The sequence below is a fragment of the Spinacia oleracea genome, chromosome 6 (assembly GCF_020520425.1).
Source record: "Spinacia oleracea cultivar Varoflay chromosome 6, BTI_SOV_V1, whole genome shotgun sequence".
In the NCBI taxonomy this organism is placed as follows: Eukaryota; Viridiplantae; Streptophyta; class Magnoliopsida; order Caryophyllales; family Amaranthaceae; genus Spinacia; species Spinacia oleracea.
Genome location: NC_079492.1, coordinates 129,215,388 through 129,287,443, shown reverse-complemented (window position 1 = coordinate 129,287,443; position 72,056 = coordinate 129,215,388). Strand labels below are relative to the sequence as shown.

The window sequence follows — 72,056 nt, the reverse complement described above, 5'->3', positions numbered from 1 at the left end:
TCCCATTAGTGTGGTGTGCGAACTAAATTAATCTCACCGTTTTACACTCGTGATCGAGGAACTTTTTTTCTAACTGGTGAGAGTGCTCTAAGGTGATCCTTCTATTGAGAACCACCTTAGTAATTGAATCTTGCCCTTTATTTTATTTTCTTCTCCTTTTTCTTTTTGTCTTAAATGTCTTTTCTTTACTTTTGTCCTTTTTATTTATTTACTTAAAATCAATTCCATTATTTCATAAACTTATTAAAAAAAATTTACCAAATATAAAAATCAGATTTTTTTTCTTCTCAATGGTTAATTCTTTAACTTTTTCGCTCGAAAAAGTAAATTAATTAAATTCTGAAAAAATAAAATAGGACTTTTATCAAATTAAATTTGCAAAATTGTGAAACATCAAAAAATTTGTTAAATTAAATCTGGAAATTCGGAAAATTATCATCGCGAGTGATGGTGGTGTTGGGCCGCGTCGAGGGGTTGCACAGCGAGGAGAGAGTTTGTGATTGGGACGGAGGTTGGATGGTAGGTTGGGCGCAAATCGCGAAGGCTGAGACGGAGGTTGGATCGCAGTCTGGGCGGGGGGGATGCGCAGCCAGGAGATGCGAAATTGAAGAGGTAGAGAGGAGGGCGAAGGGGCGTATTTATGGGTGTTAGATGGTTTCGCGGGGAAAGAGGAGAGAGGAGGGCGATGTTTTTGAGTTTCTTGTGTGGGTGTGAGTTAGTTTTCGAGGGTGGAAGGCTATGGTGGTGGAGGTTGTTGTGGTGGTGGACGGTTATGGCAATATTTGTGATTCGAAAAAAAAATACAGTTTGCATCTCGCCAACTGCGTCTTTGGTCATTACCTAACAATTATTGATTTCCTCCACCACCATAGTCTTCCAGTACCGGCAATAAAAGGCACCTCCACACAAGAAACTCACAAACGTCGCCCTCCTCTCTCCTCTTTCCCCACGAAACCATCGAACACCCACAAATGCGCCCCTCCGCCCTCCTTTATTCCTCTGTGATTTCGGATCTCCTCGATGCGCTTTTGATCAAGGGGAAAACTAGGTCGTTACTAGTCTCTCCTAATCAAACAAATTACCTAAACTAACCACTAAACACAAGTAAAGAGGTAAGCAAGGGTCGGAATCCACAAGGACTAAGGTGCGCTAATTTATGCTAATCGAACAACAAGCTAGGTCGAAACGGGGTTTTGGAAAATCACTAATCGAATAAAACTAATTAAATTAAACTAAGAAATCAAAAGTAAACGAGATTAGGGAATGGGTCAAACAACAACAAATCATGGAATGGACATAAAAGAATTGAAAACGAGAAAGATTCACAAGCACTACATGAATACGCGTTGAATTCACAAATAGCTCCAACTATCTCCCGACATGCGAGAAATTTCCCTAAGCATCAAGGATGAACTCCCGTTCTACCCTATCGTACCCCGGGGTAAATTAAAATTCCAATTCAACCACATAATCAAGTTTAGGTCTTTAATCCCTTTCCAACCCAACTAGACTACTCCAAGAAATCATGGAACACTTAATTGATCAAGTTAAATGCAACATGTATTGGAAATGCCTAATCATGCAATAATTTAATCATGAAAATTCCTAATTTCCAATCACAAACACCCAAACCAATCAATGTTGAGTTTTCACCAAACCCTAACCAATAAACTACTCCATAATCATAAAAACACAAAATTTATAGAAATTAACAACTAAAAACATGATTCTAAACAATAATAACAACTAATCTAAACATGAATCATTAAACTAAGCAAAAATAATTAAAATAATTAAAACAATAAATAAAATAAGCAAAAATGAAGAAATAAATGAAGAGAGAGAGATAGAAATGCTCATTGATTGATGGTGGAAGTCTCCAATACAAATTTCCATACTTGATGTTTAACCAAAATCCTCCATTTTCATTCATAATTTCTCACTTTTATCTCTCTCCTAAAACTAACCTTAAACCCTAAACCCTAAGAGAAAGAAGAACTAAGACTAATTATTTACATGGTAATGAAGTTCATGACCCAAAATGAGTATTTATACTCAAGGCCTAGAATCAAAATAAAAGAGGAAAAAATGAAATAAAAATGAAAAACAAAATAAGAAAAACAAAATCTAAAAAAAGAAAGAAAAAGGAAGAAGTAAGTAGTAAGAGAATTAAAAGAAGAAAAAGAAAAGAAAAAGGAAAAAGAAAAAGAAAAAAAAGAAAAAGAAAAAGGAGGAAACCCCCACCAAAACAATCAGACTATCCCTCCATCCCCCTTCCTTTTCGATCCAAACATCAGACCCCCCTTTTCAAATCCAAAAACACGCAGCTTGCCCAAAAGAAATTGGGGCTCCGCTTCCCTACTTCGCAGCTTCACCATCAATCCTCACCGTCCAACCGTCTTCCTCCACCATCGATCATCATTAATCATCCATCACCGCCGTCAATCATCAAGGTTCATCCTCCACCATCAATCCATCCTCACCTTCGAATTCAATCGTCCATCATCAACCAATTCAATCACACGGTTCAAAAATGTTGTTTGGGCTCCCAATTGAATATCAATTGGGCCACTAAGTCCAAAGCCCAATGGCTCAAGTCAACAACATCAAACCTGCCACAACCAAAAAGGCTATTCAGCCATCAACCAAGGCCCAAGGCCCAATAGCATAAATGACCTATGGGCATTTATTATGCAAACACTATAAATAGGCCGCCAAGGCTCACACCTCAAGGTACGTCCAATTTATTTCCTTAAGACTACTCTCTAGAGAACTTCTCTCTCTAGAATCCGAGCATTGTTCTTACTTAGGCATCGGAGGAGCTTTCCTCGGAAACACCCCCGAGGCTAGTGACATTGTTTCGTGCAGGTGAATTCGGACAAATACTTATTCAAGCTAGCAAGATCTTCAACACACTCGAAAGGGCCTTCATTCGAAGCCCATTCTTCTATCCACTTCAACACCGGGACAATTTGGCGCCGTCTGTGGGGAAGAACACTTTAAAGATTTGAAAAACACCCCATATTTCACTTAAAAAATGGAAATTCCCAACAATGACAACCAGGACGATGTCCTTGTCCAAACGGATTCAGGATCCGATGAGGGGGAACAACTGCATTCAGTGGCGAGATCACAGCCGACAAGGGCTACCGCCGCAACAGCTAGCAGACCCCCACTCCCTTCTCGAGAAGAGCTCGCCGCAACCATGACCATCATGCAGAATTTCCTCTTCAATGAGAAAGAACAGGCACAGGCAGCGGATCGCCGAGAAGCGAGGAGAATCAGGCGACAACTTCTGCTGAACAAGCCACCGCCTAACGAAGATACTGCGGGACCCGAACGCACTCTCCCTACAATGTCGGGAACACACTTAACGACAAGATGGAGAGAGAGTACGTGGGATACGCAACAAAGGGTAGAAAAACAACCAGAATGGTTTGAAACACCATCTCCAACACCGCAAGCTCTCCAAAGCGGGGCAAGTGACCGCACTCGGATCCGAAGCTCGGTACATAGTAGGTTGCGCCCTTCGATCCATGATAGGCTAGGCAGCCCTAGTAGATCCAGTAGGAAAACCGAAGCCAGTGGCCAGTCAAGAAGGAGGAGGAGGAGTGATCGAACTCCTAGCCCCCTACACGCCCCCGAACAATCCCACAGAGCAAACTCGAGGAGCGAAGGTATCAAGGCGAGGCTAGGAAAGAGGATCATGACTCCGGCATCTTCCCCGTTCTCAAATGATATTGTTATGGAGGCGATTCACAAAGTGAGGCTACCGGCACACTTAACATTCAGCGGGATTACGGATCCGAGGGATCACGTCATCTCCTACGAGCAGCAAATGTTCTTGAGCCCCTACTCCGAGGCTTGTTGGTGCAAATACTTCCCAACCACGCTGACAGGAGTTGCAGGGGAATGTTCAGGTCGCTGCCGAAGGGATCGATCAAAAGCTGGAAGAAGCTGAAGAAGAGGTTCTGCGTACAATTTGTGAGCAATAATCGCCCCGAACGAACTACCGCAGAACTGACCTCCATACAACAGGAATGAGATGAAAGCCTTCGGGACTTCATGGTCAGGTTCATGAAAGAATAAACTAACATCCCCAATCTGCAGCCAGATGTAGCAATCTTCGCCTTGAAGCACGCACTTCGGGAGGGGAAATTCCTGGATAAACTATCAATGAAAAACCCCTCCAAGATAGCTGACGTACTTCAAATGGCGGATGCGTTCATCAGAATGGAAGAGTTCAACAAGGCAGCAGCAAGGCTGAGGTATCCCTCGGATACGAGGTATACCAAGATGAATCAGAGTAAGCCCGAGGGAAACTCAAGGAAGGGGAAAGAGAAGGTGGTGCAAGAGAAGCGAGCCCAAAGAAAGATGGGAAGAAGGGTGAATTTCAACCCAAATACACCAACTACACTCCACTCACCATACCCCGAAGAGAAATCTTCAGCCTCCACAAAGATGATGAAAAGTGGAAGATACCAGACAAGCTCAGATCAAACCCCCTCCGTAGAAACAAGAACAAGTGGTGTGAGTTCCACGATGACTTCGGCCATACCACCGAGGAATGCAACTCGCTGAAGGACAATATCGAGGACCTCATCCGCCGAGGCTATTTCAAGCAATACTTGCTCGACCGAAGAACGGAGAGGGAAGAAAAAGAAAAAGCAACGTCTGGAAAACTACAAGAGCAAGCCCAGAGAAGAGTCCATGAGACCGAAGGGCAAAAGAAAAAACCAATTCTCGTGGTGTTCGGAGGACAAAGATCCGGCCACGCCAGCAAGCAACACTTGAGGGCTCTCTCCCACCGAGTCAACTTCAGCACTGTAGGGGAGAACCAGCCTACACCCCCGAACATGACTTTTACTGCTGATGATTACCTCGTTACCATTGGCCAAGGCCTAGCGGCGAGAAACGTCCGAGAGGAGTTCTTAGTGATGGATTGCGATTCGGTGTATAATGTCATCATGGGACGAACCATGATTCACAAGATACAAGCAGTCCCATCCATGTACCACCAGATGATGATGTACGTCTCGGACGCAGGTTTCGCCGAACGGATAAAAGGTGACCAGGAGGTGGCAAGGTCAACATGTCACACTGCCATCCGAAAGCCGAAGCTAGGAGACAGTCCCAAAGACAAGGATGAGAAAAGTAGCCCCCCGAAAGAGGAAAACGATGCAAAGAGGAGAAAGGCGGGGCCGAGCAGTCTAGTAAAACCCGCAGAGGTTGATGCTCGACCAGAAACCCTCTCTCCCGAACCAGATCAGGAAAAGGAGGACATTCCCCTGGAAGATGATTCAGATAGAAGTGTCCGAATAGTCAGAGGCCTAAGCTCGGGACTCCGAATCGATCTGATCCAGTTGCTGAGGGATCACAAAGACATTTTTGCATGGTCGGCAGCCGATATGCCAGGGATAGATCCGGAGATGATCTGTCACAAGCTGGATGTCAATGCCGAGGTCCGACCAATCAAACAGAAAAAAAGAAATTACTCCTCGGAGAAAAACAAAGCTATCGCCGAAGAGGTGAAAAAACTGCAAGAAGCAGGCTTCATTGAGCCGTGCATGTACCCCAAGTGGCTGGCCAACGTGGTCATGGTCAAAAAAGCAAATGGCTCGTGGCGCATGTGCGTCGACTTCACGGACCTGAATCGAGCCTGCCCGAAAGACTACTATCCCCTCCCGAGGATAGATCAACTAGTAGACTCCACCAGTGGCCATGCATTTCTTAGCTTCATGGACGCCTTTTCAGGGTACCATCAAGTATTCATGCACCCCAACGATAGAGCAAAAACCGCCTTCATCACAAGCGCGGGAGTGTTCAACTATAGAATGATGCCCTTCGGATTGAAAAATGTCGGGGCCACCTACCAAAGGTTAGTTGATCACGTCTTCGCCGATCAAAAAGGAAGGAACGTCGAAGTCTATGTGGACGATTCCATAGTGAAAAGTGTGAAGGAGGAGGATCACATCAAAGATTTGGCCGAACCTTCGCCAACCTGAGGAAGTACAAAATGAAGCTGAACCCGAAGAAGTGTGTCTTCGGGGTTAAAGCAGGAAAGTTCCTCGGATTCATGGTGAGCTAAAGGGGAATTTATGCAAATCCGGACAAGGTCCAGGCCGCATTAGACCTACCCGAGCCAAAGACAAAGAGAGACGTGCAAAGGCTAACAGGCAGGTTAGCCGCACTTTCGAGATTCATATCGAAAGTTTTGGACAAGGGGGCACCCTTCTTCAAAGCTCTCAAACCAAAAACCCTCCCAGGAGGAGAAGCAAAGCCTGCCAAAAAGAAAGGCGTCCCGAGGAAAGTGGACCCCGAGCTAACATGGGAACAAGAGCAGAAGGATGCATTCCAACAGCTCAGGGCTCACCTGGCCCAACTGCCGACACTAGCCAGGCCGAAAGAGGGGGAAACCCTATACTTATACGTCGCAGTTAGCCCCGGGACAGTAAGTGCGGTACTCCTGCGGGAAGAAGAGAAAAAGCAACAGCCAATCTACTTCACCAGCCGAACCCTAACAGATGCCGAGACTCGGTACCCACTCATTGAAAAAGTAGCATACGAAGTGGTGGTGGCAGCCCGAAAGCTTAGACCCTACTTCGATTCTCATCAAGTAGTGGTGCTAACTGGCCAACCACTGGAAAAAGTGCTAGACAAGATAGAGAGGTCGGGAAGATTGGCTGCATGGGCTTTCGAGCTATCTGAGTTCGGCATCAAGTATCAGCCGAGGACCGCCATCAAGGCACAAGCGCTCGCTGACTTCTTGGCCGAATGCTCATATCAGGAAATGTTGGATGACACCAAAAGAACATGGGAAGTATACACTGACGGATCTTCCACAGTGAACGGCTCGGGAGCCGGAGTAGTGCTGATACCTCCAGTAGGAAAAAGCATCGAATATGCCCTGAAGTTCGGTTTCAAAGCAACCAACAATGAGGCCGAATATGAGGCCGCGATCGCAGGGATAGAGCTATGCTTATCTCTGGAGGCCAAACATGTTTGCCTCAAAACTGATTCTCAGCTCGTAGCCAACCAAATCCGAGGGGAGTATGAGGCCAAATGGCCAAGTATGACAGCCTACCTAGTAAAAATTAAATCCTTAACGTCAAAGTTAAGATCCTTCGAAGTCATCCTCATTCCCCGTGGTCAAAACACACAAGCGGATGCACTGTCCAAACTTGCAAGCCCAAAGCTCATCGACCTAAACAGTTCGGTCCATGTGGAAGTACACCAAAAAAGAAGCATTGACATGCCACCCCCCACAGTCTGCAATCTACGTCCTGAACCAAGCTGGATGGACGCAGTCATTGCATACAAGGAGATGGGAGAACTTCTCGAATACAAGCTGCATGCAAGAAAGTTGAAGAGATTCAACCAAAGGTTCGTCATTGACGCCAACGGAGAACTCATGAGAAGGTCATTCTCAGCCCCGGCCCACTGCTGAAATGTGTCGGCCCAACTGACGCCGATTACATCCTAAGGGAAATCCACCTCGACATATGTGGAAATCACATCGGAGGCAGGGCATTGGCACACAAGGAACTAAGGGTCGGGTTCTGGTGGCCCACCATGGTTTTCGAGGCAAAAACGCTGACAAGAAAGTGCGAGAAATGCCAGAAGTTCGCACCAGCAATCCATCAGCCAGCTCAGACCTTACAATCAACACTCTACCCCTTGCCATTTGCACATTGGGGCTTGGACATCATCGGTCCATTCCCCTCGGCTGTGAACCAGAAGAAATGGTTGATTGTAGGAGTCGATTACTTCAGCAAGTGGATTGAAGCCGAAGCAGTTTCGTCCATCACTGAGCCACAAGTCCGCAAATTCATCTGGCAAAACATCATCACAAGGTTCGGTATACCGAGGCTAATGGTCTTCGACCATGGAAAGCAATTTGACAACACACCACTGCAGACCTGGTGCAAACAGTTCGGTATCCACCTCGCCTACTCGGCGGTATGCCATCCTCAGAGCAACGGCCAAGCCGAAGCCGCGAACAAACTCATACTCAACGCACTCAAGAAAAGAGTCGAGGAAGAAAAGAGTAAGTGGCTAGAAGAGCTCCCTGGAACACTCTGGTCCCTTCGGACCAACGAGAAAGAAGCCACGGGACAAACGCCCTTCCACTTGGTATACGGTTCCGAAGCTGTCATCCCTGTAGAGATCGGAACAGAAAGCTTGAGGGTCCAAGCATACAACAAGTATGATGGAACCCACGGACAAAGCAATGATCAACTTCTGACTGAAGCCCTAGATCTACTAGATGAAGCTCGGGACGAAGCTAGAACTCTCAACGCAGCTTACCACCAGAGGGTTAGCAAGCACTACAACCGAAGAGTCAATGCCAGACCCCTGAAGGTCGGCGACCTAGTGCTTAGGAATGCTGCTGCAGTTCGAAAGGGAAGGATCCATGGGAAACTCTCGGCAACATGGGAGGGGCCATACATCATCCACTCCGAAAAGAGGACTGACACCTTTATGCTTAAACAGTTAGACGGAACAATCTTGAAGAACCATTGGAATGCCGATGTTCTCAAGAAATATTTTGTATGACCTTACCCCCTTTGTAATCCAAGTAAGTTTAACGAGTAAGTTTAATGAGAAGAGCAAAGCCACTGGCACCATGTGTTTCATTAAACATATCTCTAATGTCTTTTGTTCTATTACCATTTTTTTTATATATATATATATATACTTGCATGCAACTTCGGATCTGATCAATCCGAAGCTAAAAATAATCCGAGGTAGCCACTCCTTGGAAACTAAACCCAAGGAGTAGCTGACTCAATCCAACCCGCAAGGTACCGTCCAGAATCCCCGGATTCGCGATACCCAGGGAAATTCCGTTCGCAACAGGGTCTCTCGAATAGTTATAAAGAGTTCGGCTCAGATCCAAGGATCCCCGAAGCTCATAACTAAGAGTCAGATTTGCGACTTCTTGCCCAGGTTTCTGAACCACAAGAAGTCGGAAGAACGGAAGCAGACGTTAAAGAGCTCAAAAGTAGACTCTTAACAGATCCACGGATCTGAAGAGCTCAGAAGCAGACTCTAAACACGTCTACAAGCGTTAAAGAGCTCAAAAGTAGACTCAGATCCACGGATCTGAGGAGCTCAGAAGCAGACTCTAAACACGTTTACAGGCGTTAAAAAGCTCAAAGTAGCCTCTTAACAGATCCTCGGATCTGAAGAGCTCAAAAGCGAAACTCCTGATAAAAGAAAACCAGCGTTTCCAAAAAAATCAAAGATTAAAGTCCAAGGCTACCAAGTCCATCAGCAGAGCCTAAGCAAAGCTCAAAACTCAAAACGAGTCTCCTAGAAAATCTACGGATTTGGAGAACTCGCAAACGAGGAAGCAACTTAGCAAAACGGCGGATTCAAAAGCAAAAATAGATACTTCGGAAACACAGAAAATTAAAACGAAACAACAAAGTCATTTTTCATTCAATATTTGGGGGAACAAATACAATCATACCAACTAAAGCTCGGAACAACCCGAGGAATCCTCAAAAATTGAAAGCAAAATGACCTAAAAAAGCTAAATCGGCAGCCATCAACAGATAAAATATCGGCCTACCGAAGTACTAAGAAAGCAAAAAGAAGTTATTAAAGTACAACGCAGCGCCGAGGCGAAATGGGAGAGAGTCAAGCGCAAGTTCAGAGGTCCTCAACTGGAACCGACCGACTCTGAAGAAGACGACTGCCCGAGTCCCTAAGGGACATCACCAACATGTCCCTGAGGAGCAGATCGCGAAGAAGTGCCAGCGGTGGTATCACCTTCCGAGGCGACCTTCCGAGCTTGCTGCTCCTTGGCAGCTTCTTCACGCTCCTTGGCAGCATCGTCCCTATCAGCCTGACATTCCACCAAGTTATCCTCGGCCTCGAGCCACTGAGGCACATGCTCGGCCCACTTGAAGTCAGGCATATGCTTGGCGAACATCCGACGAGCACCGAGGATCCCCTCCCAATACTGGTCTCGACACTGCTCGGCAGTATACAGCGAGGCCTTCTCCTCTTCGAGCTGGCGAACCTTAGCCTTAAGCTCAGCAGCTTCATGCTCAAGCACGGGAATCCGCTCAAGGGCAGCTGTGAACTTCTGGGCACTCTCACGAAGGTTCAGGATGACGACATCCTTACTCTTCAGCGCAGCCTCAAAGCTAACCTTCTCCTCGGCCTTCTCCTTCTTAAGAGCCTCGTGCTCCCGAGCATCAGCCTCCATCTTCGACCTCGATCAGGTCGGTAATCCCCTTGCCAAGCAGCTCAAGTGTGGCCGTCTGCTCCCGAGTAAACTCGGCAACCAAGCCTTTTGCCTCTTCGAGCTCGGCAAGGAGAGTGTTCGCCTTCTCATCCAGAAGAGGGACATCATGGTCGTAGCGCTCTTCGAACCTGGCCAGCTTCACCTCATCGAAGTATTGGCACTCAGCAGAAAATGAGGACCAGAAGTGCGCCTGCGAGGATGAAAAGAAAAATAAATACCAAGAGAAGGATGAAGGCAAAATTCATAAAGGAAGCGATGTTTACTTTACCTCATTCAAATGAAACTGAGCCATTTGAGTAGGGTGGTTCGCCTCCTGCCCAGGAACACGCCAATCAGGAATGCCCCGAAGCATGTTCACCCTAGCAGCACTGGGACCAATAATCATAGACTCGGGATGAGCCTCAGGATCTTCCCCCAGAACAGAGGCCCGAGCAAACCGAGCCATGGTTTCCATAACCTTCCGAGGCACCCTCGTGATCGGAACGTCAAAGGACGGGTAAGCCAAACGCTCCAGCACCGAGGTAGATGTGGAGCCCAAAGTCTCACGGAACTTCCTCTTCGTTCTGTGCTGCTGAGCAGACTCACCACCCTCGGGAACCGCAAACTCAGCGTCCTTGCTAGCCGAAGGGCCACCCTCCGCGTTCCCCGAAGAAGTAAGATCTACTACCATCTTCGGGGGAGTTTGTATATCACCTCCCTGTCCGGCCGCAGCAGCATCTTCGGAACCAGGAGCCTCGGTGGAGCCAAGAGGGGGGTCAACTACGAATTTCTCCACCATGGGAGTAATATCAGCAACGGTCCCCCCACTGGAGTCAGGGGCTTCAGAGGCGAAGGTATAGCAACCTCTTTGGCCATAGGCTGATTCACAGGCTCGTCCTGCACAAGAACCGCCACACTCTTCAGCTTCTGGCCTGGAAGCGAAAGCTTACTGCGAAGGCTCTTAGGAGGATCCATTTCTCCCTTCTGCCGAGCAAGATAGCGCTCACCTGCCTCGGCAAGACTAGGATCTTCGGCAACAACCTGCCGAATTCTTTCCTCAGTCAGATAAGGACGACGGCTCAAAAACTCGAGGACCTCAGGACTAGGAGTTACCTTCGACGAAGAAGTAACTTTCTTCTTCAACTTCGAAGGGGATCTCTCTCTCTTCTGCCTCTTGGGAGAAGTCTCTGTTCCCGAAGTCTTCCTCTTCTTCAACTTCTTCGACTCCTACAAAAGAAAGAGCACATGAGAGGCGATCAAAACACAAGAAAGCAAAAAAAGAGCACGGATGTAAGATCGCTTACTTCGGGAGCAGCAAAAGAAGGAGGAGACGAAGAGGAAATAACAGGCGCAGCAGCTGTTACCTCCGGTCCTTAAAAGACAAACACAGAAGACGAGGTCAAGACCGAAACCACAAGAGTTCACAGAACCAAAGTCTAAACAAAACGAACAAACTAATCAGCATTACCGGATCAGAGGTAGTTACCAATTCAGGAAGCACTGTCCGCCTCGGAATGGCCTCTCTAGGATTCTGAGAGTCCCAAGGGTCAGCTCAAACGTCTCCTAAGTGTGCGAGAGCGTGATCCGAGAACTCGTGATCCTCGAGCTTCGGCTGCCGAGGATTCTGCTTCTTGAAGTCGTACGGCGGGCAATGAGTGAGAACCCCGTCACCGTTGAGCTGGTAACCAAGCACCTCGGGAACGATAGCTTTCTCACCTTGATCTGCACAAAGAGGATAAAGAGGATGAGATTCAAACAAATAAAAAGGGAGGTTAACACCTCAACTGAAGCATGATCTCAGCATAGAAAACCTCACCCCTGTCGTAGATCCTACTGAGACCGGCAGCAGCGAGGATGACCTCCCGAGTAATGTAATGCAAGTTCGGAAGCCAATGCAACGGCTCCCGAGCAGACTTGGCTTTGAACCACTCCAGCTGCATGGCGTGGTCAGAATATTCTCTGTCAACGGAGCCAACCCGCGATATCGAAGGATCCGGCTTCACGAACCACTTCGGAGGCGAAAAATAGTGAGGTTGCTTCGGATCCACAGGAACACGGACTAGCAACCATTGATCCTTCCACCCATGGATCGAAGAGACGTACGGAAAGGCAGTCATATAAAGGTCCTCGCCTTTCCGCTTGTTTTTATTATTGATGGCCCACCAGCCAGCCTCAGCGTTCGCATTCCTAACAAGCTCGTGCATCTCTTTGAAAACCTCGATCGACAGCTCATAGCCGAGGTAGTCACACATCCAGCGATACCCCACAATATGGCGCATAGACTTCGGCGTCAGCTGGCCCAAAGAGACGTTGTATTCCTCCAGCACACGAGCGATAAACGGATCCAAAGGGAACCGAAGCCCGTAGTCGAAATGATGGAGGTACACAACAATGTACTCCGGAGGAGTACGAGTCACCCTCGCATTCTTCTGCGTCGGAAGCTCGTACCAGTAGCCCAAGGCGTGCTGAATGCCATACAAATCTTCGGCAAGCCGATGATACCTCCCCTGCTTGGCTTTCACCAACCACTTCCCATCAACAGCCACACCATCCGGACCAGCTATCTCGGTTTTATCCTCAAAAAGGCTAGCAAGCCTCCCCAAGGGGTCAGCCTCCTCCCACCGCCTCGGAAAGAATGGGCGAATGGGAAAGCGGCCCGTCACACCAACCCCTTGGCTCGACTCAGCACGAGTTTCATTTCCCGAACCCCCTTCAGCATTAACCTCGGGAGACGTTGACCTAGGCCCTTCGGAAGCAACCTTATTCTCCTCCTCACCACTAGAGGAGGACACCACACCGGATTTCTTCTTCCATCTTCCCCCAGCCATGGCAAGTTAGGAAACGCCGAAGATACACAGAAAAGAGTAGAGGTAAAAGGAAGAAAAACGAAAAGCAAATTACCTCTCCGGAAGCGGAAAATGCCGATGAAACAAATGAAGTCAGGTCTCGAAGCAGATTCACAACGAATTTGCAAAGATATGAAGAAAACACCAAGAGAAATCGCCATAATTCTTAAGAAGTATGGAGAACGTTTGAGCGAATAAAGTTCAAAATGAGGAAAGAAGTGCGGTATTTATAGGCCACGTTCTGAAAACCGCCCAACTTCCGCCCCTCAACACTTGTCAGCCATTCGCAAATTCAAACCACTCTCTTTTCGAAAAAAGAGAGGGAACCTTTGGACTTCTCACAGCTGGAAACCCACCCATTTAATTCTAAATGGACCGGGTCTGGGGGGCATGTTGTTTGGGCTCCCAATTGAATATCAATTGGGCCACTAAGTCCAAAGCCCAATGGCTCAAGTCAACAACATCAAACCTGCCACAACCAAAAAGGCTATTCAGCCATCAACCAAGGCCCAAGGCCCAATAGCAATAAATGACCTATGGGCATTTATTATGCAAACACTATAAATAGGCCGCCAAGGCTCACACCTCAAGGCACGTCCAATTTATTGCCTTAAGACTACTCTCTAGAGAACTTCTCTCTCTAGAATCCGAGCATTGTTCTTACTTAGGCATCTGAGGGGCTTTCCTCGGAAACACCCCCGAGGCTAGTGACATCGTCTTCGTGCAGGTGAATTCGAACAAATACTTATTCAAGCTAGCAAGATCTTCAACACACTCGAAAGGGCCTTCATTCGAAGCCCATTGTTCTATCCACTTCAACACCGGAACAAATGTTGCTCAACATCATCAATCAATCGCAGCCTTCAATCTCGAATAGAATCGTGGCCATCAAATTTCATTAATTCCGTACCCAAATTCGCGTTCAAAAGTTCGGTCGGACGTTAATGGAGGTTCGGGCGAACCCGTTTCTAGTTTGGGCGAACTCAGGGAATGTTCGGTCGGACCTGGCCTTGTCAGGAACTCAAAAATTTGGGTTCATCCGAACCAATATACGGTTCGACCAAACTTAATTACTCTGTTTTTGCTCTGCTTTTTGGTATGTTTCTTGCTGCTGTTTTAGGCGATTTTGGGCTGAATTGTTGTATTTAATGTTGTTGTTGGTGATTGTGGGGCGAATTGGTCGTTGTGGCGCTGATGGTGTTGGTGGTGCAGCGTTGGTTGCCGGTTGCGGCTGTAGCGTGGATGCGTTCTTGTCTTTGACAGTATAAAGCCACACAATGACAGTATTTGCTCGTGCAACGACAATATGTCGAATAGCAATGACGAGAGTATATGTTGTTTGAGCTCAATGTTGCTTGTTCTTGTGCAGTTGGTCAGAGAAGATGGAGTGGTGTAGGATAGACTGTAGGAGTGGTGTAGGATAAGGGTTGGCCTTGTTATACTATTAATTCGGCCCTTGAAGTTCCTATTCCGAAACCTACACACGTGCACCTACACAAAATAAATAAAGACAAGGGGAGAATCGGAATATATATATATATATATATATATATATATATATATATATATATATATATATATATATATATATATAAAAACAAAGATAAATAATAAAATCTAATAATAATAATAATAATAATAGAAAGAATAAAATAGAAATAGAAAATAACGAAAAACTAAAATAACTAAACTATATAAAATTATCGAAACAAAGAAAAATAAATAAATTAAGAAAATAAGACCTAAAACCTAATAAAAATTGCTAATTAAACTAAACTAAGTTATACATACTTAAAAAAGAAATTAAGGAAAATAAAGACTAAAAATGCTAAAAATAGAATAAAACCGACTCAAATAATTTCCTAATCACTACCCTATGAGCGACATAAATGTCACTCATCAAATGCCCCCAAACTTGAGATTTTGCTCGTCCACGAGCAAAACAATGAAAAACAAAGGGAAATAGGATAGAAAATTTGAGAAAAACGAGTTATTAAGAAGCTAATCAACCTAGAAAATAGAAATTGAGAAAGAATATACACTAACTCACTGTCGTAGGAATCACGATTGCATTTAAGCACATGCAATAAGCTCTTTAAACCCCTAAATCGCTCTAGAGGGCGAGTGAGATCTCGCAAGGGTTTCCAACAAGATTAACCCATAACTCTTATTAAGCACAATTAATACAATCCGCCCAAAGTCATCTCATCAAGCACGGTTCACCAAACACGGTCGATTCAAACAAGCTTTCAAAGCATAACCATCATCAAGATGCATCCACAAGTTAGGAATATAGGGGATAGACTAATATAAGGTGCAAGAGAATCACAATCAAAGCATTGAATCATCAATTAGGTTCACTAAGGCATCGAAAAGTCAAAAATTATTCTCAAATGGATTAATATGATCACTACCACCTAAAATGCACATTGACTCCCCCAAACTTGACTTTTGCTAAGAGAATCTTGGATTGTAAGATTAAGGAACTTGAGTAATGGGTCTAGAGTCTCGATTCTTGAGCCGCAATGACATTCATCATCACTAGGGAAAACATTACTTAATAAATCTTCAAGCTCCCACTCAATCACCTAAACTAACCCACTTTCTCAAGGACTTGTGGTATTTACCACTTATTGACTTTTTTATTTCTTTTTGTAAACTTTAGTAGGCTTATTATGCCTTGCGGGCTCATTGGCACCACTTATTGACTCGAACTTGACTCTTAGGCTTTCGCCTTGTGGGCTCAATTGCACCACTTATTGGACTCGAAACATTAATCACAATATTTTTGTTCTACAATCCAATTAACTATTAGCATGGCTTATTCGAGGGAATGAAGTGCATCAAAGGGAATTAAGGTAGCAAAGAACATCCAAAAGAGAACAAAACAAACTCTTTTCAAACCAAAGCTCACCATATAGAATTATCGAAAACTTTTTTCAAGTTGAGACTCAAGCAACAAAGATTAAGCTATCCCTAATCGCCCTAACTCACACATGCAAATATCCAACGAAAATGCATCTACTCAATTATCTAAATGACAAGCAAGGGATCCACATTAAAAATCATCGAGATTCTTTCTTTGGACAAGCAAATCATTTTTAGTGCTTTTATTCAATAACTTGAGACTTTTTTTTAGATTTTCTAAACTTTTTTCGATTTTTTTGATTTTTTTTTCAAAAGTTTGAAAGAAAAGATAAATAAAAAGAAATAAATAAAGAAAATATTTTTGGATTTTGAATTTTATTAAAGAAAAGTAAATAAAGAAACGAAAACAATGAAGCCTCCCCCAAGCTAGCGAAAAGCTATCCCCCCAAGCTAGAATTAAGCATTGTCCTCAATGCTTGAAACAAAGACTAGAGGGAAGGGAGGGGGGGGGGGGCAAAGAAAACACGCATTCAAACAATATACATAGTTCCGCAAATCACAACACATTAGAGAAAGAGAAATGGAGGCAACCGAATCAACATTTTCAACCATCCAACCTCATACCTCATCAATTCATATGCCCAATCAATCCATGGAGTAATAAAAAGAGGGAGAGGAAGGACACTACCGGATAGTAGGTGGGTGTAAATACCCGCAAATGATCCAATTTCTCCATTTGTAGTCAACTTTCTCCAAAATCGTGTTTTGCTTTCCATATGCTATCGAGAATGAACGTTTGTTCCACTTAGGTACCTAAAACAAAAATTGAAAAGAAGCATAAGTAAGAACAAAAATAAAGAAAATGAAAGCAATAAATCACGGGTTACTTCCCGAGAAAGGCTTGTTTAAGGTCTTAAGCATGACCTTTCTAGTAAATACCAAGTCAATGATCTCAAGAGTTTATCATATGCACTAGCACACATTTCATTAGATAGATCATACGCAATGACAAGACGCAATTCATGCATAGAGTATGCTAGAACTCGATGCCAATAAGGAGAGGGATGCCTAAAAGAGGAAGGATCGAAAGAAAAAACAAGAAAATAAGAAAACGAAGAATCAAAATAAGGAAATGAAAAAGGAATAGGCAAACTCTCCTCAAGAAAATATTTTTGGCTGGAAAATTTACTCTCACCCTCAATTAGAATCGATTTGAGCACTTGGAAACAAAATGGAGCAAAAAGCTCTTCCTCACCATCATCAAGGCACTCACTCAAAGAGGAATGAGTAGGAATATAATCCCCAATACTCAATTCCTCTTTGTCATGCGTCATAGGTGGCAAATTAGTCTCAAAATCATCTCTTTTACATGAAGCATCACGAATGGATTCATTTAGAAGGCTAGAGACTTCACTCATTCCTTTTACAAAAGCTTGAGATGCAACCTCAAAGTCCTTAATAGAAGAATCCATTTTAAGATTTTCTTGAAAATCCAAATGAGTTATGAAAAGACGAAACTCGGACAATGAAATGACCGACTCGAATTGCAAAGCATTTAGGAACTCATTATGGAGAAGCTCATGGTGGAGAGACGTGAAATCACCAAGTGTACTCGATTCATCATTTTGAGGGATAGGGATAGTTGCCATGTTTTAATGGAATTTTCAAAAGAAAAATGAACAAAACAAATAACTATACACAAAGACCTAGACTCATCTAACTAACACAAACAAATGCAAACCGAAGTCCCCGGCAACGACGCCATTTTGATCAAGGGGAAAACCAGGTCGTTACTAGTCTCTCCTAATCAAACAAATTACCTAAACTAACCACTAAACACAAGTAAAGCGGTAAGCAAGGGTCGGAATCCACAAGGACTAAGGTGCGCTAATTTATGCTAATCGAACAACAAGCTAGGTCGAAACGGGATTTTGGAAAATCACTAATCGAATAAAACTAATTAAATTAAACTAATAAATCAAAAGTAAGCGAGATTAGGGAATGGGTCAAACAACAACAAATCATGGAATGGACATAAAAGAATTGAAAACGAGAAAGATTCACAAGCACTACATGAATACGCGTTGAATTCACAAATAGCTCCAACTATCTCCCGACATGCGAGCAATTTCCCTAAGCATCAAGGATGAACTCCCGTTGTACCCTATCATACCTCGGGGTAAATTAAAATTCCAATTCAACCACATAATCAAGTTTAGGTCTTTAATCCCTTTCCAACCCAACTAGACTACTCCAGGAAATCATGGAACACTTAATTGATCAAGTTAAATGCAACATGTATTGGAAATGCCTAATCATGCAATAATTTAATCATGAAAATTCCTAATTTCCAATCACAAACACCCAAACCAATCAATGTTGAGTTTTCACCAAACCCTAACCAATAAACTACTCCATAATCATAAAAACACAAATTTATAGAAATTAACAACTAAAAACATGATTCTAAACAATAATAACAACTAATCTAAACATGAATCATTAAACTAAGCAAAAATAATTAAACTAATTAAAACAATAAATAAAGTAAGCAAAAATGAAGAAATAAATGAAGAGAGATAGATAGAAATGCTCATTGATTGATGGTGGAAGTCTCCAATACAAATTGCCATACTTGATGTTTAACCAAAATCCTCCATTTTCATTCATAATTTCTCACTTTTATCTCTCTCCTAAAACTAACCTTAAACCCTAAACCCTAAGAGAAAGAAGAACTAATACTAATTATTTACATGGTAATGAAGTTCATGACCCAAAATGAGTATTTATACTCAAGGCCTAAAATCAAAATAAAAGAGGAAAAAAATGAAATAAAAATGAAAAACAAAATAAGAAAAAGAAAATCTAAAAAGAAAAAGAAAAAGGAAGAAGTAAGTAGTAAGAGAACACAAATTCTTATTTACAATGGGTGTACAATAAATATTGTACACCGAAGTAAAAGTTAACTCAAAATGCTTTAAAGTTAAGCTTTTATATGTAAAAGTTGTCTATTTTTTAGTGATATATTTTTTCATTTTAGTAAAACTTATTTCTTCAAAATCACTAATAATGTATAAAATTAATAATTTAACCCTTTAAAATGTTTATCTATAAACTTTTTTTACTAATATTAAAGTTAATCAAAACTAGGTTAAAGTTACTTATAAATGGGTAAAAGTTATCTTGGTGTACGATAAATTTATTGTACACCTTGTGCACGCAAGACCTTTTGGTAAGAGAATTAAAAGAAGAAAAAGGAAATAAAAAGGAAAAAGAAAAAAAAGAAAAAGGAGGAAACCCCCAAATAATAAAATCTAATAATAATAATAATAATAATAATAATAATAATAGAAAGAATAAAATAGAAATAGAAAATTAATAACGGAAAACTAAAATAACTAAACTATATAAAATTATCGAAACAAAGAAAAATAAATAAATTAAGAAAATAAGACCTAAAACCTAATAAAAATTGCTAATTAAACTAAACTAAGTTATACATACTGAAAAAATAAATTAAGGAAAATAAAGACTAAAAATGCTAAAAATAGAATAAAACCGACTCAAATAATTGCCTAATCACTACCCTATGAGCGACATAAATGTCACTCATCAGCTTTCCCCCGCCGCCCATCCTCCGATCCAACCTCTAACCTCGGTCCAACCTCCGTCCACTACCACTATTACTAAGAGTTGGGTGAATAAAGGTTGATATGTTAGGAAATTAAATTATAGAATGAGGTTATTTTAGGGAAAAAAGTTTGGCAAAAAAGAAAAAGATTCACAATGGGAAGAATAAAAAGAAACACCAGTTCGGAAAACGGGGAAGAATTTCCAGGAATTGAGGGAGTATTTGTTATTTATTACTCCGTATTTATTATTTATTTAGTTCCATTAAGTTCAATATCATTCAGTTCAGTTAAGCTCAACTCAATTTAATTCAGTTCAGTTCAGTTCAATTCAGTTCAATTTAGCTCAACCAAAAAACCTCGGGAAAACACGTGTTAGAATACAATCTTCCTTTACTTGTATTTCTCTTTTCTATTGCTTTCTAGGATCTTTCTAATAGTTTTCTAGGCTTTAGAGAGAATCATTATGTTACTTTAATTCCATTGTTCACTGGCAGATTTTAGCTAATCCAAAATAAACCTCTATGAGGGGTATGGACCAATGCCTCTCATCAGAAGTTGCCTTTTCTTAATCACTTGCGCTGTTGCTAGCCTTTATAGATATTATGTTGTCGCATGTTTCTAAGCTTTTCCAAGACTCAACAAGGTCTCCCTCAAAACAGATACATTCTCGTCGTCGGTCCCGCATGTGCCTGCTATATGCACACAAGCGCCCCGATCGACCCTCGACCCTTGCTCTTGTCTCCAATAGGCAAGAGCGCCCATTCTAAAGCAAGCCCCCGCTTGTTCCCCGAGCCTTGAGATTCACTTTCCGCACAAGGCTTGCGCCCTTGCTGCCCCATAGGCAAGAGTGCGCCGCATGATCCGGTGTCAAAACACTCAGACCGTGACAACAAGGGCGTAAGTGTTGGAAGATCATAGTGCGGGTGAGACTTCTCTAACACGTCGTTGGAGGTCATTTTTCGGCTAACTGTTATGTAATACTCCGTAGCAATTACTCCATATGTCCCTAAATGTTTAACCTGTTTCCTTTTAAGGTGTCCCAAAATGATCTTCCCATTTCTTTTCTTTCCTTTTTAATCTCCTCTTTTTAATTTTAACCCTTGTGATCTCATTGATTGATATAAGTTTGGATGAATTAGTGAGTTGACATTTTTATTCTTTAAATTCTATTGGCTCAAATTCTTACAATTATTTTGTTTTCTTGTGAAAATGGAATAAAAAAGCAACAATTTTCTTGTAATATTCTCTTTTCCTTAATAACCACGTAAATGGCAAACGGGAAAAATATCTAGGGACGGATGGATAACATAACACCAACAGAAAGATAAAATAGAAAATAAGATAATAGGAAAATGACAACAAGAATAAAAGAAAGAGAGAAAAAAGACAATCATAACAAAAAAAGAAGAGAGATAAGGAGAAAAAAGAAGAGAGAGAATGAGAAAAAAGTAGAAGAGAAAGTGACAAAGTAGAGAGAGAGAGAGAGAGAAAATACCATTATTTTTTTTATATAAAATTCCATTTCTTTTAAAAAGATGCCATTTTTATTTTAAAAATACCATTGTTTCAATTTTTTGTACCATTATTTCATTTTTTCGTATCCATAATCAGTCTAAAAAAATAATCTTAAAAATATTATTTTTTAAAAAAGTTGAACATAATTTTTTTTCTTTTTCTATTTTGTCTTTTTGCTGGTGTCATGTACTACCTTTTATAAAGATCTTTACAGTTACTATTTGCACAAATATTAAGACAAAAGTAAAAAAGTTGGTTGAATATAATAAAATATTGATAAAGTAAGAGAAATGTGGAAAAATGTGGGTGGCCGGTTGTAAGAAAAAAAATGAATAAAGTAATAAAAAGTGAGTGGGAAATCGTAAATATTATGGGGTAAGAAGGATAAGGTAGTAAATTTTCATGTCCCAAAATGGAATAAAGCAGAGTGTAAAGAACATTATGAAACGGACTAAAACGGAAAGTGTAAAGATCATTTTGAAACGGAGGTAGTAACAATTATTACATAATTGTTATCCGAAAATACTTCCTCCAAGTCGCTTTGTCCTTAACATAAGAGCAGCAATACTTCCCTTAAAAAAATACGAAGTAAAAAAATCCGTTTTTTCATGAAATGTGCAGAAGGTTTAAAGAAATGCACGAAATACCCCTAACTTTTATCCTTAATAACCATTTTCCATCAATTCTTTTAACTTTTCCGTTAACATTGAGTTTAATTTTTTTTTTTCATTTTCTTTTCTCTTTCCCTTTTATTTCTTTTTTGTTATTCTTTTCTTCTATCTCTAGCTTCCTCCTTCCCATGACAATGTCCCATCGTCTTCACCATTACCATGATCACATCACAATTTAAATCCCAATACCATCGCAACCACCATCCTACTGCCACCACCACCACCACCAACTCCCTAATTCCGAAAACCATTTGTGAAAATTAAATTAAAAAAATAAAATTTAAACGAAATCCTAAATAACCCCATTGACAAGTGAGAAAAAACAAGGGAGAGTCATTCCCAGGTGGCAATAACTTCTCTTTGTTGGATTGAATTTAATTAAGTGCATGAAGAAATTGGGCGTGCCAGTGATTTTGAAGATGGGAGTTGGGGTGATTTGGGCTGCACAAAGCGTCACAAAACTCACAACCATTCGCCTACTCCTTTCTCTCTCCCGTTCCTTCATCCAAATGTACGACCTCCATCGTCGTTGTAATACCTCGTAGTTTTAAGTAATTATAAATATATTTTATTATATTTATAAAGAAATTTTTATTATTTTGTGTTTAAATCGCATTTAAATAGTTATTTAAATTTATTTTATTAATTAAGAATATTTATTATATTAACTAATTACGAAACGATTTAAATTTCAAGTTGAGAATTTATTTGGGTTTTGAAAGTAAAACGTTTGAATTATTCTAAATCATGATCCAATTTCTATAAGGAGCCCAAGTGAATAATTCAATAACCTTATTCAATTCTAGCCCAAACAAACTATAGCAAGGCCGATCTTGATTTAATGAAGCCCGGAAGGAGTCTTCTAAGACCTAGCCCAACAAAGGATACGAAACCTATCAATACCCCTTGATACCTCAAATCCCCACTTGATTATTTTACAAACCCTCACAATCTCTCTCCTCTCTTTTCTTCCTCTCCACGGCACACCCCCTTCCCTCTTCTCTCATCTCTTCGTGCGCCAGCCCGAGTAAGCATCGCCCAGCGCCCCGCTGCGTGTTGCTCCCTCGTCGCCCACACACTCACGCGAGCCAGCGCCCATCGCTCGCTGCTCCTCTCCTCCTCCTGTCGTGCGCGCCCCTGCTCGCGCCCCTACCGCACCACACACAACAACAACAACATCAACATTGTTGTGCTTTACCGTGCCGCACCAACTCCATCCTTTTTGCTCTCTCTTTTGCGCCCTGTCATACTCATTCCTGATCGTGTCGTGCTATAGGCTGGTTTGGTATAATTCCTCTTCTTCCTAATATTCTCTATTTTAAATTATGTTTTAAATTATGATTAATATTGGATTTTGATTGATTATTATGTTGGTATTGGTTATTGATCGAGGGGAAAACTAGGTCGTTACTAGTCTCTCCTAATCAAACAAATTACTTAAACTAACCACTGTAAGTAAAGCGGTAAGCAAGGGTCGGAATCCACAAGGACTAAGGTGCGCTAATTTATGCTAATCGAACAACAAGCTAGGTCGAAACGAGGTTTTGGAAAATCACTAATCGAATAAAACTAATTAAATTAAACTAAGAAATCAAAAGTAAACGAGATCAGGTAATGGGTCAAACAACAACAAAACATGGATTGAACCTAAGAGAATTGAAAACGGGAAAGATTCACAAGCACTACATGCATACGCGTTGAATTCACAAATAGCTCAAACCATCTCCCGATGCGCGAACAATTTCCCTAAGCATCAAGGATGAACTCTCGTTCTACCCTATCATACCCGGGGTAAATCAAAGTCCTAATTCAACCAAATAATCAAGTTTAGGTCTTTAATCCCTTTTCAACCCAACTAGACTACTCCAAGCAATCATGGAACACTCAATTATATTGATCAAGTTAAATGCAACATGTATTGGAAATGCCTAAACATGCAATAATTTAATCATGAAAATCCCTAATTTCAATCACAAACACCCAAACCAATCAATGTTGAATTTCCACTAAACCCTAATAAAAAAACTACTCCATAATCATAAAAACACAAAATTTATAGAAATTAACAACTAAAAAGATGATTCTAAACAATAACAACAACTAATCTAAACATGAATCATTAAACTAAACAAAAACAATTAAGCTAATTAAAACGATAAATAAATAAAGCAATAAATGAAGAGAGAGATAGAAATTTCTCATTGATTGATTGTTGGTCCTTCAAACCAAATTGCCACACTTGAATTCAAAAGCCCCAATTTTTCATTGATTTTCCTCACTTTATCTGTCTAAAAAAAACTAAGCATAAACCCTAAACCCTAAGAAAAATGAGAACTAAAACTAATTATGTACATGGTAATGAATTTTGTCCCTAAAATTACTATTTAAACTCCTACTCTCGTAAAAGGAGTACACTGTGTTTGGTGGGCTCCCAATACTCGTCCAATGGAAATTTCTTTTATAGACCCGTTCGAAGCTTATTCTAATTAATCTATGAGTCAAGAATCGAGTCTTGTCTTCATGATTAATTGTTTACTTAGTTGGCTTTCACATGTGATTTAATTCATCGTTGGAATGAAGCATGTTAGATATAGGATTTCATTCTAGCTTGTTTGTACTTAGCTTTCGCTGATTACGTGCTTTGTGTTTTGGTCATGGCCTTGTCTTAATGCCCCTATGATTCATCATCATTTGCATTTGCATTTACATTTACATTGTTGGGGAGTATAAGTTTAATAAACATGTTTGTAGAGATGACTTGCAAGAAAAGTTATCTAGCATGGTTGGTTGAGCGAGTTGTTTTTCTCTTGCATCATTTTAAACTCTATTATTTTATTTAGTCTAGACTAATACGTTTTCAATTAGTTAATGGATTATGTTTAAAGTATTTTTGGTGGGCCGTTGTGGTTCCAACTTGTATGGAGGCCATTAACTATTAATTATTGTTTGAAAGTTAGTTAATTCTTCTGCTTAATTCCAGTACTAGTCTTAGCCGTTATCACGGTGGTGGTAATACTTTAGTAACTCCTTTATTTTAAGTTTAAAAATGGTTTTATAAAAGCAAGGAATTATTAGGATGTTATAGCCGCGCCCACAATGAACTCTTCCTCTTCTTTTCTTATTTTCTTTCACAAACCCAAAAAATCACCCAAAGTCGTAGCTTAAACCTAGCAAAAATTAACAATAATGTCACCAAAAAAATTCGCACCAACATCTAGAAATATCATCTACAAAAATCAAAGAAAAACACGCCTTAATTTGCAGATAAATCACAACAAAAAACACTTCTAATTAGCAGAAAATTTGCAACTAAAAAACCCTAATTTGCAATCGAAACTTGCTTCTAAACCCTAAAAATTTACCTCCCACCATAGATGGTTTTCAATTTCAAGTGGTGGTGGCGGTTGAGAAAGGAGATGATGAGCCACCATTGCAACAAACGGGAACCGGCTACCATGGAGGAGGAGAGAGAACACCCAATTTTTAACTTTTTTGTTCGAATGTGTAGGCTCCATGGGAAGAAGGAGAAGGAAGCCAGATAAAAGAATAAAGGAAAAGGAAGGAGAAAGAAAAAAGAAAAAAGAAAAAAGAAAGAAGGAAAAAAGGAAAAAATTTACTCCATCCGTATTTTAAAGGAAAATTTGTTAATCTTAATCCAATCTTTGACCGATTTTCTTTTATTAAGCCCATCTACGACATATTTTTTAATAATCCCAAATTTGCTACCCAACAACTTTTATTGGGCTCAGCATGTCATAAATCTGTTGTAAGCGGTAATATTTTCCAATGTGGCAATACTCTCTCTCGGTATATTCATTCATCATCATCATCAATTCATCACCATCTCGTTGACTTTTTCACCGGTTACCGGTCACGTAATCCCAATAAAAGGTTGGATTAATATTACCAACTTTTCCTATTTTAAAAAGAGATACACTTTCCTTAAACGACCGTATTTTAAAAAGAGATACACTTTCCTTTTTTGACATGTTTTGTTCCCCACTTCCAATTATTTTAATATTTCTCTCTTTCTTGTGGTCTCCACACTTACTCACATCATCTTTTCATTATAATAAACAATTCACCCACTATCCCACTTTCATCTTATTTTAATAAATTCAACTAACTCTCCTAAAACTACGTGCCGGTCAAAGTGTATCTATTTTTAAATTATGGAGGGAATATAATGCAGACTCCGTGGGAAGGAGAAGGAGACCGAACAAAGGAAAAGTAAAGAGAAAGAAAAAAGAAAAAGAGAAAGAAAAAGAAAAAGAGAAAGAAAAAGAGAAAGAGAAAGAGAAAGGGAAGAGAAAAGAAAAACAAAAAAAATTAAACTCAATGTTAACGAAAAAGTTAACAGCATTTTGTGCATTTTTACAAAACCTCAGGGGTATCCGGTGAATCTAATATATATATATATATATATATATATATATATATATATATATATATATATATATATATATATATATATATATATATATATATATAAAGGAGGCATATTTGCTGAACTATTAGAGCGCCACCTAGGTTTATTAATGGTTTCGGCCAATGAAAAATAAGATTTCTAATTTATTTTTGAATTAAAAAAATCGAGTGCCACATAGATAATTAATTAGGTGCCACGTAGATATTTAAATTAATTAATTAATTACTAATATATACAATTCCATCCAAAATCAAACGCTCTAATAATTAAAAAATAAATCTAAAATAAAATTCATCCATAATCAAACACTAATCTAAAATAAAATTCAATCCAAAATCAAACATTAATCCAATATTAGAGCGCCATGTAGGATCTAATGGTTTTAAGGCTTCAAAATTATTTTTGAATTAAAAAGTCAAATGCCACGTAGATAAATAATTAGGTGCCACATAAATATTTTTATTAATTAATTATTAATATGTCTTATATACAATTTTATCCAAAATCAAACACTATAATAATTAAAAAATAAATCTAAAATGAAATTCAATCCAAAATAAAAAAAACCAAACTAATCTAATGGAGTATATAAAATATAGCAGTTGATATATATAGATATTTTATTTTAACGTAACAATTTAATAGGAATCGTACATCGCACGGGCTAAAATCTAGTTTCTAAAAAGTTACGGGTAATTCATGCATTTATTTAAAGGATTTTTCATGAAATACCCCTCAATTTTCACGAAATTCACCAAATGCCCCTCAACTTTCAGAAATTCACCAAATGCCCCTCACCTTTAATATAATACCCAAACTACCCTGACACTCAACGGACGTTAAGACGCTGTTAACTGCCTTTTACTCTTTTGCCCTTATTTTTCTTTTGCGCCCTTACCCCTCACCCAACAACTTCATTCTTCCTTACAGTTCAGAAAAAAAAAACGCCAGTCTCAAACTTCTCTCTCTCTCCCTGTTCTTCAACATTCAACCCAATAACTGCTTCATCAATCACTCAAAAACCTTCAAAATTTTGGTGCAATCTGATTCTCTGAGTGCGAAAGCGGCGTGGCTACAAAACTTTGCCCAATTTCTCATTCTCATCCCCAATTTTGCCGCCGACCTTCGAATCTCGGAACCCTAATTTTTAGGTACTTTTCAAAGATCCGCAGCTCAATCATCGCAATCAATGTTGTCGAATTTCTAGGGTTTTTGCAATTAGATCGAAATCACAGTAGACGAACACTGCAATTCGCTTCGTCGTGGCTTGGGCGGTGGTCTTCGTCGACGTAGGTGATTTTGCCCGAATTCGCCCCAATTAATGCCTCCAAACGTGAAGATGAATTCCTGACAATGAATGAGAATTTGGTGATGCAGGAGAGATTGTCGCAGTATTTGGATGTGGTGGAGATGCATTTGGTGAAGGAGATATGGGTGCGGTCAAATTCGTTCTTTGAGGCTCAGCACCATTTCTTTCTGTTGCGTTTCTTGTGCTAGAGTTGGGGATGAGTTATGGATTTTAGAGATCAAATTGGTGCATGAATTTAATGCATTTATGATCAATTAAAACGATAACACATCCAATTAATTAGTGAAACAAAGATTCCAGGATTGGAGCAAACTATCAAATCAAATTCAGCTGAAAGTGCAACTTAAAGTTGAAGTACCCATCAACAATTCAACAGTATGTCATCTTATTTCCGTATATGGGGATTTCGCTGTTTGCTTAAAACAACAAGAGATTTAAGGTTCCGTTTGCAGATGGCTTCCGTTGCAACTGGGTTTAATGATGTGATTGATGCATGTAACAGAACCTTTGACAAGGTTCCTGGAAATGTTTGACGACGATGATGAAAACTCTGTTGATAATGTGCAGTGTTGGTGTGCTGTTCTCTAGAGTCCATATGTTTGGTTATTCGACGTGAAAAATATTTGTCCCTAGACATTAGACAATTTAGTAGTGGACATTCTGAGTGTAGAAAAAAAATCAGGTTTGGGTACAAATCTTATTGGTTTTCTAGGCAAGCATTCGGCAGAGGCCTATGCTCATAATTTGAAGTGATTTTTTTGTGAGGTATGCTGAGTCTCAAATTTTGTAGGACAAAATTATATCATTCTTTCGAAAGGAAATGTAAAATCTGTAAATATATTCCTCAAACAAGAGGCAGTTGAGTAGTACAGTGCAACTCGAATTTACCGAATCAAGAAGTAATTTAAGTCTGTAGAGATCTGAAAGTTCTAGATATGTTATGCACAAGTAACAAGTTATTGGTGTTGTATTTTCTCCTGCAGGATGCAAATGGTGTAAAAATCAAATTGTAGACTTTGTATCGAGTAAATTAATTTTATGCATTTTAATATAGGGGTATTTGGTGAAATAAGTTACATTATAGGGGTATCTGGTGAATTAGAAAGTAGGCTAACGGTGGACTAACGACGCGTCATTAGTAAGGGTAGTTTGGGTATTATATTAAAGGTGATGGGCATTTGGTGAATTTATGAAAGTTGAGGGGCATTCAGTGAATTTCGTGAAAATTGAGGGTATTTTATGAAAAATCCGTTTATTTAAACTTCTAAGTGTATTTCATAAAAAAAAACCGAAAAAAATAAATCAGTTCCTTCACTTTCTATCAGCACTGCATTTGCTGTTCCAAACGCAAGTCGCCATCCCTCCCTAGAACCAGTCCCCAGAATCCCCACCTTAATCAACTAACTCAAGGTACGCCTTTCTTTCAGTTATTCCCTATTTTGATCTCATCAGACCTTCATCGTCGCATTGTTTTCCCTTCACTTGTTAATTTCCTACCTGTATTCCCCAAAGAAAATACATGAAATTGATACTTCATTCGACCTGCTTGATTCGTATATGACCAGAAATCGATGTTAAAAGTTGACACTTGATGCATATTGTCCCTAAAACTATTTTTTTTCATGTGGAATTGGTGTTTATCCTTGAATTCAACCCATTTCTTGCATTTGTTTTGCTGATTTTTTTTCATTATTAAGGGGTAAATATCCTAAATGTGACTATTTATTGGTCAAAGGTCTTTATTTTCGTTCGAATTTGTTTACTGAGTATGAATTAGCATCCTCTGATTACGAAATTTAATGAATTATGTACTCCTGTCCAAACAGAATCGTGGGACTATTTGTAATTTTTGTTTTAGAGGTCAATTCTAAATTGTATCCAATTTAACGGAGAGATGATTTTATTACAGAAAGATGAATTTCGGGGTTGCTGTTTTTTTTTTCTTTTTTTAATTTTCTTTTATTAAGTAGGCAATGAACAAGTTTTGTAAGCATTGACATTGGAGATGTAGTAAGTTAGTAATAACATAGGAGTGGATAGTTAGGGAGCATGATTAGAGTTTCCTGTATGTTTCTTATTGTGAGTCCATGGTTATAGGAAGCTACTGGTATTATCAAATCAATGTTCATAGCTGTAGACGTTTCTAATCTTTGTCTGTTATTTTCCCCTTTGAATTTTGTTATCCTAGGTCACCAGCAAATGGATATGTTTTTCAAAATCTGTTTGTAAGGTGGTGGAAAGGGATATTTGATGTTGAAAACGCATTAATAGAGGGTTTCTAATGAAAAAAACATGTTAGTAGCAGGATTGGAACTTGTGCATGTTTTCAGTAATGTGGTCAGTGATTTGACAGATAATACTTGTAGTTTTAATTTTTTGTTTTCTGTAGTATAATTGATTCTGAAGAGAAGAAAAACCTTAATGATGAAGAAAATGACTAACTTTGGGAGTACTTGGTGCAGGTGAAACATGGCTTCTACATTCCGTGCGTTTTTTAACAGCCCTGTTGGCCCTAAAACAACCCATTTCTGGGGGCCTGTTGCAAATTGGGGATTTGTTGCCGCTGTATGCTCTACTATACTTATGTTTCGGACTGGTTTTCATGTTTACTTCAGATGTTAACGTGTTTTTTCTACATGTTTCTTGTCTGAAGCTTACCAACTTAATCGTTTGTATGGTTGTTGGAGCATACAGGGGCTTGTGGACATGAATAAACCTCCCGAAAAGATATCAGGCAACATGACTGCTGGTTGACATTCCTGGCTTTCTTGTAGGTTGATAATGTAGTCTTAAGAGTTTTGCCTCACAAACTGATATTATGTCATTTTTCTGGTCCACAGCAATGTGTGTTTACTCTGCGTTATTCATGAGGTTTGCATGGATGGTACAGCCTCGCAACTATCTACTTCTTGCATGTCATGCTTCAAATGAAACAGTGCAGCTATATCAATTTTCCCGGTGGGCGAGGGCTAATGGGTAAGATTTCTGAATTGTTTCTTCATTATGAATTCCATATTTTCTGTATTCTGCCTATTATTACCACAAATCTGATTCTAGGTCATTCTTTGTCTAGTAATCCATTTACAGTTTTCTTAGGGGTTTAGTGAGGGTGGAATTCTTAAACCTATGTCTGATTACGTGCTTATATTAGGTCTTTAATTTTTTGAAATGATGTAACGGCTATCTTGTGCTGGATTTGAAGATTTTTTAAATATTAATAGTAATCTTATGGAAACTGACCAAGAACTATATGTTGTATGGTTCTATGTGTTCAATATGTTGATCCTGTGCACCATGAGGTTGGTGAATGGTTGGCTGGGTGATGTTAGGGCTATCTAGTATACACTTGGGGCTTCACAGTTTTACTTCTACCATTATATAAAAAAATCTCTGGTTCAACCATTATTAGCGTTATTTGAAAGGCTATAGCCCATCCATGTCGGCGGGTTTTATTGGGCCGGGCAGGTTTTGGAGCTTTATGGGGTCGAAGTGCAAGTAGAAACAAAACCATCTGGTACATGGCTCTACTTGTTGAACTTGTCAGCCCAGTCTTGGTTTTGACACATGGCCCTACCTTCTATGGTTTAGTGCTGTAACGCTTACCAACTAGCATGCGCTTCTGCTTGATCTATCATGTACACCCGGTTTTGCTTATGGGAAGAGTTGGTCTGTTTGAATGTACTTATATGAGAGGGACAGTGGAAATTTTTCATTTATAAAAGGACTGGGACATGTTTGTCATTTCACCATCTCTTCTTTGAATGAGTCTTAGCGCGTAGTGCACTGCCTGCTTGGTTTAGCTTCTGGGCAAGCTTCTAGGCTCAAGTAACTGAAATTGGGCAAATCATTGGAACTCTAAAAATGATTTTAGTTTCTCCAGAAGCCCGCTACTAAAAAATTCCTGCAGAAGTAGAAACAACAATTGGAGCTTCTCACTTCTGTTTCTCGGGGAGATCTAAATACCATTAAATAAAAGTTTCACTCAGACCAATAGACCCCCAAAAACTCATAAGACTTACGTATATCCTTATGTAAAGTAGATCCCCTCATCCTTCACTTCGTACTTCACGTCTGCTAACCCAAATCTCTCTCCTATATCTTCTTTCTCTTCTCCTCCTTCATCTCGCTCTTTCCTTTAAGACTATCTGAAGTCCAATGGGGAAGGCATTTGGATGGTTGTCCGTCCCGATTTAAGGAGGTGTTGTTGATGGTGAGTACTGGTGACGAGAAGGTATAGAGAGATAATGTTGAATGAGTGAGAGGGGAAGATGAGACTGAAAATGGGTGTTTTGGGATAACTTTTGGGTTGCTGGTTGACGGCAACAGGAGGTCATAATTAGTAGAAGCATTTTGGGTCTTGTTTTGTTACGATTTGTTGTGTATTTGGGGTCCGGTTAAGGCTTGTTGTTCAGGCACTCATGGTGAGTGGTTGGAGGAGGTGGTGATGGCTGTTGGAATAATTTATTTTTCTCTGATTGGTGGTTGCTTCTGAAGTTCTGATTGGTGATAAAGACTAACAAGTGAGTGCATGTGAATTAATAAATTATACTTGCATGTAACTTGTATTTTCTTTTATAAAATTATTGGGCTATCAAAAAAGACCCAAACCATTAAAGACTTACAAATCTCTCTTACCTTGACCCTAACCCTATACCCATTGGGTTACCCTTTCCAATAACAGTTCCAAATTGGTAATTTGGTACGAAAGCAATGAAAGAGATGAAACAGTAAGATGGCTAAAGTAGTTTCCTGTTAGAGACTTTTGTTACTATAAATCGAGTAATGGCTATGCAGGAAAACACAAGGAGGACAATTGGTGGATTTTATTTGTTTAATTCCTGATTGAAATAATCCTTTTTAAGAAAATAAGATTGAAATAATCATACACATTTCTATAACTGAAGGATATAGCATAAACAATAGGCTAAAAAGTAGAAACTCTCACTACTCCATTGTCTCCTTATAAAGAACTGCGCCAAATAATTCAAAAAAAGTTGCGGCCAAACACTTCAATTTCTCAAAAGTGTTTCTCTAGAAACCATATGTGGAGAATTACTTCTAAGAAACAAAAGTGATTTTTCTGATGGCCCAACAGACCCTTGTTCTCGATCTCTAATTATGAGTTATACTCATATTCCCCATCATATATTTCTTTTTATGTACAATCTCACTATGATTTGAAATGCCATGGCTATGGTTATGAAACGACCAAATTGAGAAATCTTCACAATCTTTCAGGGATGATTGAGAATAGTGACTATAGTCAGTAGTCAGTATACATTACTTTTTCTGTGGGGAAAGGGTTTGTCTAAAATAATAATCTCCATGGTTTAAGAAACAAAAGTAGAGTAACTATATGAATTTAGGATTGAGAGTATTTCATAAGCTAAGGCCTATAGCTCTGATGTTAAAGAATTATGATTGTCAAAACTAAATAGTAGTAGTGACTCTTGTGAGAGCTAAAGAGTGAAGAAAATTGGACTGATTACCCTTGTGGGAAGTTGCATTATGCTTGTAAGAAAGCATTTAAGCTTTGGTTACAGCTTTAAAGGGTTGTACATGCATTCTTAAGCTCATAACTTTTGTCGTTGCATATTTAGCGTTCTACTAGCTTAAGTAGCAGAAAAGCACTCAATTTCTTTTCTCTGCTGTAACTCCTATAAGCCTCAGCCGTTTCTTAATTCAAGTAGTTACTCAGATGTTGGCAGCTTCCTGCAATTGATGAATGGCTAGTTGGTTTGCACGTTTTTCTTATTAGGACAATAGCTAATTGCTGATCTATCTCTTACGTGTTCATTACCAAAGCAAAAATGAGTACAGAATTACTTCTTCTGTCTAACTAAATATTCATGCCCAACTCTTATGGCAGGTACTTGTCACCAAAGAAAGAGGAAAGTACAACGCAGTGAATTCGCATTTCCTTAGATTTCTTTTATGACATCTTGTGAGAGCAGTAGAAAAATTCATTTGTATACTACCTAAAAGCAAAGATGAGGTGCTTCCTCCTGGAGTTTGTTATTCAGTCCAGTTGTTTGTGTTCTCTTTCTCGTCGTTTGCTATTCTTTTTGGATGGAAACATAATGTAGCATTTGACTCTTGCAACCATACCATTATCAGATTCATCACCCCAGTGATAACTCTTATAAAAGGTCAGGAGAAGTCCTGTAGTTGAATATTTTTAGTACCCAATTCGATTTCTTCTTGAATTAAGCTCAAGGATTAATAGATTTGTTGTGGGAGTGGGACAGACACGAGGCAATGTTTATTATCTTACAAGCTTACTTATCAAGAAATTCTGATAATTTTGAGAAGACACTCCATCCATCTGGAATGATATCTGACATTCTGTCAATAATACAGTCTATACAGAATATGTTACATTTGGGCTTGTATTGGACCAAATTCCGTTTGTTTTTGGGTAGTCCAACCAATTTTCTCTCAAATTTCAGATTTAATATAAGGACTTGTTTGGTTGACATGGGAATTTAATTCCTATAAGAAGTTGTAATTCAAGGGAAATTACTTACCTTGTTAAATTCATGGGAATTTCCTTAATTTGTTTGGTTGACAACATGGGAATTAGAAATTCCCATGAATTTTGATTGACCAAGGGAGAGCTAGGTAATTAACTTCCCATGTTTTGTAGGAATTTCAACTTCCCATAAATTCCAACTTCCTTTTTATGTCAACCAAACAACTACACTATCTATAAGTTCCCATGAATTTCCACTTCCCCCATTTTTAATTGTCAACCAAACAACCTCAGTAGTTTCCTAAGTATTAAAAAATAAAAATAAATTGAAGTACTCAAATTTCAGATTTAATATAATTAGTTTCCTAAGTATTAACAAAAATAAAATTGAAGTAGTGGTTAAAGTGTTGTTAAGTATGGAGTAGCTCAAGGTCATTGGTTACAGACTTATAAGGCCCCTATAATCATTACGTCATCTTAGTCTTGACATGCTCGCAATATATGGAAACTGGATCTTTTCTATTGATTCAAACGTAGAAAAAATTGTCATAAATTACCTTGTAAAAACAAATGTTGTAATAAACTACTCCCATTTAAAATACAAAATCTAACCTTCATGGAAGGGGTAACAACTTTCACAAAATTTGACTTCAAACAAACATTGATGCAGTCACCAAATGAAAGAAAAAAGGGCTAGATATGTCCTTCCACCAGGTGAATCCTCAACTTCAATCCCAACAAAACGAGCATTTTCTTCCATCAATTAGATTTCTGGGCCATTAAGAAACAAATTCTACTTGCACAGGTACATGGCTGATGGCTTGACCTCTCATCTTCATTCAGCACTTGTTGAGATGTGCAACCATTATCTAAAAGAAGCGCATATTCTGTCTCATCAGAGTTCAAGCACAATTACCGGAAGTAGTATGCCTAATTCAGGCGGTATCCAACTGAGGGAGCGCCCATTTTCCAGTTTTAAATGTGTTGTAGAAGGTGGATCTTTTTGACACAATGTAAAAAACTGCATGTACCAACAATGAATTAGCTGAGGCAAAGGGAAACAATGCATTGTTTTTTATACTCCAAAGATAGCCAGCAGCAACCCTACCTTCTCATGTTCTTCTTTGACATTCAAAAGCCTATTCAAGATTCTTATTCACCATCACCCCAGGCCTCACCCCCAACCCGAATGTCGAACTATAATTAAGCAGGGAAGTAGCATAATGAAAAGGAACTTACCTGGTATGCCAGGAATAACAAGATTTGGCTCCTTCAGAACATTATGAAGTGTCTTTTTTTCATCGACTTTTACCCATCTGGTAGGATCTCTACCTGCAAGCAATCACATGATTGAAGATGGCTGGCATAAGTTTTCTTTATCTTACAAGACCCCATACAATTATGAAAACTTGAAGTACATCATTTCTGAAAGGAATACAAACAGAGTTGAAGTGTGGCATTTGATTCATCAGGTAGAAACAAGAATAGAACATATAAATTTAGCTTCAGTCTGCAGTGGCTTACGGAAGCTCTGAAACCAATACAACTATTCTAAAAGGAAAAGCATGATGTTCAAAGAAAGAAATTCAAACAGTCAACTAACATCTCCACTTCATTACCGGAGGACAATCTTGATCCCTGTTTAACAATACTGATGATAAACTGTACACAAAGTTAGAGAATTGTGTTGATGTATTGTGGCACTTACATGAATACACAAGCATAGATATATTTGGATCAAGTGCGTGAAAATAAATTTTACACCCATCAAATCAGATGATAATTTTACACTACCTGCAGGGTTCCCATGAGTTGAAAAATCTTTTTCTTCGTCAATACTCACTGCACCAGCTCCTGCAGTGCCTTCCAAAAGATAATGCAAAATCTGTGTCTTCGACAAGCACACTGATGAGCCAACCTAAAGGTTACACAATCAGTTATTGGCATCCAAATTAAATGTTGGAAAAAGCACAGATAAGAAAATCAAATGATTGTCAGAAAATCAATCCCAATTTCACCCTTTGTTCGTGGGAACCATTTCTCCCTTTTCTTGACCTACAAAACCTCCACCACTGATCAAAATGTCCGTTCTGTAAAATGGTTATGGAACAGAAAAATCCCTCCCAAATACTCCTCCTTCACGTGGCTTATGTCGGTGGAACCGAATTCCTCGTAAAGAGCTCCTTGCTGATAGTGCCATCGGATCAAGTAAACTTTGGAAAAGTCAAAATTGAATGCTACAAGAATAGAATGTTCCAAAGCATTCTCTTCCGTAAGAAATTGAACGATGAATTTGGTTTTTTGAATAATTTAGACTTAGATGTACATCCAAGGTGCATTGAATATTCAATTTTCCAAAAGAATAACAGCTAGTTCTTCCAAAGAGGCATGGGAAATTCTCAGAAAGGAATATCATAGTGGTAATAAGGTAATTTCTGTTAAATTGCAAACTTACGTGGGAGTTTTGAATAATTGGGTATGAAAAACAAAGATTCGAATAGTGAAAATATTACTGATGTAACTGTTATTGGTAAAGTATTGCAGAGTCTAATAAAAGATTTTAATCAAGTTGTTACTGCAATCGAGGAATAAAAAAACATGTTGACCTATTCCTTTGATGAATTAATAGATAGCTCATGAAGATAGATTCAAGAGAAACCATGAAGAAGTAGACGAGAAGGCGTCTAAAGTAGAGGTGCAATTGAATGGCATGACGAAGGAAGTCCCAGTTATGGTAGAGGCAACTCTCGAGGAAGTGTACATGGTCTTGGCGTGATAGAGCAAGAGGACGTGGTCGATTTGTAAGACAATGCCGGTCCATGAGTAGCACTCAATGTTACTATTCTAAAGTTTGGTCACAAGGAGTACAACTGTTGGAGCAAAAACAAATGATGAGAAAAATGAAATTAATTTCGTGGCATAAGTCGAAGAAGAAAGCTATCTTTTTTGAGGATTCTACAATTGATGATGTTTTGAGTATGGTGATAACGTTTTGATTTCCATTGTCAGCAAAATGGAATTTTTCATCTTTGAAGAAAGGAGGTGCGTTTACTCCTTCAAAATAGAAGTTAGTGGTTGCTGCTTGCTAATGAGTGAAATTAGGTTCCTAAGTTTAAGGTCAGTAAGCCAATAACATGTTTTTGTAATCTCAAATAGTTAGTAGTAGTGGACAAGTGTTTACTTCCTAAGGTGTCGGTTAAACCCATGGTTAGATCATGGGATGATTCTCTAGCTTTTTATGGTTATTATTTCTACTATTTCGTATAAATTAGTGATTTGTAGTTCATAATTAACTGGAATAGAAGTGAGTTTTGCAATATCTTATTTTTACCTTTATTCCTAACAACCAATCCCCCCCCCCCCCCCCCCCCGAAAATGTGAGGAAAGCCCTTGTTTTCACATTGAAATGGTACACCTCTCAATCCTTGCCAATCCACCTCCAAAACCCCACCCCTTCCCCCATCCAATCAAACACCTTTTTCACCTCTTTGGATTCATGTAAATATTGATGCATCCTTCATTGGTTCTAACATGCCTTCTAGCATAGCAAGAATTTTTAGTGATCATGAAAGGAATTCCCTACATCCCGAGCTCTTAAGTATTAAAGAAGAACTAAAGTGTGCAACACACCATCATATGGGAAAAGTGGTATCGCTCTCTGATTGCTTAAAGACGGTCAATATGCTCAATCATTATAAAAAATTGCAGGGAGTTGCAACAGGAGCTGTGCATGAAAGTAGAATCACCGTTGATCGACGGGAGGAGAATGGGCAGACACTCTCGCAAAGAAGGGTAGGAAGGGAAAATTGGAAGTGAATCTGTGAATGTAACTAGGAATCTAGGATGTTTCCCCACCCCCCTAGTTATAGTGTGAAACTTTTATTCCAGGATCGGCTACATGCCGTAAATATCATGTCATAATCTATTTTATCCTTTCTCATCCAAAAACAAATGTCAGTCTGTCAGATACGATACAAGGCCATTTAAACTAGCCCAACCACTACCCCACTGGTAGTCATATCGCCATTCCTCAGTCCTGCAAAGCTTTTATTCGTCTATAACCATTCTGTAGACCACGGAGCACCTTACGTACAAAAAATTTAACACCTACCATATCCCAATACTAGAAATGTTTATGCATAAGAGGCATATAACAGCTCTTTGTAATTGTAATTTTCACACCCCGATCAACCTAAGCTGGGTCTAGCAAGGAGCCACATAGTACAAAATACAAAATTCTGTGACATTCTGCCAGATCCGGGAAGAAAACTTTACAGAACCTACGAAAACAGAAAATCTCTTAAAAAAATGGGCATGATATGGTGGATATATCCTCTGTCATCCTATTTCAATTAATTGCGAATTTTTGTCAGGAACCAGAAATGCAATTGATCCGATCTCAAATTCCATAAGTTATTGGGACAAACATTCCATTCCATTCCACTTTCAATTATACAACCAAAACAAACAGAAAGAATCAAGAATTAGGTAAGCAACTCATTTTGATATCCCTCAGAAAGCTATAATATGAAGATAGGGAAGGCAAGTACCTCAAAGTATAATTCAATGCTTTCACGGGTGTAGACATTTTCCTTATCCCATGGCAACGGCGGACAACCTTCTGAAAACATGTTTCTATGCTAAGGACATTACATACATACAGAAGGAGGAAAAGATTTGCAAAATGAGCAAGAAGGAACCAGCACCAGTAGAAATGGCGAGTACATTTACTGACGAATTTCCCAATGAAATATAATGGCAAAAGAACAAAGTATCCACAGAGGTTACCACCTAAACCTCTGTTATGACAGATATGACTCGAGTGTGATGAGCTTACCATGAAAAATATCATGCAAAGTGACAAAATCACAATATAATGCATCATCATTTGCAAAAGACAGCTAGAAACAACACAAAATAACATAGATAAGAAAGCAGCAAAGGATATTATATCTAGGTGGCATGAAAACATGTCTGTCTCAGAGAAGTCCTCAATTATGTCACTGGACATAACTTCTGGATAGAGCAGAAGCACTGGCCAATGAAGAATCTTGCTCTTGTCTAGAACTGGTTTCTTCTGCCCTATGAGTTCCCGGAACATTTCTTTGCCGATTTTCAATCCTCTATCCTCAAATGCAGAAAAAAGGTCCTGCACATTCGATATTAAGAATCTACCAACTTAGAAGATACCCCCCTTATCCATAAACAACAGGTAGCTAATACCTTAGCGCCTCGCAACGCATTGGAAACTTCAGCCTCATGCTTCTCACGATCTGCCAATTTCCCACTAGCTAGCTTCACCAGCTTTTTAAGGTTTTCATTATCAGGGGAAAGTTCAAGTCCCCGTTCACAATAATTAATAGTCTCCCTCAACAAATCTAGAGCAAATGATGCTTTAGCAGCACGATAAATTGCCTATCATCCAATATATCAAACGCAATGTCATCAGCTTCAGCGAGAAGAACCAATCTAAAGCATAACTACTAAGTACAACCATTATAACAAGGGGATGACAAACCTTAACATTCGCCGGAGAAAGCTTAATGGCCTCCTCAGCATCCTCAAGGGCGCGTCTGTTATTCCCTAATAAAAGATTTACATGGGCTCTATTCGCAAACAAAACCGAAGTATCCGATTCACCTAAACCCTTTTGATTTATAGCTCTAGTGTAACAATTTAAAGCATCTTTGTAATGCTTCTTCCCCTTCTTAACATACTCATTGCCCTCTTCCTAAAAAAAACCAATAAAATAAAATCTCAACTTAGGAATATGACATAATACAATTCAACAGAAACAAGCATAATTCAAATTGTTTAGTTCCCATCTCTACAAGTACGTATTATGAACACTAGGATTGTTCTACCTATTGTTACTTAATTCGCTAATCCCTGTGAACCAAAAAGGTGAATTAATACATGAATGTGGTCAATTTTGGCTTAATTTGCAACCAAACAAACAATAGGAAAAAATTTCTAAGAGCCATTAAGTAGCAGAAACCCAAGGTTACAAATTTCCAAAGCGACAAAATCTAAGAGATATTGATTAAAGATGCAATTCACAAGCAATAAAAACTAATTGGGTCACTAACTACAGTACATAAGCCAATAGGAAAAAAAAGCAACATTAATCATTCAACTTTGCAGAATCTGCAACATAAATTTTGAATTGATAGAAATTAGTTATTTTTTAAAAAAATAGAAAAGAAAGAACGAACCTTAAGTTCAAGGGAAGTGGACTCTTTGAGGGAAGCAATGGCGGCCAAATCAGCCTTTTCGTTTTCAGTTTGGGGTTCTGAATTTGGGTCTAGCAATAACGCCATTTTTAGCGCCCCTGTAAAATTGCCGAGGAGAGAGCAATGGAGAGAATTTGGAGGGGTGAACTACTTTTGAGATTTTTGACAATCCGGCTGTTTGTTAGCAAAAAAATAAATAAAAATTGGACAATTAAAACACAAAACAGTAATAATGCAGCGGCTAGGGATGTTAAATTGTTAATGACTGCGCTGAGACGAGACGAGGCGAGCTGATTATTAGGTTATTCCATACTTTTATCGGGAAAAAAAAAGAAAAAAATTGAGCTCGGTTGATTTGCTTGTTTGAGCTTGTCTCGTTAACCTTAATTGTAAGGCTTAATTGTAGAATTTAACCTTTATTTATTTGTATTTTGTTTATCTAATGTTTTATAGGACTTTTCTAATAGGTTTTAGATAAAATTAATTTTGTTACTCACAATCCAATGTTTATTGGTGGTTTGTAGCTAATTCAAACGACAAATTTGCGAAACACAACCTTTTATAACCACTTTTTGGCCAAAAATAATATTTTATAAAAAAAAATTGCGAAAACAAACCTTAAACTAAAATAAATTTGCGAGAGACATCATAAATGGGTTTTCAGGCGTTGACCCGACGTTTTCCGGCTTGACGTGCCTAGTTCTACTACTTAGACTCTCTTTCCCTCCCTTTTTCCCGCTTAAAACTAACTTGGAGCCAAATATAAAAAAAACCTCATAAAACGAAATCTATAAGCACTATCACGGAGTGAGGACCCAAAATTCTGATGTGTCCATGTACAAGCAACAGATGTAGCTCGAGGATATAAACAACATAAACCCACAAAAATTCTTCCAACACCTAATTAAGCTACATACAAAAACATCAATTCGGGTGCAGACCTGAAATTCTATTTTAGGAGCAACATATTTTGACTCGAGGATAGAAACAACATAAAACCACAAAAATTCTTCCACCACATACAAGGAATTTCAATGTAGGAGAAGCACGTTTCGACTCGAGGATAGAAACATGATAAACCCGAACAAAATCTACTACCCACTTAGTTAAAGATAAATCAAAGACAACCCAAAAATCCAGAAAAATCAAATCTTTTCTTCAGAACAAAGGGTGACATGGTCCCTGCAATTTCACCCACAAAATCGAATCAATTCACAAATTTGGGGGGAAACCCCTAACTTTTCTTTATTAAAATTACACAAAATTAATGAACAAAACTTACCGCAATTTAGTTGTAGAGTGTCGAAAATCAGTTAATTGAGAAGCAATTGCAGCAATTTCATCCGAATAATTCAACAGGAAGATTGGGCGAAAAAAGTTTAGGGAAGAAGAACACAGAAGAGAAAGAAATTATGGGGTTTTTTTTTTTATGGTCCCAAGTTAGTTTTAAGCGGGAAAAATGGAGGGAAAGAGGGTATACCGTATAAGTAGTAAAATCGGGCAAGTCAAGCCGGAAAACGTTGGGTCAACGCCTGAAACTCATTTATTTTGTCTCTCGCAAATTTATTTTAGTTTAAGGTCTGTTTTCGCAAAAAAAGTTATAAAAGGCTGTTTTTCGCAAAAAGTGGTTATAAAAGGTTGTCTTTCGCAAATTTACCAATTCAAAATATATCACTATAAAAGGTACGAATTAATGAATTTCTACTCACCAATTGTTGTCATCGCTTTATTGCTTGTGTTTTGTTGTAGGCCTTTATAGATTTTGTGCCGCCACTCACTCTAAAGCACCCCACATCCCACAAAGTCCGAAAATCAGATAAATTCTCATCGTCGGTCCTTTTTGTGTTGTTGAGCGCACACAAGCGCCCCGATCGACCCTCGCTCTTGATTCCGCATTCAGAATCAAACGCTTACCCGTGCCCAACGAGCCCCAAGATTCCGCACAAGGCTTGCATCCTTGCCGTCAAAAGGCAAGAGTGCGTCGCACGGATCCGGTGTCAAACATTCGAACCGTGACAATATGCATAATGTATTTTGGTTATCGTTTGTGATACTAGTTGTTTTATATGCACGCGATGCGTGCGGGAAAATATATATACAAAAATTAAAATTATGTTATTACAACTAATCACCACAAATAATGGGTACGAAAAACTCTTCCAAGTTCATTTAAAGAAAAAATAGACATCGTCAATCTCAACATGAACCAAACATAAATAGTGATATAATGTAATTACACGACGACAAATCTAAATTGTAATAGCAATGTAAAAAAAGTAAACATATAAAATATTATGTTTCACTTTTTATTTATTTATTTATTTATTTATTTTGCTTGCAATATATTGTCTAACCATGTGCCTTCTCCTCCCAAACGATTTGCAGCACATAATTACTAACACTATAAGAATGTTCTGGATTAAAATATTCAACTAGTACCGATGAAAAAGCTTCGGTTTCGAAAATTGAGAATTCTTTTTCCATGAACTGATTACGTCTTTTAGGCTATATAAATGTAAAAAATTCTCTTTTTTAATTTTAAACTCAATATGAGCTCATTAAATCAGAAAAGTATGTGGTTATAGTAGATTGCAACATGTTGAAATACTTATTTATTACAGTAGCTAAGCAGTCTAAATTGTGTTGTGAAAGGTCGAAGCAATAACCTATAAAACCAAATCAGAGATTGATTTTTCTTAAAAAACATATGATACTCCGTATTAATTTTGACCTTCGCTCTTGCGTATCTTAATCTTCGTTTTCGTCCAATATAGAACTCTAAAACTACACATATTTTATCAATAATCAACTTTATTACTATATCTTTTGTTGGTCCTACATCTTTAGTGTATAATTGCACGTAGCATGATTTACTGCTTTTTAGTACTTTGTACTAAAAAATAATCTTTTACCGAGTAAAGCGTAGTCCCCCCCCCCCCCCCCACACATCTCTCGTGTATAATTAATACTCAAATTATCTGCAACTAATCTTGAAAAGTGAATACCACATTTTAGTGTATAACTAGTGTGTGGCCCGGGCGTTGCTCCGGGTTTTACTTTTAGCCGGGTTTACGTTTTCTAAAAATGTGCCCAATTTTAAAAGATTGTATTTTATATTTATATGTGAAAATATGACAAACATTGTAGCTAGTTGAGATGGTAGGAAGTGAAACTTTTAATCCATGAGGTTTGGTGTTCGATCCTTGCTACATGTTTTTTTGGTTGTCAATAACATCCATGATGTTTATTAGTGGTGATATGGCGTAATACGGAGGGAGTCTACGTGACACATATACATTTTCACAAACGCCTTTTAATATATTAGTATAGATTTGATGTATTTTATTACTTTGTTTTACTAATCTTGAAAATCTAATACTACATGTGTTATTTGTATACTAGTCTTTTATGCACGCGATGTGTGAAATAATATAAAAATTAAAATTGTGTTATATTGCATCTAATCACCAAAATTAATAAGCAAGAAAAATTGTTCACAAAATTATTCGTCTAGAGAAAAAATTAGAGATCGTCTCTATTAAAACATATATATAGATATTTATCCGAGTTATGCCCTTACATGACGAAAAAACTAAATTGTACTGAATAGTACTAAAGTAAAGAAATTGACGTAATAGTGATTCACTTGTTTATTTTGCTCGCATTGTACTTGTGTAACCACGTGCAATTATCCGCCCTATCAATTTGCAACGCATGAATTTTTTTTTTTTTGGATGTAACTTGCAACGCATAACTAACCGTATAGGAATTTTATGGATTAAATTGTACAATAGTTGGAGGAAATACCTAAGAAAAAAAGTGTACCCTAAAAGTTTGAATATTCTTTCCAAAATCGAAGTGCGTCCATTACGTTTATATGTGGAAAATTTTAGTTTTCCGTATTTAGATTTTGTATAATAACCCTATTCCGGAATATTATTTGAAAAATTAACTGTTTTTTCTTTTACCCTTTTTAACTTTAATTGAGATATTATAGAAATTATTGAGAGATTGTGTAATTTTGGAAAGATTGTTGATTGATCACGTGATTGCTTCATAAAATTGATGTAGTTAAAACGTTATTTATTTTTTTGTCAGATTTTTTTTTTTTTTTTTGTTATTATGTTATTGATTAATTTCCTGTTCATTGACTAATAACCCCAAGTTAGTTTTTCATGTATATATTATTTGTTTAATGGAATTTGATTACTCCCATTGTCATTAAGAGTATTATAATATATTTTTTAATAAAGGGTACCAAAACGTCATACTTAATGACCTCAGTAGTTTCCTTACAGAACAAACATTTAGAAAAATATCGAGATATTTAAGTAAGTTTTGATAAATTTCCCTTAAAAAAGGTTATGACATATTTTGTTAATTAATTTCTTAGTAATAATGAGAAAGAATCAAATAATACCTTATGATCCAAATGTGTTACCACTTAAAATATTTAAATAAGACCATAAGTTATATACCAAGAAAAATTATACAATTAAACCAAATTAAGCTGGTAAAAATGAAGTTTGTTGTTTTTAAAATTACCAAGGTTTTGTTTCTTGTTCTCCAATTGCTTCCACCAATGGCTCAATGTTGCATTGCTCTAAAACGTTACCTTTTGAAGTTTTTATTTCCATTTCAATTAAATAGTAGATGTAGATAATATTTCATTAACTGTTAATTATCATGCTTTGACTTTTTCCATTTAATTGATTGCTTTCCTTATGAAAATATCATATTTGCAAATTAACATTAATTGTTAGTTTATTAATTTATTTTTACGTATTATAAATTGATTAATTCAATTGTGAGTGAGTGAGTGAGTGAGGGTAGTATAGACTATTCTATAGGGGACACCAAAAGTGGAATTACTATATTAACCTCAGCTCTTCCCTTATATAATAGAGATTTTACTGAATAATTATTCTCATTAAATAATCTTATTTTGGATTTTTTTCCCAATCAGATTGCTTCCCTTAGAAAAATAGCATAGGTTGTAAATTTGAAATTAGTTTTTCCTAAATCTTGGCATTAATTATGTATTTAATACATTTGATTAATTCAAATTGTGAATGAGGGTATTATAGACTATTATATAGGGGGCACTAGAAAGTCATTTACGTACTAAAATGACTTCAAGAGTTCCCTTATAAATAAACTAGTTTTATATGCACGCTATGCGTGCATGAGTATAAAACTAAAAGTTATGTTATTACTTCTATCACAACGTATAATATCTAATCGGATTTGGGAGCATTAAAAATAGCAATAGTTGGTTTAATGAAAATGTAGAAGAATGAAACCATGCCACAGTTTTCTTTGCCAATTTCTTCACTTCATATCTACAAAATATTATGGTATATGGAAATGTTTATAAATAAAAACCTTTTGAATAAGAATTGTAATTAAGATTATACATAGTACATGAGTTTAGTCAAATTGTGCATAACATGTAAATAAAGAATTAGTAAGTTCATTAATAGGATTCAAATAAATCCCGGTGTAATATCCTATAGACATAAGTGTTCCTATTTGTAGGTGTCGATTAGAAATGTAATCATACTTCATATATATGAAATATAAATAATATAATCAGAAATATTGTAATTACGAATCAATAAGCTCACATTATTACACCCTTATTAATACCCCGTTTCAATTCAACCTAATAATGATATCAATTTTTTTTTACCAAATTAATAATGAAATCAACTCTTTTTTCTTAAACTACTCCATATCTATTCTAGAATGTAAGAAAACTACTCCTCTCTTTCTTTTTGGTGCCTATCAATTCAACCTAATAATGAAATCAACTTAGCTATAAAAAAAAAATTGAAATCAACTTTTTTACCAATTTAGTAATGGAACCAATTTTTTTTCCCCTTCAACTACCCCGTATCTATTCTACTGTAGAATGTAAGATAAACTACTTTTCTCTTTCTTTTTGGTGTGTCTCTCTCATTCCCTTCATGTCAAGAGTCTCACTAGACTTAAATCCTCGCTCATACACTCTCTCTTCTTCCTGCAGACTCCTCTCAAGAGTCTCTACCACTCCAGTTGCCGCGACCTTCTGACGATTAGATTCGGTAACCATATCTCATATGTCTTTTCCTCGCCAACCAACTTCTCTATGGTATTGAGGTTCATGCAGGGCAACATATCTGGAATGATTCAAGAATTCTTTGATATTCTAATCAGAAAGAGTCAAATATGACATGCAAGATCAAGTATTTCTTCGATTGGAACCTTACTATTCATGGTGGTATTTTGTTGATTGGTCAATGTTTTCTATGACTAATTTGAAGAACAATTGGTGCTGAAAGATACAACTTTTGAAATGTGTCATCTCCGAAATTAGCTTTAGTTGGTGTGTGTTTTGCTTGTTTGGGGGAAATGACCGGGTTTATGATTGAAAAAATAACATGTTTTGAGTTCTATGGTTTAAGGGTTTTGTAGGATAGATTAAAAAATGATGCGTGCGAAGGATGGAGTAATTTTGTTCAAACAATTGGTACTGGAAGATTTTGATGATTTATAATTTGTTGATTGACAAAAATAATGGAGTAATTTTGGCAAAAATAATGGAGTAATCTTTCCTGATGTGGTGGGTTAATTGATTGAATAATTGTTGACTTTTTGTACGGGATTAGCCCATAACGTTGAATCTATCAATTTTCCAGTCTTAATTACTTTCTTTCCGGATTTGGTGGGTTAATTGATTGAATAATTATTGACTTTTTGCACGGGATTAGCCCATAACGTTGAATCAATAAATTTTCCTGATTTGTTATTAATTTTCAGTTTTTAAACAAACAAATATTCATATTTTTAAATCAGTAAAAAATCAGGTTTTTAATTGAATTAATTGTGAAATAGTGGGGGTAGTTTAGTCTTTTACTCGGGGGACACCAAAAGTGTTGTTACGAAAATAACCATCCCCTCCTGGCTTATATAATAGAGATATTTAATATAATTATCTTAAATGTATTGTTCATATCCTAAAATAAAATATTACGGAGTAAATCAATCATTTTTTTGAAATTCGTGCTTAAACGAGTTTTAAACAAGCTTTCAAATGAACTCGAACGAGTATCGTATTAGGCAATGAGGTCTATAATAAATATAGAGATGTTAGCCCTTGCAATGCACAACTATTAAATTGTTAAGTTAAAACAAAACTCCTATTACAACTTCTATATTTATATATTAGATTAGATTAGTGTTTGATTTTGAATTTAATTTCATTTTAGATTTATTTTTTAATTATTAAAGTGTTTGATTCTGGATGGAGTTGTATATATTAGTAATTAGTTAATTAAAATATCTATGTAACACCTAATTATTTATTTACGTGGCACTCGACTTTTTTTAATTAAAAAAAAATCTCGAAATCTTATTTTTCATTGGCTAATACCATTAAATTTCCTATGTGGCGCTACTATTGGTTTAGTGTTTGATTTTGGACAGAGTTTCATTTAAAATTAGTGTTTGATTTTTGATAGAATTTTTTTTTAGATTTATTTTTTTATTATTAAAGTATTTGATTTTGGATAGAGTTTAAGTAATTAAAATATATACGTGACACCTAATTATTTATCTACGTGCCACCCGGCTGTTTTAATTCCAAAATAATTAGAAATATTTATTTTTTATTGGCCGAAATCATTAGATTTCCTACGTGGCGCTCTAATAATCCAGCAAATGTATCTCCTTTATCTATATACTTAATATTAGATTATGCACAATCTCTTAGAAGTACGCTACCTTCCAACGGGGAAGAGTTGTCTATAGGAGGCTGCTCATCTAACGACAGTTATGAAGAGCTATTATTAGGATGGATAATTTTTTGCAGCCTTTGGACCGTCTAGAGATAAGATTGGGAGTGTAAAGATTTCGGTTCATAGCCTTGCATTTTTTTTTTTTTGGTGTAAAAGAGGAGGTTATCCATAAAAAGAAATAGAAATTACACTAGAAAACAAGAAAGAAAAGCAAAACAGCAAACGAAACTACAAAACTAACAAAGAAGCCTATCATCAAGCTGCAATAGCAGGGACTCGAGGAAGCAGTGCCACTCCGCCCAACTCCTCCAATAAAATGGTTCGAAGACCCGCCGGGGCCGCCTCCATGATAACTAACTTGGGATTGAGACCAACACCGTAGTTAGCTAGCCAATCTGCCGCCCTGTTGGCTTCTCGGTAGCAATGTTGGATCACAACCTTCCATTCATGCCTTCGAACCATCTCATGACACCTTCGAACGATATGATAATTTGGAGAGCTTGATTTTAAGTCTCCTAGCAGACTTTGAACCACCACAATAGAACCCACTTCAAGTACCACCTCTTCAAGCTTTTGTTCCAAGCATAAGCTAACCCACGCAATACTGCTAAGAACTCAGCTCTAGTGCTCGTCGAAACTCCACAGTTGGCTGCAACACAGCCCCAATATCTCACCTTGATCACCACGGAGTAAACCCCCCGCCCCTGCTGCACCTGGGTTACCTCTCGAAGCCCCACCCGTGTTCAACTTGACCCACCCCTCACTTGGATACTCCCACTTTACCCATGTTTCTCTGCGCTACAACCCTCTATGTTTTCTTGGTTGTCTATGGCTGGCTGTATTTGATTAACTCTGGCCATTATAAACCCCAGTTGATCAACTGGAATTTCAGCTTCTTCATAGAAAGTCCTACGGTTTCGCCACTTCCACAACCACCACATAGTCGTGACAAAAACAACCGACCAATTCTCATCTCTAGTGCCATCATTAAGGACATTGTTTTCAACCCATTTGCTAAATGGATCATAAAACAATTCATGATCATTCAGAGCTGGGAACTTTCTCCAAACCAAGATGGCAATTGGGCATGACCGAAGAACATGATCGATATTCTCTTCTACATGACCACACGCATAACACCGTGGGTTCTCTGTCAAATGTCGCAAGAATCTGTTAGCATTTGTCATGACTCGATCATGAAGAACCAGCCACAAGAAAAACCGTAGTCGTAGTGGAATTATCAGCTTCCAAATAAAGCTCCATTCTTTGGTGACACCTAATTCTTGCACTCCTCTAATAATTTTGAGGGCAGACCTAATTGTAAATTGCCATGTAGTTGAGCCATTCCAGTACACCTTGTCCACAACGTCTTCATCTTCCACCAGTTCAAAGGAGTCAATGATTTAGAGCATTGTAGGAGGTAGGAAGTCAACATACTTCTCCCATTTCCACCCAATGTTCAAATCCCAGTATTCTTGCACTGTCATCTCTTGGTTGTCCCCATGGGAGGTGATTGTTGCTACCTCTATCAACGGATGCTTAGCAGCCCATCGATCAAACCAAAACGACGTGCCCCTACCGTTTCCAACGACCAGAATCACTCCCTGTCTTAGTACATCCACATTGTCTACAATACCTCTCCAAGCGTTTGAGGAGCCTGGTTTGTGTTTGAACATATCTACTGAACATTTTTCATCACAGTACTTGTTCCTCTGAACTTTCGACCAAAGAGAGTTTGGTTTTGCCAAGAGTCTCCACCCTAACTTTGATAAAAAAGCAGCATTGGCTTGGCGCGAAACTCGTAAACCAAGTACCCCACTCTCTTTATCCTTCGTGACTTAATCCCATGCCACCAAATGAATCTTCCGTTTCTCTTCAGAACACCCCCCCCATAAGAACCTACGAGAAATACGATCAATATCATCACAAGTAGTTCGGGGAAGTTTTGTAGTCTGCATTGTATAGTATGGTATAAAACTAAGTGAGGAATGTACGAGTGTCTCCCTCCCTGCAAGAGACATCAGCTTCGATTTCTACCCTGCAAGCTTGTTATTAATATTATCAACCAAAAATTGATATTCTCGTTTGGAAGTACGACCATTGATTGTGGGCACCCCTAAATAAGTACCCAGGTCACTAGTCTCCTCCATTTGGAGTTCACTGCAAATTCCCTGTCTATACTCGTCTTTGGTGTTGCGCGAGAAAAACACTCTTGACTTGGAATTGCTGACTTTGCTACCTGACATATTGCAAAACTGATCCAAGCATGCCATTATGATTTTTTCTTGATCCAACGACGCCTCACTAAATAGTATCAAGTCATCCGCAAAGGCTAAATTCGAGAGATGAGGCCCATTGCGACTCGCCTTAACCGCCTTCCATGCCCCCAATTGTACCGCTTTCTCAATTAAATGGGTTAAGCGCTCCATACAAATCACATAAATATATGGTGATAGAGGATCGCCTTGCCGAATTCCCCGAGTTAGAGTAAAGCTATCTGTTGTTTCACCATTCCATAAAATTTGGAGGGACGCCGAGGTTATACATTTCATAATAACATCGACCATACCATGCAGTAGCTGAAGCTCAATCAATGAGTTTCGAATAAAGCTCCATCTCATACGATCGTAAGCTTTTTGGAAATTTATTTTTATTGTCATGAGCCCTACCTCTCCTTGTTTCTTTCTCACTGAATGAAGCATCTCCTGAACAATAATGATATTATCGGTGATTTGACGACGAGGCACAAAGCTACATTGAGTAGGAGATATGAGAGCGAAGGTAGCACCGGTTTTAGACGATTAACTAACACTTTGGTTTCTGCCTTGTATACTATATTACTTAGGCCAATGGGGCGGAATTGAGACACTCGTTATGGACATTCGACCTTAGGGATCAAAACAAGGAAAGCTCTATTGAAATCATTTGAGAAATCTCTGCCATTTACCATGCCGAGAACAAGGTTTGTGACATTGTCTTGTACCACATCCCAATATCTTTGATAAAATAATGGTTGGAAGTAGACCTGATTAAGACTAGCCCGGCCCGACCCACTCGAAATTTTTGCGGGTTTGGGCAGAATTTTCTGGCCCGGCCCGAAATTAAAATTTTTTTGGGCGGGTTTGGAGAACACAAAACTACACTTTTTAGTTATAAATTTGGCCCGGTCCTAAAATGGCACAAAAAGCCCGGTATTTTAGGCCCGAAAATAGCGGGTTTGGGCACAAATTTTTGGCCCGAATCTTGGCCCGGCCCGGCCTGGTCCGACACAACAGACTGATTTTTTAAGCCTAGGCCCGTCCCGACCCGCCATTTGATCAGGTCTAGCTGGAAGCCATCCGGGTCGGGGGCTTTGAACTCTTGTATACTCTTGATTGCTAGCACCACCTCACATTGAGCGTATGGGCGATTTAACGCCTCTACTCCACGTGTTGTCATCAAGGGGAAAACACCCATATTAAAAGTGATGATGTTGTAATTGATTAATTTGTGTCTGGTTGTCGTTTGCTCGTCCAGATATTCTTCTTGCCGACTCTGGTTCCATCATGATTTGATCCTCTCCTTCTCTCCATACATTGGATCCAAGCGCCATTCTTTGTGGGCATCTTGGTTCGGGGTTAACATCTTGATCTAGTGTTCTCCTTATCGCTTCCCAGAGGGATTGTTGCATCTATGTCTGCCATGCTACATTGATGTCTTTCTGAAGCCCAACTAGAATTTTTTCCAGTGCTCTTACTGAGACGGGCGGGTCTGTCGTTATACCCGCTAGAGGAGAGGCAGCGGTTGGGTCCCCGTCTTGCTGCTAAACTTCTGCTATAGGTTGGAAGTCTGTCATGCTACCGTACCTTCCACATACGTCGCCAAATGATGTGGGATTTTTCTGGATGCTGATGTATTCACCTTCCATGGAGGTATCTGGTATGAGCTGGCATAATCTTTTGGACAACCTGCAAAACAAGAATATTCTCGTACCCTTCGGTGCCTAAATAAGTATTCGATAGAGAGAGAAAGTGTTTAGAGAGAAAGCAGAGCAAAATAGGAATGTTAGGTGAGAATTGAATGTGTCCTTTCACCTTGGGAATCGGACTATTTATAGGGCTAGAATTGTGGGAATTGTCCCCAAAACCTAAATATTTGATTGGTTAGCTTCTCCTGGAAGGACATGTGTCATTGACATGTACAACTAGAGGGCTTAGTTGGCCTCTTCATATTGGGCTTATAATAGTGCTAATTAAACTTATTCCTTCGGCTGCTCTTGGACCGTAGTTGAAGCAAAGAGCTTTAAGCTTTTTGGTGCCACGTGTCATGATATGATAGGTCCTGGATAGGCAAGTATTTTTTGCCACATCAACGTTATTTTAAAGAGAAAGTCACTTATACATATTGTCAATGCATCAATGCTCCTATGTGTCTAAAAGATTGTGGGCATGAAGCTAAGCTCAATTAATTATAATTATGTAAATTGTTTTGTTAGTTTCAGCCTTCAGGTAGTAATATACTCTACACGATGCAATTATACGTGAATGTGTGGGACAAGATTAATCAAGGAAATTATAATTCAAATTAAATTGTTGTTATTCATTAATAGTTAAATTTGAGGGAATTTCAAATGAAGTTAAATAATTCAATTTTACACAAATGTATGTGTTAGAATTGAAGGAATGTATAGCTCATTTCTTGAAATATTACTCAATCATGCCTAAAAATTATCCAATTATAATTGTTACCATTTCAACTCTTGAAACATGTATTTTAATAAATTAAATCAAGGAACAATCAATATATTTGGTAAATAACTCATTATGTGTACGTATTGATTTTATTTTAAAAGCAATTGTGAATACGAGGATATTAAGAAAGTGAGTTGATTTTTTTTTATTTGACTTAATTTTAATCATTTAATTTGTGGATCGTAATTGATCTAATTATTTTCCCTAAAAAAGAAAATACCCAAAGGCCAGAGAAATAGCTATATGCACACGATTTTTATTATTCAACGTAATCTTACATGATTCGTTGTGCGTGTATAGGAAAAATGTACACAATGTATATATGGATAAATATTGTTTTCACAATTATCGTGTACCGATGTCAAGCTCATAAGATAGTAAAACTGTTATACACAAGTTGATATCGTGTAGGAAAGAAAAAAAATTACTTGATGTTGATATTTGATGCTCTAAAATGATATATGCATTATGCAAACTTAGTTTTTATTTTGGACTTGTTTACAATATATTAGAGAGCTTTAATTATTTCTCTAATTTCAGATTTGGGGCTCTTTAATGCTAACTATATACGAAGTAATTTTCAATTGAAATCACAAAAGTTGAAAACATTGAAAAAATGTCTGGCACTTTCTACATATATTCGAGCACGAATCGCGTGCATTTAAGAATAGTTGGAAATTAAAGTAACGGTTACCCAATACTAATCCGATAAACATTTTTCTTTTTCTTTTCCAACTTAAATATTTTTCAAAAGGTTAAAATGTTTAATAATCACTTTATAATTAATTTGAGTAAATCTATATAGTGAAAGCAAAGTGATGGTTAATGAGAGGTGAGAAAACCCCCAATGCTCCTTTCTCACCTATCTCACGTCAATTGCCACATCATACCCACTCAAAAGGCAACATACTAATCAATTCACAACATTAATCAAGCACTAATCAAGCAAGAAAAAAAAAGAGGATTCAAACTAGCAATAAAAGGAAAACAACCATTCACAAAAAAATAGTAATTTTGTATTAAATAAATGGAATATAAATAAATAAGAAAAACTAAAAAAAAAAAATCAGGTTGTATAACTTTAGAATGAAAATTAACATAAATATAATGACTGGCTATTTAAAAACAAACTAATCAAGCAAGAAAAAAATAAATTCAAACTAACAATAAAAGGAAAAATAACAATTCACCAAAAAAGAAATAGAAAAATTTGTATTAAATGAATGGAATATAAATAAAAATAAATAAGAAAACTAAAAAAAGAAAAAAAAATCAGGTTGTATATATTTAGAATGTAAATAACATAAATATAAGTATGACTGGCTATTTCGAAAAAAATCTTCAAAAATTATGAAATAACTTGAAAAAGAATTCGAATCAATCCAACAAATATAGAAAACGTCATTTTTTAATTCTGCATTTGATGTATATTTGATAAATTTAATTAAAAGAAGTAGGTACTTCAGTTAAACGGTTAAACCCATTTATAACTTATGCTACATTATTAGAATATGGAATTTTATTTTAGGCATTTACCAACATTTTAATTGTCTAACATCATTAAAAAAATATTTCTCATATAGAAGTAGATATATCATTGATTTATTAATTTCTTAACTACTTCCTTTTTGTGTTATTACCATTATAATCTATAGAGAAAGTGTTTTAAGTCTAATGCACTATTTTATTTACTTCCTAATTTTATAAAAACCTCATACATTAGCACGGACCCATACTAGTATAAATTTTATCACGGAGTAGTAATTTTTCGAAATCATATGGTTATGTTGGAAATTAGTCTTTAAATAGTATTATAATAATTTAGTTATAAAGTTTGAACTTTTTAATTGAATATCATATCGGTACCCAATTTGAAAGTTTAGATACCCGAAGTTTGGGTATACGAACTTATCGGCTCGGCTCAGGAATATCATTTTTATTGTTAGGTCCAGTTGTTTTGAATTTATGCCTTATTTTCAGGATCTTTAATTTCGGTTCAGTTAATTTAATTTCAGTTCAGGAGCATTCATGATTTTTAATTTCAGTTTATTTTAATTTTAGTTTACTTTAAATTTTTATTATTAATAATAAAATAATTTTTTTTATAGTAATACTCCCTATGTTCTTAAATGTTAGTCCCTTTTGAAATTTAAGACAATCAGTGGCAGAGCCACGTGGGTGCAAGGGTGGTCAACTGACCACCCAAAAAAAAAATTAAAAAATATAGTTGAGAGTTAAGAGACCTGTTATAACCTAGAACTGGTTTCTTATGTGATACTAAAACCCCCACCAGCCATGCAGATATAACTATGTAGATATAACTATGTGATAAACTTAAGAGACCAGTATTCAAATCTAAGAGACTAGATACTTAAATACCTGGTCTCTTAAATCGAGTTATTCATTTCCCTTATGAAACTCGTAGAGAACAGTTGTAATAATTTTGTAGGTCTTTGATTGTAATATGAATATTTATTACTTTTGGGATGATACATTATTTTTAGTATATAAGTGTATTGTGAACCATGGTGACACAACACCCTAAAAACTTGGATACGCCATTGTCGACAACCCGAAAAAGAAAAATCATGGCTCTGCCACCGAAGACAATTCAACTTAAGTACACTTGTCACATGAATCTTAACCTATGTGGGTAGGAGAGATAAATAATTAAGGGGTATAGACGTACAGTAATGATAAAGATTTATTTGGGAGTAACCAATGGTTAAGTTAGATATTTATAAGGGTATAATGAGAGTTAAGCTAATACATGAGGTCCAACCTTTTGTGGTTTTCACCGTTTGGGACCTATACCTTTTTTTTTTCACCGTTTAGGACCTCATTCCCCTTTTCCGGTCGAGTTTAACTAGAGTAGTTTAAAAGGTTAGGTCCTTGGGTTAGAATGTTAGGTCCTTTGTTTAAAAGATTAAAGCACATCAAAAGTTTGAGGTCTAACCTTTCCGTTTTTTCACCTTTCAGGACCTGAACTTCCGTTTTTCACCTTTTGAGACCTCATCAATTTTTCCATGTAATTCCAATTACTATTATTAAACTTCTAATCATTAATATAATAAGCTAAAATTAAAATAATACGTAACTTAATTCACAAACTTAGCCCATATATAAGTTGATTTGGGCATCGAAAAATCTAAAGAGTAAAGAGGAAAATAATTATTCACAAGTTCATTACATTTTATATATTCAGTAATGGTATTCAATAGAGGATCTTAAACATTTTTACGAGGAGTACAGTAGAAGAATTAAGCAATATATTGTTAAATACTCCGTATATATAATTATACTCAAACTAAAAATACATTACAAAAAATTTCGGCCGTAAGGAAGATCCGTCATTGATGGTATCCTCGCTATTATTTATGATTTGTTGAAAAATATTAATAACGTCTACCAAAAAATGTATAAATAATGAAAATGAGTTAATTTTAAATGAATTATGGTTTTGATTGCAAGTTAAGTATAGATCATGCTAGTTCTTGGTTGTTTTATGAGAATAAAGACCATTAATTAAATTGATGCCTATAATTGATCATGTACTAAAGTTATTTATGCTTAACTCGATCTAAATTCATGAGCAATTTCCGAACTAAAATTTCTGACCTAAATTTTTCTATTACATACTCAAATCAGTTATTGTATTACGTAAATTAAGTTTCAACTATTAAAGTTCTTATAAACGAGGGAAGATTATCTATGTAGTTTGGAGAAGAATACTACTATGTATATAGTTTTAGTTGTATAAAGGTGTTTGGGAAAGATGAATTATTATTATTATTATTAGTATTATTATTGTTTTTTTATTATAATAAAAATTTTTAAAAAACGTATACACAAAGTTGGATGAGAGTCTAGCAACTAACTCTGCCCTTGACACCCTTATTCGAGGCAAAACACAACCGTATAAAAATAAAAGATCGAATGTTAGCATTGACCGCGTTACTCTGAGTAGCCCTGGTCACCCTAGCTAGACATAAACTCGAGGGCATCACCAAAAGCCGAGAAGGAAAAAAAAACGTTTATTATTATTATTATTATTATTATTATTATTATTATTATTATTATTAAATGCTAACAAAGTCGATCAATTGACAAAAAAATTATTGGGATTATTATTATTATTGAGGTCCCAAAAGGTGAAAAAAATACTTCAGGTTCTTAAAGGTGAAAAAATCAAAAGGTCAAACCCTAACCTTTAACTTAACTCATTGTTTGAATGTTAGTATGGTTAACGGTGAGTTAAACTATGATTAACTGACCGGAAAATGAAAATGAGGTCCCAAAAGGTGAAAAAAAAAGTTGGGGTCCTTAAAGGTGAAAAATCCTAAAGGTTGGACCCCAACCTTTGCCTGAACTCGGTATAATGAGGATAAATGTTAAAAAAATAAGGAAAATTCCAAAAGAGACTAACAAATAAAAATATCTCAATATGGAGAGAGGACTAACATTCAAGAACAGAGGGAGTAACAAATATTAATAAAAAAAAAATTTGAAGGTAAACATTAATAATTAATACTAATAATAATAATTAGAATAAAAATTTAGACTAATAATAATAATAATAATAATAATAATAATAATAATAATAATAATAATATCATATTATTATAATTATTTTATTATTCTAATTATTATTAGTATAATTATTATTTTATTAATTAATAATAATAATAGTACTATTATTATTATTGTTATTATTATCATTCTAATTATTATTATTTGTATAGTTTAAAGTAATTATTTATTATTATTATTATTATTATTATTATTATTATTATTATTATTAGTTATTTATAGCTTTTAATAAGTTTAATTCAATGTACTTAATTTGATGTAGTTCAGTTAATTTAGTTTAACTTGATTTCAGTTAATTTAATTTCATTTCAATTAATTAGATTAGTACAGGAGTATTCTGGATTTTAATTTCAGTTCAGTTAATTTATTTTAGTTTCAGTTCAATTAATTTAATTTCAATTTAGTTATTTTAATTTAATTTAGTCTAATCTCAAGATTTTTCAGCTCAAAAGAACTGGTCCTTACTAGTTGGATGTGATCCGATAACCAACCTATGTGGCTTAGGCCTTGTTTAGTTCACCTTATTTCAGGACCTTATTACTTCTTTCAGGTTTAATCAGATCAGACCAAATCATATATATCAGATCAGAAAAAATAAGTCCAGATCAGATCAGATCAGAAAAAATAAGTTCAGATCAGACCAAATCAGATCAGATTAGATCATACCATACCATACCATACCATACCATACCATACCATACCATACCATACCATATTATTATTATTATTATTAGTATTATTATTATTATTATTATTATTATTATTATTATTATTATTATTATTATTATTATTATTATTATTATTATTATTATTATTATTATTATAGGAAAACACCAAAACGTTACAAGCTTAACAAGCTACAAAGATCAAGTGAACTACAAGAAGTTGGAGGGGAGCCGAGATACAATCTGGGCCGGCCCCCACTCCTCTAGTTATGGCGAACCCGATCCTGCTGAAAATGTGGGCAGCTGCCCGTGCCCCAATGTCTTGAGCCATGGAGTACGTCTGGACCCGCTTCAGCAACGAAACAACCCCTTTCTCTAATTCCCCAAAAGAAGAGAAAGAAAAAGGAAAGAAACCGCAACCCAAAGCCCTACAACGTGCCGCATACTTATCCTGCTTCCGCTGCGCTGCAACCGCCACAACCCGACCCGGAACGAAGTCTGATAGCCCCTTATTATTATTATTATTATTATTATTATTATTATTATTATTATTATTATTATTATTATTATTATTATTATTGCTTTGATAAAAAAGAATGTTGTTGTCGGTGCAATTAAAATCTATTATTTAAGGCATAAAAAAACATTAACAAAATATTCAAATTCATCATATCCAAAATAAAACCATTAAGTCCAGATCATAAACAATATGATCAGATCATGTCCATATCAGAACTGATTTTTACAGATCAGAACCATTATATATCCAGACTAGAACCAGTATGATCACATAATATCCAGATCATAACTGATCTATACAGATCATGTACAAATCATGTTCAGATCTGCAAAGATCTTGTCTAGATCAGACTCGATCCTTACAATCATTTACAATCCTTACAGAACCAATATGTTCAGATTAGAACCGATTTGTACAGATCTCCAGATCATAATCGATATGTCCAGATTAGAACTGGTCTAGATATCGACTCTGTACAGATTATGTTCATATCAAAATTGATTTGCAGAGATCATGTCCTTATCATAATTTATTTTTACAAATCATGTCTAGATAAGAACTAGTCTGTCCAGATCATGACTAGATCAGAACTGATATGTACAACATGTCCAGATCAAAACTGATTTGTACAAATCATGTCCAGATCGGAATTGATCTATATAAATAATGTCCAGATCAGAATTGATATACAAAGATCATGTCCAAATCAGAACCCATATATCCATATCATGTCCAAATTTGAATCGAACTATTTTGATCAAAATCGATTTGTCCTGATCATGTCCAAATCAGAACATGTCTGTACAGATTATGTCCAGATTATGCCTTCTTTGTATAGATCATGTCCAGATCTGTACTGATCATGTCGATATTAAAATCGATCTGTCCTGATCATATCCAGATCAGAACCAAATTTGTACATATCATCCCCAAGTCAGAATCGATCTGTACAGATCATATCCAGATCAGAATTGATATGTCCACATCATAACCCATCTATCTAGATCATGTCTAGGTCTATCTAATATAAGGAATAGTTGAATCACGAGCAAAGTCAAATAAATAATAACAATATTATAAATTTGTGTAATATTTATTTTACAAATAAGTCATTTAATATTATTAAATGTAGATTTTTGTTTAAACTTAATTCTGAAAAATCAGATCATATCATATAAGACCAGACCAGATCAGACCATACCAGACCAGACCAGACAGACCATACCAGATCAGATCAGAAAAAATAAGTTCAGATCAGAAAAAATAAGTTTAGATCAGAAAAAATAAGTTAATATCATATCAGATCAGATCAAACCAGATTAGACAGGTCAGATCAGACCAGATTAGATCAGGAGAAATAAGATGAACTAAACGGGACCTTAATTGACATTTTACAAACGGTAGTCTTTGACAAGAAGTGTACAAATTAAATGCTGATTAGTTGTATTTGACAAATATCAAAATCTTTGAATCCTGAAACATCTTTTTTTTTTGATTTGTTTCCTTTTTGATAATGTATGAACACTTTAAAAATTTGGAAATAAATAAATAATAAACCATATAACTTAAATTGGCAAATAAGTTACACCGTACCAAAATCTCAACATACATAAAATACAAAAGGTCTTGTACGCATAAGATGTAAAATAAATGTATTATACATCAGATCATTTTTACCCAGCTTTATGTAATTTTTAAGCATTTTGAGCTAATTTTTACTCCAATGTATAATATTTAATTTATTGTATACCACTCTTAAATAAGAATTTTTACATAGCATATAATAATACTCCCTATATATAGAATTTGCAGGCCCTCAACCATAGCCACGGTTTATATTGCTGGTAAGTATTTTCTTCCCCTTTGCTAGACAAGATTTTGTTTTTTCCCATTTATACACCCATTTTGTTTTTATTTTTCAAGTCAATAAATTTTTCATGAGAATTGTTTGACAATAATTTTTCATGAATGCAGGATAATATTGGAGGGTGGAAGTCAAGAAGATGGTACAAACACAAAAGTTGTTTGTGTATGTTTTTTACGCATGTTTTCTACTATCGAATTTGCCCACTTATTCTTGGGGAAGGAGGCTATTTGAAAAAGAAGGACCAAATTATGCCGTCAAGACAATTAAGGTAGTTTATACTAGTAGAAATTGTCATTTACAACTCATCAATTATAAATCACTCTAGTTATAGGGGTTGTAACAATAGTCTGGTCAAAGCGGATCAAGATTTAAATGAGTTTTTCACGACGTTTTATTTAACAGATTGTTGAGAAAAATCTACTTTTTTTTAAGAATTTTTTTCTCAACGTGGCCTTGTGATGTAAGTTGCAATTAGTTTCATTAATTGCAACTTACTCCTTAATTGTTCGTCGCAAGAACACTATTCGTTCATTAATTAAACAAGTACTTCTTCAATTCAAAACTATTTTGAAATGTCCGAAAAAAGTATTCATACCTGTTATACCCCCTTCATGTCAAAGGAGTATTAAACATATTAATCTTGGTTTTCAAATTTACCCTGGTTCTTATGGAGTAGTGGAGATACGTGGAACAAGACATATACAGAGTAACTTAATACGGAGTAGTTAATATATGAGGGGGATCTGAATTAGAATAAGATAGAAAAATATAATGCAAACTTCCCCAATGTGCATAAATTTGGCTCAAGGTCCCATTTCCACAACCAAAATGATTTTTTGGGGCCTTTTCTTTCATTTTTTTTTCAGAAGGTCATGTATAGGAATTTTTTTTGAGTAAAGTTTTTCTAATGACATGTGCACAAATTGCGTTTGGTCATCGCTGGAAGTTTTGGTCGAATGTTGGAAAATGGAAGTTTTGGTCAAAAGTCGGAAAATGGGGTGAGATCCCATTGCATTTCACAACCTTTTTTCCCCCTCCTTGTTTTAAAACTTTTTAAAAGGTCCTCTTTGTCACAAAAATGACACTATAAAAGGACTTTTGTGACAAATTTTTCTATCGAAAATGATAAAGGTGGCAACATGCGACTTTTAAGCCGTATCACAATGATGATATGACATGTTTATGTGTCATAATTTAAATTGGAAATTAAAATATTTAACATATACTTTCTCCGTTCCGGAAATATCGCACTATTTGTTTTTTACAACTATTCACACTACGACTTTGACCATTTTTTATGATTTGTATGTACTGAAATTTTAGTCATTTGTGGTCATATTAGATTCGTATCGTTATATATTTTCTAAATATTAATTTTTTATAATTTTTTCTTGCACACGATGTGAGATATTAAAAGTCAAAGTAAGGGTTAGATGAGTAAAAGTCAACCATTGTGCGATATTTCTGGAACGGAGGAAGTATAACATATTACTATACATGTGTCACAAAAAGGTAGGACAGTCTTAATATTCTAATTTGTTTCCTTTTTTATATCAACTACCTTATTTACATACTTCGTATTTCATAGTAAAAATATTGCATTGATAGTAAAAATATTCCGATGACGCATATCCTATGTAGCGCCTATATGTACCAATTAAACTCCGACACGTAAGATTACGACAACTAAATGTTGTCGCAACTTGTGACTTATATCATCACCTTTTTCTATATAAAATAATATTTCAAAAATATATACGTAGTAGTAAATAAAATATTAACTTGGTATAATTAAAGGCGAGACTATATAACATGTGTTATTTTTTCAATTTAAATTGTTTATGTACATGACAAAAATTCAAGAACATTTCTAGTTCCTCAATCCTAAAATTAGACTATGATTACTTCTTTTGGTTTTTATAAAACCAATTAATCTTTCATACTCATGTAAATCCTATTAACAACTTATCAATATTTTTTCTTCAGACAGAATACGGAGATATATATGATTGCATAGATTTCTACAAGCAACCGGCATTTAATCATGCTCTATTGAAGAATCATACTTTCCATCCTTCGGTATGAATGCTAAACTAGTGTTTGCCCCAATTACACGATGCACTAAATACTTTTTATCAATATTTATGTTTAGGTTCGAGAGTGTTGTTTAAATACTCGGTGAAGTCATCATGCAAAAGACTATCTAAAGAGTAGTTGTATTAAAATAATCTGATTTTAATTACATTTTCGTGTAGACGAGGTCTAATTCAAAACCTAAAATGGCCGGAAAAAACACCAACTCTTTGACAAAGAATGATATGTTTTTGGATATGATCCGCTTCAAGGGTGAGAGTTGCCCTTCAGGAACTGTTCCTATAAGAAGAGTGAATAAGTACGACCCTGATTCACGTTTTCCTGAACACAACGTTTCAGGAACTGTTGTAAGTTCTTCCTCCCGATGAAGTATTTTCGGATATCAGATATGTGTTTGCAAATACATATCATAGCTAAAGACAAAATAGGAAAAAGAAAAAAAGAAATTAAATAGTATTTTCTAAAACAAAAATGGTACATTTTTTTTACAGAATGGTACTTTTTTTTTTGCAAAATGGTACTTCATATTTTGTCTTTTAGCTATTTGTCTTTTAGTTGATATGTGTATTGCCACACATATCTGATATGCGAAAAAACAACCTCTCTTCCTCCCATGCATATTTATTAACAAAATTCGTTGTAACATTCGATTATTACTCCCTTCGTCCCTAGATGGTTCGTACATATATATATTAGTAGACCTAATTATTGACTTGGTTTAATGTGTAGTTTGCATTGGGTCAAACCAAAAACGACCCGTCGAAGAAATATTATGGTGCTAATGGAGTATTGAGCGCTTGGAACCCCCAAGTTAAACCAAACCAGTATACTTCTGCTGAAATCATACTCAGAGGTGGTACTGATTCTATTATTGCTGGTTGGACGGTAAGTTTTTCAAAACAATTTTTAATTTTATGCTTTAACATCAATTTTCAGTTTGCCCAACAACTTTTTCTTGAACAAAAATTAATTTTACCGATCAAAAGAGACTTTTCAAATTAAATTCCAATGAAGAAAATTTAAAATCACTCAAAAAAAAAAAAAAAAAGTTTTTTACTCTAATGGCAAGCTAATTTGACAGTTAGCTTGTTATGCCACATATATTTCTAAGTTATTTCATTTTTCAGCAATTTTGTACTCCAATGCTAGCAACTAACTAGCTTGTTATTTAAATTGGTCTCACTTGTCGATTAATTATTTGACAACTAACTAGTATTTGGGGTCCGGGCCATGCCTAGCATTAGTATGTGAACAACATTTTTTTTTTTTGACATAGGCTCAAACTTACAAATATAAAAGTCTTACAAACCTACGCTACATACTAATAACACTAAGATCTTATAGACAATTACAAATTCTAAACTAAAAACAGTATTAATAAATAACGCAAGGGAATTGTGCTTTTCTTAATAAATAACAACAATTAATTATTATTACGGAGTATATTATATAATGAAATTATGTCTAGATTTGTTTTCACAATTTATGCATGTATTAATATTAATTTTGCAAAGATAACATAAAAGAAGGTCATAGCTCAATTGGAAAATGATCTAGTTTGTAACTTGAGGTCTTATGTTCAAATCTTATACAAACCATGGAAATGCCTTTTAATATATACCAGGAATGACACATGTCATCTCTTGGTGTGTCCTTAGATTATTTTTTTAAAATAAAATTTTAATTAATTAAAGAATCTTTTAAAATATCTAATTTTCTGATTTTTTTTCTTATTTTTTTTCCCCAACATTACGATTTCATGTGTATTATGGCAAGAATCTAACTTAACATATTAATACTAATTTGAAACATATATGTCAACAATGGAAAAATCATAATTTTTATGATGTTATTGTTTTTATAATATACATAGTAATTTGCTACTCCGTAATAGCAAGATAGTATTTTGGTTTTCATAAGCCTTTTTCAAAAAAAAATTAATTATACTCTTAGCCTACATGCAATAGTTTTAAAAAATAAGGTGTTATTATATTATATGTCCATACCCAAACAAACATTCTTTATTATTATTTTTTTTCCATTTTATCTAGCGGGTACGGGTATGGTTACAGTTATGGATATCATTCAATTTTAAAAGGAACAGTTACATAATCACTTTATAATTCGAATAACTAATAATTTTCTAATTTTCCAACAACCCATGATAAATTTTGACATGATTTTGTTTTATTAAAATATTATTTTAAATAAATTAGTCAGAATAGAGAAAATATATTTAGTCTTATCCATGCGTTGTACGAGAACTAACCTAGTTATATACTCCGTATAATTTTCACTCCAATAGTCTAGCTACAAGCTTAAAAACTTTTATGAATTCAAGCTATTATCCGGCTACAACTGTTGGGAGTTACAAATTAGAATTTGGGCTGTAGTGATTCACAATTGTTTTTGTCATTCTTTCACTAGGAAAAAAAAGTTAGGCATTGACTAAATTGGTTTTCACTGAATTACTAAGGTTATTTATGGCTTGATTTAATAAGTTTAACTGGAAAAATAAGTAAACATTTATTTTACATCTTTTCCATGATAGGTTAATCCAGCAAAGTACGGTGACACTCAAACAAGGTTCTTCATTTATGCAAATGTAAGACTCTCTCACTTCGACACTTGGTACCTTAACTTTTTCGATATACAAGGTATGAGCTCGGCACAAAAATAATACGGAGTACATACTAATAAAAATCAAATACTAACACTTCTTATTTTAAAGGGGATGCCGAAACGCATAAGATTACTGATGTTTTAAGTATTTAAAGATATACTGTAGTATACATGCAATAACATAGTGTAACTGCACTATATATTTAATCACTTTGTCTAACTACTACTTTCGTTTCATAAAGATCTTTACGGTTACTATTTGTACAAATATTAAGACAAAAGTAGAAAATTAGTTGAATATAATAAAATAGGAATAATGTAAGAGAAATGTGTAAAAAGTTGGGTGAGTGTAAGAAAAAGATGAATAAAGTAAGAGAAAATGAATGGAGAGTTGTAAATGGTGTGGAGTAAGAGGGTAAGATATTAAATTTTCATGTCCAAAAATAGACTAAAGCAAAGTATAAAAAACATTATGAAACAGACTAAAACAGAAAGTGTAAAGATCTTTTTAAAACGGATGTATTATTTGGTAAGATGTTGGGGCTTATACATAAAACCGCTATACTCCATATATAATTTTTTGTACCATTGTATATTTATAAGGCAAAATTTGTTTCAACACCGACTATGATTTGGGTGCACCAAAACCTTAACAACACCAACTCCAGCTATAAGTGCAGTGCACTGTCATTAATTACTTTCTAATCCAAGTATATTGATTGATGTTATCAACGAATTAATTAATCTATGATTAAATTACAGGCAAACAATAAACTTTGTTTCGATTCGGAATGCGGGTTCGTAGTAACAAGACCAGACACTCCCCTCAATTTTATACTATCTCCATTATCCAACATTACAGGACCAATTTACACATATCCAGTCTTTGTTTATCAGGTAATGTAATCTACGTAAATATATATACTTGTACCTAGTATCAGTTATTCCGTCCGTTTCAAAAAGATCTTTACATTTTCCGTTTTAATTGTTTTGAACTACCAATGATTAATGATATCGAGCAGGATGCAAAGGATGGGAATTATTACCTTCAAGTGTCATCGCGCAACATAGAACTCGGGTTCTGGCCTCAGAATATATTTGCAGGTATGAAAAATGGAGCAAGCTATGCAGGATGTGGAGGAGAAGTTTATTCTCAAGACACAGTAAAACCTATAGATGCTCCAGTTATGGGAGCTGGGACTTATCCTGATATATATCCAGATAAGAAGAATTTTGCGTTTTGCAAATTTTCGGTGGTAGATGATTCACATAATGTTGTGGTTCCTACAGATATAGAAAAATTTACAAATAATCCTGAATATAATGCTGTTGTTACCAACCAAGACCATGGTAAAGTCATCTACTATGGTGGTCCTTTTCCTGTCAATGTTTAGTTTCATAACAACATTATTAATATAAATTTGATTATTGTACTAAATTATTGCTATGATTGTTGAATTAAACTTTAAGAATGTTACTACATACAAGACCGAGAAAGCAACCAAGCATTCACCTATATACATACAGTAGCAGGCTAGCAGCATCTTACTTTGTTGAAATTACTCACATGTGAGTGTCCACATTGGAGAAACAGGACAGAAAATATCACCTTATAAGCTTGTGTAGTCACCTCCATTATTACCGATTGGTTTAGTATTCGACGACCATTAGACATTTAGACTTATAAAGTTGACTAAACTCTCCTCCTCAACTCCTTATTGGGTTGCCCAAGGCCAGCCCATTTCATATTTCTCCAAGCAAATTCAATTTCTAATATGCATCCAAACTCGTCAAAGTAGTATCATGCTAGGATTTAATTTCTATACGAAAACGATACTTGTGTCGAATATTTTCATGCTCAAATCAATCTAAATAAGTGTCTCGTTCCCAAATCCGGATCTCTATTCGATTTTCGATTCTTACCTTAACCAAAGAGCCATGGTCTTCCCAAATCGACCCTTAAATGTTTGTGGCGACTCCTTAATTTCGAAATTCAATGTTCTAAGCCATAGGGCATTCTCTTGAATTTCGATTTTCAAATATTCAAAAACCGATTAACGTCATTTAGCATGATTCTCGTAGTTGACTCCTATTGAGAGTGGATTGTAAAAAATCAAGTCAACTCTTGTCAATCATCCTTCTTGATAAATTGGTCAAAGTTTGGTGCATTTGAACATTTTCAAACGAATTTGGTCAAGTCTCTAAAACTTATAGTTCAAAACCAACTTTTTCAGGAAAACTCCAATTTTGGAATAGAAAAAATCAGTAGCCCCTGCATTATAATATTTCAACTAATTCGATAATCATGGTCCAGATCAACAATTAAATATGGAATTAAAAATGAGAAATGAATTGAGACATTAATAAAAGACTGGCATTCACTCTGATAGAGTATAAAACTAATCTTGGGGCTTCAACCATCAGCTTAAGCTTTTGGTTGAGTTGGTCATTTGACATTGTATCAGAGCTAACGTGACGCAAAGGCCACGGGTTCAAATCTCATCCACCCCTCCTTTTAAGTGGGATATTTCGCGCTGGGTATGAAGAGGCCTATGCTACATCCACCCTTCAAGCCCAAAGGGCTTTCATGTGAGGGGGCGTGATAGAGTATAAAACTAATCTTGGGACTTCAACCATCAGCTTAAACTTTTGGTTGAGTTGGTCATTTGACACACTCTATGAAAATAGAAATGCATAACAACTCCTCCTCAGAAGTTCCTATTGGCAATTCACCTATCCACCGTAAAACATCATCAACTCAGTTCAAAAATATAAAATTCACCCAAGCTAAGCAATATTAATAGGAAACAAAATTTCACAATTATGCAATTTTCTAACCTCTAATTGTTGGGGCCTAGGCCCCTAGGGGTCGGCCATGGCCCACTACAGGAGAAATTGTGACCCCATCATAAGACAAACGAGGATAGTAGGTGGAGTGATTTACCAATTTTATACACTAAGACCTGAATGTCTTGAGTTCGGCCTGCTGGTTTGGCCAGATACGATCAAAAATAGTGATTTTTGGGCAGATTATTTTTTCTGGCACAACCCATCGTTTTTTTAATATAAAATTAGTGGATTTTAGGAAACTTAAAGCTACAATTTTAGTTATAAAATTGTCCCAACCTGAAAAATGGCTTAAAATAGCAAATTTTGGGCACACAAAATCAGCTCTACATATTGGGATGATTTTTTAGCTCACAGTCCGACCCGACTCGCCTTTTGACTAGATAGGTAAACTAGTCACCTTCTTTCTATTTCACTGACATAGGACAATTATTTTTTACAACACACACGGAAAACCCTTTCGCACGTGTGTTCTAACATTAACTAGCTTTTAAGTCCGTTTAATGAACGGGCAATTGTATAGTGGTTAATTTTTTATTTTTTTGAGGAAATTATATAGTGGTTGTTAAGAGATCTTTTAAAGTGATAATTTTATTGAGGGAAAATTTGAAGGTTGAAAAGAAAATATATAAATTAGATGGTGAATTAATATTGAGTGTTAGGGGGGATGGGGTAGAAGAGGGCTGAATGAATATATGAATTAAATATGAATTGATGTTGAATGAGGAATATGAACTGGAAGAGGTGTTGAAAGTACCCAACAATTTTCCCTTTCACATGTGAGTTCGAACATTGTTTGTACGGGACTACTAGGGAATGTCGAGACGACTAATTGTGACGTAAAGCCATTTACATTACAGTAGCTAGAAGACAAAAGAAGAAAATGGTAGGAGAAAAAGGACAAAAATATATAAGTACCATTTCGTTATAAGAAAAAGAGTACCATTTCATTGAAAAAAGTGCCAATATTTTTTTAAAAAAAATACCGTTGTTCCATGATTTGTCGTTTACCTCTTTTTTCTTTTTGTTGTTTTATGAATTTGCTAACAAAGAATGGTTAGCCGCATGAACTTCCTCGGACTATAGGGGCTTCTCCCCTCTTTTGCATAAAAATAAAAATAAAAACCTTAGTGAGTCCTAACATTGTTCCCCCCGTAGGGTGAGTTTATCACTCAAACTCACCACAAATCTCCAGACTCTGTCAAATCAGTTTTTCACTAACTTTTTCATTATTTAGACTCACACAAGATGACAAGACTCTCCCTATTTTTACACATTATCCCCAGACTCGATCGCCAATTAAGGACTCAACTAAAATCCTAAAAAATAATTAAATAGGATTTTCAAACTCAATTCAAGACTTAATGTACTCTTTTACTACATTATCTCAAGACTTAGACTCGAGACTCAACTCAAAACTCACCGATTGAGATAAACTCACCCTAAAGAAAACTTCATTATTATGATATAAGCACATGACGTTATCCTTAATGTATTTTGTGCTAAAATATGTGGAAAATTATATTTGATTTGTCTTATGTTATTCGTGGGCAAACACCTCTATTTATATTACAAACTAGATGTTCTATACTTCGTAGGATTTATACGTCTTATACACTTCTATCTCATATGATATTTTATCCTCTAGGATAACTACGTTATCTAAACATTTTGGTTTGTCAAACTTATAAGTTATAAGAATTGTTAGGAGTAATTTCAGTTGGCTACAATTCTTTAAATCAAGATCATAGTTGTTATGTTTAATTCCACCTCACATTGGTTATTGATTCTAATAGTTTACTCTAATTAGATGACCATACGACAAGGTCTTTTTATTTATTTTACAGTCAGCATAAAAAAACAATTTTGTTTTACAAGAAAAAGACAATCGACAAAGACACAAAACTTATACTCCCTCCGTTCCTAAATAAGTGTCCACTTTCTAAATATGGCGTTTCCTTTTAAGTGTCCACTTCTTATTTTTGGACATAAAATCTTTCCGAATATACCCCTAAAGTTCTAAACAATTACAAACATTACCTAATTCTATTGATTATTTAATTCGAAAAAAGATTAAAATAATAAAAAAAATGAATTTTTTTTTAAAAGAGGGGAGTCAGACATGGGGAGTTGGGGAATTAATGGGGACCATTAATTGTCCCCCCATATAACCCCCCACCCACCCCTTGTATCACCTGTATTCCTCTCTCTCTCCTCTCATTTCTTCATCTTCCTCTCTCAAATATTCACTCTGTTTCTCTGGTTTCTCTCCTTCTCTCTCTAGAATTCAAAAAAATCTCTTGAGTTTTTTGGGTTTTCTGAGATTAAAACCTTATAAAAAGTGGTTTCTCTATTGATTTTGATGTTTTCTTGCTTAGATCTCTCTAAAAAATTGTTTGCATGTGCGTTTTTTGGGTTGTTTTCTGGCATTTGATTGAGTTTCTTTGTTTTCTGGGTTTAATTGGTTGAAGATCTGGAAGATCTAGGGTTTCTGGGTTACTTTTGTGATCTGAGTTTTCAAAAAAGTGTCTGCATGTGCGTTTTTTTGGGTTTTCTTTGAGTTTCTGGTTTTTTTGGGTTGAAGATCTTGATTCTTTGGTGAGTTTCTGGGTTTTTCTGGGTTTTTTTTCGAATCTTGTTGAGTTTCTGGGTTTCTGGGTTGAAGATCTTTATTCGATCGTTGAGTTTTTGCGTTTTTCTGGGTTTTGATTGATCTTGGTTGCGTTTTTGGGTTGAGTTTCTGGGTTGAGTTCCTGGGTTGAGTTTCTGGGTTGAGTTTCTGGGTTTTTTGGTTGCGTTTCTGGGTTTTCTGTTTATTTGATTGAGTTTCTGGTTTGATGGGTTCAAAAAAAACGGAGAGTTTTCATGGGTTTTCCTCTTCCGATGATAACGTCGTCAGGACGGAGTCATTTGAGTATCAGTGCACCGATGAGCACTGCGATCTTGGTGAGTATTGTGAAGGCGATCACAGCTATAGTGGTGAATATCTCAATTATTTACGCCAAAGATATAATTCTTTCTGTGCTTCTCCTTCCACCGGATCTGAAAAAACGGTGGAGGGTCAACCGCCACCGCCACCGCCACCGTCCCCTGGCGGATCTAAAACCCTAATTCCTGATGATGAAGTTGATCAACTTCCACCTAAGTCCCCTGATGGTGTCGATGTTGGGGGGTCTGAAACCCTAATTTCTAACAAAGGGAAATGCGATCCCGATAACAGTGGCTCAAAATCTGATGGTGCATGTTCGAGGTCCTAGCTTTGTTGGTGTTGCATGTCTACAAGGGGCAGTTTTCTCTTCTTCCCTCTCTCTCTATTTATGGCTTTCCTTTTAGCATGCATGTTTAGCTGTTGATGATTGTAGGCCAGCAAGTGTGATCTCTTGCTGGCAAGGGTTGGATTTGTTGTTGTTGAAGGAGAATGTGTTGATGCATGTGGAGTTTGGAGGGTTTTATTGATTTTCAATCATTGTTATTCGCCCCTGTTTGTTTGATGCATGAGAAATGATGTTTACATGATGTTTACTTGATGAATTTGTCTCTATTTGATCTTGATGAAATGAACAAATGATGACAAATGTTAAATGGGTCCCCATTTGATCTTGATGAAATGAACTTGATGAAATGAAAAAATGATGATGACATGATAAATGATGAAATCATGAGATGAATTGATGAAATGAAATGATGATATGAAATGCTGAAATGAGTTGATGAACTTGTCCCTGTTTTAGCTTGTAAAAATGTCTATGGATTGAGATTTACTTGATGAATTGGTCCCTTTTTGAGATTTTATTGATGAATTTGTCCCTGATGTGTTTGGTCTGTTGTGTTAATCATGAAGAAATGTCCCTGATGTGTTTGGTTTGTTGTGTTAACCATGAAGAAATGTCCCTGATGTGTTTGGTTTGTTGTGTTAACCATGAAGAAATGTCCCTGATGTGTTTGGTTTGTTGTGTTAACCATGAAGAAATGTCCCCTGTTTGACCCTGTTTGACCCTGTTTGACCTTGTTGTGTTGATCGATGACGAGTCTTTCAATTTGCTGAGAAGCCAAGATAATATGCTTCAATGAGGCTAGGGGACACCTGAGATCCTTAAACGGATTCCTAATTGTGTCCACTTAATTTGCCCT

General features: G+C 36.4%; 3 protein-coding genes across 3 annotated transcripts; 2 read left to right on the top strand and 1 right to left on the bottom strand.

Annotated features, from left to right (window-relative positions):
- The first annotated feature begins 28,785 nt into the window (after positions 1-28,785).
- Positions 28,786-33,682, top strand: LOC110787572 (mitochondrial pyruvate carrier 1-like). Its single transcript, XM_021992206.2, has 5 exons — positions 28,786-28,917; positions 29,970-30,072; positions 30,202-30,256; positions 30,348-30,483; positions 33,377-33,682. The coding sequence occupies exons 2-5, from the start codon at positions 29,977-29,979 to the stop codon at positions 33,414-33,416; spliced, it is 327 nt and encodes a 108-aa protein (XP_021847898.2). The 5' UTR covers positions 28,786-28,917; positions 29,970-29,976; the 3' UTR covers positions 33,417-33,682.
- Positions 33,683-34,479: 797 nt separating this feature from the next.
- Positions 34,480-40,491, bottom strand: LOC110787573 (uncharacterized). The gene is made up of 8 exons (XM_021992207.2): positions 40,195-40,491; positions 39,498-39,710; positions 39,203-39,394; positions 38,928-39,128; positions 38,530-38,610; positions 35,774-35,897; positions 35,219-35,311; positions 34,480-35,000 (listed from the first exon to the last, which is right to left on the bottom strand). Exons 1-8 carry the CDS (start codon positions 40,297-40,299, stop codon positions 34,915-34,917), a joined length of 1,095 nt encoding a protein of 364 aa, XP_021847899.2. The 5' UTR covers positions 40,300-40,491; the 3' UTR covers positions 34,480-34,914.
- Positions 40,492-60,495: 20,004 nt separating this feature from the next.
- LOC110787545 (uncharacterized) lies at positions 60,496-66,495 on the top strand. The gene is made up of 7 exons (XM_056833925.1): positions 60,496-60,630; positions 62,349-62,441; positions 62,618-62,803; positions 63,186-63,341; positions 65,008-65,061; positions 65,841-65,975; positions 66,101-66,495. Exons 1-7 carry the CDS (start codon positions 60,499-60,501, stop codon positions 66,470-66,472), a joined length of 1,128 nt encoding a protein of 375 aa, XP_056689903.1. The 5' UTR covers positions 60,496-60,498; the 3' UTR covers positions 66,473-66,495.
- The last annotated feature ends 5,561 nt before the right edge of the window (positions 66,496-72,056 follow it).

What these genes read in the sequence shown, in the direction of transcription:
- LOC110787572 (XM_021992206.2), top strand. Translation starts at nt 29,977, where the DNA reads ATGGCTTCTACATTCCGTGCGTTTTTTAACAGCCCTGTTGGCCCTAAA. An exon ending in ATTGGGGATTTGTTGCCGCT is followed by an intron (nt 30,073 to 30,201) that starts GTATGCTCTACT and finishes TGGAGCATACAG; the next exon opens with GGGCTTGTGGACATGAATAA. An exon ending in CGGTGGGCGAGGGCTAATGG is followed by an intron (nt 30,484 to 33,376) that starts GTAAGATTTCTG and finishes CTCTTATGGCAG; the next exon opens with GTACTTGTCACCAAAGAAAG.
- LOC110787573 (XM_021992207.2), bottom strand. Translation starts at nt 40,299, where the DNA reads ATGGCGTTATTGCTAGACCCAAATTCAGAACCCCAAACTGAAAACGAA. An exon ending in TTTCATGCCACCTAGATATA is followed by an intron (nt 38,611 to 38,927) that starts ATATCCTTTGCT and finishes TAGCATAGAAAC; the next exon opens with ATGTTTTCAGAAGGTTGTCC. An exon ending in AACTCATGGGAACCCTGCAG is followed by an intron (nt 35,312 to 35,773) that starts GTAGTGTAAAAT and finishes GATTGCTTGCAG; the next exon opens with GTAGAGATCCTACCAGATGG.
- LOC110787545 (XM_056833925.1), top strand. Translation starts at nt 60,499, where the DNA reads ATGGTACAAACACAAAAGTTGTTTGTGTATGTTTTTTACGCATGTTTT. An exon ending in CTATTATTGCTGGTTGGACG is followed by an intron (nt 63,342 to 65,007) that starts GTAAGTTTTTCA and finishes TTTCCATGATAG; the next exon opens with GTTAATCCAGCAAAGTACGG. An exon ending in GGTTCTTCATTTATGCAAAT is followed by an intron (nt 65,062 to 65,840) that starts GTAAGACTCTCT and finishes ATTAAATTACAG; the next exon opens with GCAAACAATAAACTTTGTTT.